The sequence below is a fragment of the Lepidochelys kempii genome, chromosome 4 (genome assembly GCF_965140285.1).
Source record: "Lepidochelys kempii isolate rLepKem1 chromosome 4, rLepKem1.hap1, whole genome shotgun sequence".
NCBI classification, from domain to species: Eukaryota; Metazoa; Chordata; order Testudines; family Cheloniidae; genus Lepidochelys; species Lepidochelys kempii.
Window position 1 is genome coordinate 60,855,809 of NC_136383.1, and position 72,089 is coordinate 60,927,897.

Here is a 72,089-nt window from a genome sequence, read left to right on the forward strand (position 1 = left end):
CCTGTTCTTGTAGGTTTTTTTTTTCCTCCTCTGTTGGAGTCTATGGATTTTGCTGTGTCAGTTTGTGACCGGTTACTCCTTAATTGGTGTCATCTTTTGATGTTAACATTCCAAAACACCTCCGAGAGGGTCATCCTGTCCTGGTTTTGATTTAATCAATTGTCTTGACTTTAGGGGTGCCAGCCTTCACGTCAGGGTTGTCAATCGGCCATTCCTCAATCATGGATGCACTGATTGTGTCTCTGGTGTCGTTAAGTCTCTTCACTCCTTCTTCCTTGACCACCTGGCTATAACAATGGCCCTCACACCTTATCTTTTCCTGATGCATACATTCCTCATTCACACAGTCTTTTACAGAGATCTTCAGACAGGATAACATTTTGGAAAGGTACCAGAGGGGTAGCCATGTTAGTCTGGATTTGTAAAAGCGTCAGAGAGTCCTGTGGCACCTTATAGACTAACAGACGTATTGGAGCATAAGTTTTTGTGGGTGAATACCCACTTTGTCAGATGCATGTAGTGGAAATTTCCAGAGGCAGGTATAAATATGCAAGCAAGAATCAGGCTAGGGATAACGAGGTTAGTTCAGTCAGGGAGAATGAGGCCCTCTTCAAGCAGTTGAGGTGTGAACACCAAGGGAGGAGAAACTGCTTTTGTAGTTGGCTAGCCATTCACAGTCTTTGTTTAATCCTGAGCTGATGGTGTCAAATTTGCAAATGAACTGAAGCTCAGCAGTTTCTCTCTGAAGTCTGATCCTGAAGTTTTTTTGCTGCAGGCTAGCTACCTTTAAATCTGCTATTGCGTGTCCAAGGAGACTGAAGTGTTCTCCTATAGGTTTTTGTATATTGCCATTCCTAATATCTGATTTGTGTCCATTTATCCTTTTATGTAGGGACTGTCCAGTTTGTCCAATGTACATAGCAGAGGGGTATTGCTGGCACATGATGGCATATAGTACATTGGTGGACGTGCAGGTGAATGAACCGGTGATGGTGTGGCTGATCTGGTTAGGTCCTGTGATGGTGTCGCTGCTGTAGATGTGTGGGCAGAGTTGGCATGGAGGTTTGTTGCATGGATTGGTTCCTGAGTTAGTTACTATAGTGTGGTCTGTAGTTGCTGGTGAGAATATGCTTCTGGTTGGCTGTGGGTGAGGACTGGCCTGCCTCCAAGTTCCTGTGAAAGTGAGGGATCATTGTCCAGGACGGGTTGTAGATCACTGATGAGGTGTTGGAGACGTTTTAGCTGAGGACTGTATGTGATGGCCAGTGGAGTTCTGCTGGGTTCTTTCTCGGGCTTGTCTTGCAGCAAGAGGCTTCTGGGTACATGTCTGGCTCTGTTGATCTGTTTCCTTATTTCTTCATGTGGGTATCGTAGTTTTGAGAATGCTTGGTGAAGATCTTGTAGGAGTTGGTCTCTGTCTGAGGGATTGGAGCAAATGAGGTTGTACCTCAGCGCTTGGCTGTAGACTATGGATCATGTGGTGTGTCTGGGATGGAAGCTGGTGGCATGAAGGTAGGCCTAGTGATCGGTGGGTTTTCAGTATAGGGTAGTGTTAACGTGACAGTCACTTATTTGCACCGTGGTGTCTAGGAAGTGGACCTCCCATGTGGATTGGTTCAGGCTGAGGTTGATGGTGGGGTGGAAGCTGTTGAAATCGTGGTGGAATTCTTCCAGGGTTTCCTTCCCATGGGTCCAGATGATGAAGATGTCATCAATGTAGCGTAGGTGGAGAAGGCGCACGAGTGGACGAGAGCTGAGGAAGCGTTGTTCCAGGTCAGCCATAAAAATGTTGGCATACTGTGGGGCCATGCAGGTGCCCATAGCAGTGCCACTGGTCTGGAGATATATATTGTCACCAAATTTGAAATAATTGTGCGTGAGGATAAAGTCACAGAGCTCAGCAACCGGTTATGCTGTGGCATCATCAGGGATACTGTTCTTGACGACTTTTATTCCATCTGTGTGTGGGATGTTTGTGTAGAGAGCCTCTACATCCATGGTGGCTAGGATGGTGTTTTCTGGAAGATCACCAATGCATTGTAGTTTTCTCAGGAAATCAGTGGTGTCACAGAGATAGCTGGGAGTGCTGGTGGCATAAGGTCTGAGGAGAGTGTTCACATATCCGGACAGTCCTTCAGTGGGAGTGCCAATGCCCGAGATGATGGGGCATCCAGGTTTTCCGGGTTTGCGGATCTTGGATAGTAGACAGAAGAACCCCGGTTGGGGCTCTAAGGGTATGTTGATTTGTTCCTGTGTTAGTGTAGGGAGTGTCCTGAGAAGATGGTGCAGTTTCTTAGTGTATTCCTCAGTGGGATCTGAGGAAAGTGGCCTGTAAAATTTGATATTGGAGAGTTATCTGGCAGCCTCCTTTTGGTAGTCAGACCTGTTCATGATGACAACAGCACCTCCTTTATCAGCCTCTTTGATTATACTGTCAGGGTTGTTTCTGAGTCTGTGGATGGCATTGCGTTCTGCACGACTTAGGTTATGAGGGAAGCAGTGTTGTTTTTCCACAATTTCTGCCTGTGCACGTAGGCAGAAGCATTCTATATATATGTCCAGACTGTCATTTCGACCCTCAGGAGGAGTCCATGTGTAGTTCTTCTTCTTGTGCTGTTGGTGGGAGGGTTTCTGTGTATCAGTGTGCTGTTCAGTGTTATCTTGAAACTATTCTTTGAGTCGGAGATGGCAAAAGTAGGCTTCCAGATCATCACAGAACTATATCATGTTTGTGGGGATGGCGGGGTAGCAAGAGAGTCCCCAAGATAGGACAAACTCTTCTGCCAGGCTGAGTGTGTAGCTGGATAGATTGACGATATTGCTGGGTGAGTTAGGGGTACCACTGTTGTGGCCCCATGTGGCAGGTAGGATTTTTCCTCCTTTTTCCTTTGTAGAGAAGTGAAGTGTGTAATGTAGATCTCCTGTCTTATTTTAGTAAAATCCGTTTGTATGGAAGTTGGTTATTTATGAGAGTCTCCAGCTTGGAGAGCTCTTTTTTGATGTTTTCCTGTTTGCTGTATAGGATACTGATCAGGTGGTTCCTCAGTTTCTTTGATAGTGTATGGCATAATCTCTCACTGTGGTCTGTGCAGTATGTAGATAGCAATAGATTTTTCACCTTTGGCCCATTTGGTATGATGTCCATCTGTTTGCATTTGGAAAGGAAGATGATATCTGTCTGTACTTGTGCAAGTTTCTTCATGAGGTTGATGGATTTCCACTCCATATGGCTACATGCATTGCTTTGCATGGCATCCAGTATCAGAGGGGTAGTCGTGTTAGTCTGGATCTGTAAAAGCGGCAGAGTCCTTTTTGGAAAGGATTATATGGTTACTAAAGGGATTACAAAAGAACCTTACCCAACTTAGTTTGCAATGCATACAAGAAGCAAAATACTTTTAACAAATACTGTAATGAAATCTTATCCTAAAACAGAAGGTGACCATAATCAGTCATAAGGATTGTTCTGGTCTGTCCCTGCCTTAACATCAGTACAGACCCTGGCAGTCTGTCAGATGCATTTTTACCAATGTCCCAGAGGGTCATTCCTTTCTGCTATTCAAAAAGGGTGGCTGGCAGGATGATCGAATCATATATTAATTCTTCTAGTACAAATATAAAATCCTGCTCCTACAAGGGAACATTTAAAAATACCTCCCAGAAAAGAAATATCTGGACAAAAGTATTTTGCTCCTGACATTTCTTCTTTAGATGCTTTGCATGGATTTGGCAAATACCATTGGAGCAAGAAAGTCAATTGCTATGTAAGTTTAACACACCTTTTGGACATTACTGTTTTAAAAGATTATCTTTTGGATTATGTTAGTTTCCAGAAGTATTTTATAGAACAATACAAATGATTTTTTAAAAAATATAGATGGCACACAAGAATACATAAATGATGTAATAATATGAGGAAGAAATTTAGAAGAGAATTATCTAAAGCAAAAAGAAGCAGATTGAAACTTAACAATAATAAAAGTTTAATTTAGAGTGTAAGAATTAATGTTTCTAGTAGAAAAACTGACCATTCAGGGATTACAGGCTGATCTACAATGAATACAAGCCCTTGGTAATATTGCTTTCCCAAAATAGAAGGAGTCATTACAGAAATTTTGGGGTCTAAGTATTGTAGGAAAATAAATGCCTAACTTAGCAGAAAAACAACAACGTTAAGGGCTTTATTTTTACAAAACAATCAATGGAAATGGGACAAACATCATCAACAAGAATTTAAGCATTTTAAGCAACTAATAAAAACAGCTACAGTATTAAAGACATTTGATAGCAACAGACTTAAAAAATTGCCTTCAGATTCATCCAGAAAAGGCCTAGGAGAACTGCTATTACCAAAAGTATGGTGATCGATGGAAATCAGTTGCTTATGCATCCAGAGTTATGTCAAAAAAGGAATGTCAGTATGCTCAAATAGAAAAAGAGACGTTGGCATTGGTTTTTGCATTCAGAATGATTCACATTTATATCTGGTAAATCTCTACTGGCAGAAACAGATCATAAAGCATTAGTTAATATTTCAAAAAGGAACACAACAGACATACCAGCTGATTCATTTAAATCATAGAAATACAACTGAAAAAAATAGAGTACCAGCCACGAAAATAATTAATTGTTGCTGATTATTGTTGCTGATTAATTGTTGCTAATTATTAATTGTTGCTGATTAAATCATTAATTGTTGCTCTTTCTACAGCTTATGATATAACCAGTGTAATTGAAGAAGATGACGATGATGTGGTACATGTAGATATACTTTAAAAGTTTCCTATACCAGATAGAGTATGGGAAGGAATGGTACAAGCAACTAGACAGGATGAGAATTTACAGAGGGTTAGTACAGCTATTGAAAAAGAATATAATGAAAAGAGACCAGAGCCACATACGCAATTTATTCAAGACTTATCAGTAATTGAAGGAATTCTGTTTAAAAGTTATAGAGTAGTAATTTTTTTAGGTTAACAGCAGAGATTGAAATGCACACATGAGGGACATTTAGGCATAGAAAAATGTAACTGTAGAGCAAGAGAGGTTCTGTATTGGCCATAAATAAACTAAAAGATAGAGAGTTATATAAAAGAACGTGACATACGTCAAAATCCAGAAAGGCTCAGTCTAAACAGCTCATTATATTTATTTAAGAAAAAATGTAAGACCTTGGTCTAAATTAGGTTTAGATCTATTTGAATATAAAGGACATGTATGTGTCATAGTTCCTGATTATTTTTCACATTTTCCTGAAATATCTATACTAGAAAAAACATGTTCCAAACAAGTCATTAATAAAAATTTTTGCAAGGCATGGCAAACCCAATATGATAATGGGTCTCAATTTCACAGTCAGGAGTTTAAAAGTTTTGCCATAGCGTATGATTTCAATCATATTGCATCAGATTCATCTTACTCAGAATCTAATGGGCTAGTAGAAAATGGTGTTAAAATAATAAAAAGATTACTACAACAGCTGAAGAAACACATACTTATTTATATTTGCCATTATTAAATTATAGAACATCACCATTACAACAAGATTTATCGCCTGCAGAGTTATTTAAAAAAGCTTAGAAACAGATTACCTCTGTTTTCTGAAGAAGGATATAAGGAAAGGAATAAGTATAAATGTCAGTCAAGTTTATATCAAAAGAATTATTATGAGGATCACGGAAACTACTCTACTTGAAACAGAATGATACAATATGTATCTACAGTGGTAGAAATTAGGCTCAGAAAGCCATTATTACAAAAGAGGTAGTGCCTCAATCTTACGATATCATGACTAATAATGTGTATAGATATCAATCTTTTACTCAAAGAAGAGCTGATATAGTACAGCAATAAGAGCAGCAAGAACATGAAAATGACACCATTCCTCTAAGTAATAACTTTAATAATACAGCAAGTATAGAAAGTAGATGTTCATAAAGTCAAATGAACCTATTAAGACTTATAGAAAGCTGTTAACATAATTCTGTGTGTGTGTGTGTGTGTATGTGTGTATATATATATATATATATAAATTTGTGCTTTAAATAAAAGAAAGGAGAGGTGTTATTGTAGCTTTAAGATCATTAATAGAATATGCAGGGTGAGGGAGCTGACAGTGGGAGGAAGTGGTTGATTTTAGGGTAGACTGATAGATTGACCTGAATTAAGATGCTCTGTATATAAATTAACTATGTACCTAATAAACACTCTTGTTAACTTACTAGCAATGAGTTATTAATAGGATGAGTGGATTACTTGGAAATAAAACAACACATCTGGGACTGGTGTTTTTCCTTTCTATTTCTTATCTGAAGTACCTAAAAGACTTTAGGGGTACCCTGCAATAAAATAACATCAAAATAATATATAGTGTAAATAATGTGAACTGCAGGATGCACACTGAATGACCTCAAAAGGCATAAAGTTTGCCTCTATATAATATATAAAGCGGTTCCTACGGTTTGTTGAAGTACAAAAAACTTTGAAGAAAGGGAATAAAATTCTGCAAAAAATGTACAAAACATTTGTGTCTGTTTTTCAACAAGCTCTAGTAATAAACAATTTTCAATCTAACTCCTGCTGATCTAAATAAATGAGTTTTGACTGGGCACTAAGCGAGAGATGGGCATTTTTCATTACAATAGTAAATGCCATCCCCCTTTTTTTTTTCTATTTAAGTGTTTACTACCACATTGTTTTGTTGTTTCCTTACTCTTTACTAGTTACCAATCTACAGATCCATTTGTAAATGAGCAAAATATTTAAAGTACTTTAAAAGAGACTTTGTTATAAATGAAGATCTACATAAGCAAAATTTCACAATCCTATCAATTGAAGAAACATATTCATTTAATGTAAGAATTGGTACGAAGTAGTGTTCCCATAGTAGGAGTTGCTTATTTTCCGTGATAATGTATATTGTAGTAGATGTCCTCCAGTAGATAAAAACAACAAATTATATATTTCAGATAATTCATTAATCAGTGAATCACCTCGCACTAGCACTCCTGCTAGATTTGACCAAGGATTTGCAGAATTTTTCTTTGGCTATGAGATGGGCCAAGATCATTGCTCCAGATGATTATAGCAAACTAAAAAATATTTCTTTCTCACTGAAAATGCATATCCACATAAATAATGATGCCTTCAGGGACCTAGCTCAGCATGTTTTCCTCTGGCAGTTGGCCTTTTAAATCCAGAAGAGGTAGAAAGCTGTAGTCCTAAAGTGACCATTTTGCTACTGATGGGCTCAGGTTGTTCTACAGTTCTTTCTCTCTTCTGGCAATTAAGTATTTTGGCTCTTCTTTTTCCCCTGACGGTAATGATCTAGAGGTTCATTAAATAACAAACCAGTGAATGAGAAAGGAATAAAACTTTAATAAAACAAACTGGAGAGCTTCTGTAGTGATCTGCTGCACAGAGCCATGCAGTATTCCCAAACCCTCTCCTTCAGGGCACATCTCCAAATTCCCACACTCACAACACTGTCCCGTATGAGGGAGCATCTCCAAATCACAATCTTTCATAAAATATCTCTACACTGACTTTCCCTTTCTTTCAGTCATAAGGACACATCCTTTCACTGGGCCTGTGCATCAAGTAGGATCTAAGGAAAGGCATTGATTAAGGACGCTTCCCCAGCTCCTCCAAAAATCCATCTGTACCTGAAACTGAATGGAGATGTAAAATATACTACTTCTTTTCCTCCTACCCTTAGGGGCCTGACCCAAATCCTACTGAAGTCAATAAAAGGATTCTCATTGATTTAAATAGACTGTAGATCAGTCCCTGAATGAGCTATTTACACTTCCAATACAGAATTGATTTATAGGTAGTGATATTTTTTCCTGTGGATGCAGTGCAGTAAAAAAATCCATGACCACCAAAAGCCTCACATATGAAACCGTGCATTAGAAGCAAATGAATATAAAGCTTGATCACTCGAAACAACATATACCTGAATAAACTTACTCTTCACCAGCAGTACCGGTTATTTAGGGCACTGTTCACCTATGCACCTGTCCCTGTAATCAACACAATTTTTTTTTTTTTGCAAGTGAGCAACCTGACAATCTCACTTACATTTAGCAGACACAATGAACCAAAGGTAAGCAAATGTTTAATCATTATTATGCCTATCACCTACAAGTGGTATTTAACAGAGTATATTTTTATTTATTGAATGGCAACCTTTTGGCTAGATGTATCAGCACATAACATGATTTAGGTGTAGAGGAAAACCTAAGGAAAATTATCAATGCATCTTAAGTGTATACTTTATTTTAATGTAAACTAGAATATGAGAATTAGTTGACTTGAAGTTGCATACTTGCCAGTGATGTACTGTAACTAAAAAAAATAATTAAAATAAAGTTGAGGGAGGTGATAATGAATTATCTTGCAGTAATATGAACCAAACACGTTGAGAAACAAATGTGCTGAAGCAAAAATGATTAAATGACACTAATTAAGACAACACTGCATCGTGCAATTACAAACTGAATGCTTGCTGATAGAGCCGTTTCTTTTTTACTATGCTCAATTCAGTAAGACAAATTGTGATTTTTATTGTTGAATGGTTGTTTCACAACTTTATGATCAATAATATTTTCAGTAGTCAGTGTGAAAGGAAGGGAATTTAAAACATTAAATCCTGCTAACCATTATAGTATGCCTATTTCATGCTGAATTTAATCATAAATACAGTATATGTCACTAGTAGAACAGCAGGTTTGCTCATGAGTTGAACAATATGTAGAACTTGGTTGGTTTAATGTGGTAAATTAAGTTGAGAGGTTTTTTTCCAACTTTGCTCAAAGCAGTAGCTAATTAAACTTGGTGACTATAACCATAAGTGAAACACCTGGAGTGATATTACTTCTCAAAGCTATTTAGGACTATGTTTCATGAGAGAGGGTGGCTATGCTTGAGTTATCAAAGAAAACTTACACTCTCAGTCCATTTTTACACGGTTTTATTGTTCTTAGAATAGCTAGAATGGCCAGAGGTGATCTTAGTGTGTTTTTCAAATTGTCATATAAAATAAAGGCTACTCTCCTAATGGTTCCCTGTCATGAAATAGTAGAAAATTTACTAATTGTGGCAGCACATCATGTCCCATAGGCGTTAGTTCACTGGAGAAGAAATCCTACCAAAATGACAATATTTTCAGTCCAGTTCTGGGAGGGGTGGAACAACCTTGTCTTTCTTCAGCTTCTCTTGAAGTTGAGTGTGCTAAGAGCCTTGCAGGAGATACTCAAAACTTCATGGGACAGACTCCAAATTAGAGCAGTATGCTTTCTATTTGATGAGAGACTCATCTGTTCACTTGCACAGGGCTACTTTAACTATGTCGTTCTCCAGGTTAAATTTTTTCAAGATAATTAAAAAACAAAACACATGCAACCCTACAATATTCTGATGGTCACAGTTTCCGTGAGAAGGACAACTGCCTATGTAGCTAGCTGTAATTATTAAGAAGGTGGAGTTCTGTAGGCAAAGCACAAAAGACACAGAATTCATTTAAGTCTATCAGCAGTGTTGTCTTTTGTGGTGGTAACTCTGATTACAGAATCTAACACATTCTTGGCACCACCCGAAACAAATAACTTTTGAATAAATGTACTTTATCACAATAAAACAGCCTCAAATGGCACATGCTGGCTGCATCTCAAAAGTGCAGGCCTATCAAAGACATAGAATAGCCTGTATTATTCTCATCCAATAAGCTTAACCTTCAGAAAATTCCCAGATGAACACATGATGAAGATATCTGTCCTGTTGCTGTTAAATATAACTTTGTAAGAATGTCAGCTCTTTGACAGTTTCTGTTCACTAGGAACAGAGTCTAATATTATCATTTGTTATTTATTTACAGCATGGCCCATGGTATACTGAGTGATTGCCAAATACTTAAAGGACTGCCCCTTCTCTCTGGTGCTCACAATCTATGGAGTAAGGTATTAGTCAGTATGAGTGAAGCATCAGAATTTGGCCCTCAAGGACTAAACTGACCTGAATACTAAAGTTCAATAATAGAAAAGTCTTCACAAATATCATGGGCTATGTAGGGAGTAAGAATCACCCTTGGACATTTGAATAGACTTCAGGGGTATAAGATCCTCCCTACTCAGCCCTCCTTTCCCACCCAGCATATGGACAGGGACTTTTCTAGGGAAGGGGAATGAGTGGCAGCAAATTATGACTACCTAATCAAGTGTACACATCCTTCTCCCTACTGGTTTGGCTGTTGTGCTAGAGTATTTGCAAGCTTCTGGTTATGAACATAAATAAGCATTTATTTTTAACCAGCCCTGGTATATTTTTAAATTAAAATAGTTTTATTAGAGAAGTCTTTGTTTAATATGAATTTCATAAATTGTTGCTCGTTGAGACTAATTTACTTTACATTTTACTAAACAAACAAATTGTACAGCTTTACTTTTGTACAGTTTTCTCTTTTTCTTACTCTTGACTTTATTAATTCTAAAAGTTCAAGTGAACATGAGCCAGGCCTCAAAACTCCTCTCTCATTGGTGTCTCTGACTGCAGAGAGCTTGATCAATCTTCCTGTATATTCTAGACCGAAAAGGGAGACGATCACATTGAGGAATGAAACATTTATGGCTCCCGATCTTGGAAGGTGTCATCTTCGTGGTTGGAGTTCTATGGATTTGAGCAGTAAAACTAAGTGGGTCTACCTGTGGGTGCAAGGGTCAGCTTGCATGATGTACTTTGGAGGATTGGGGCCTAAGAATTAATAGCTGGTAATCAGTACAGTTAACTCACATATAAAAAACCCATTTCTTAAAAGCTCTGGCTAAAACACTCAAATAAACCAAATCTCTGAACTAAGCCTTGGGGATCAAATTTTAGTGTTTCCTACGTTCTTTTAAAAAACACCACTACATATAGTAGGCTCTGAGCTATAGTCCCCTTATAAAAGTGGGCATTTTGTTCCAAACTATTTCTTTAACAATTTGTGTTAATTTATAAAATGATGTGAAGGAGTATTTTAAAAAAATTACAGAAAGAGCTAAAAAAGCATAGGGTCAACCTTTAATAAAAAGACGTATGTCTTTCCTTCTGCTTCTTTAAATTCCAACGATATGCAAAGCTAAACCACTGGAAGTATAATATTGAACAGAAACGGCAAGGAGGAAATCCATAGATTTCTGCCAAAGCCAGCAGCAGCAGGAAACCTTACCTGAGATGAAAATCTCGGATGGAAAAAAGACTTCAGTGCCTGCCGGGTGGCACTACATCACATTGGCTTGTGGGGAAAATGGGTTCCGATTCTATGCAGTTAGAGATTAGGAAAGGCCAGAAAGAGGGTGTAGGCTATTTCAAGCTTGCTATGCCTTTTCTTTGTTTATTGATAATCTATACAGTAGAATTAGTGGTATCTTGCCCTCCTTATACAGGAAGGTGTATATAGAAGAACAAAAATATTAGGTGAAATTGTGTGTGCACTCCTCTTCTCCCATCTCCCTGAAAGGCATGTTTGCCGTGATCTTTTCAAATAGGTCCTAACATAAGTAGTGCTGCCTCTGCCACTTCATATGCTTCTGGGGGCACTAAACAGTCCTGCAGTGCGGGTGAGGGGGGGAGGCTGGTCGACGACCAAACTACCTAATAGGACTTTCACATCTCTAGTTTTTTGTCAGACACTTAAGGAAATGCAGTCCTGGCTAGCCTGAGAGGAAGTGGTGCAGTCGGAGGTACAGTAGGAGGAATAAATAAAGATACTTTGATATCTTGAGTGAAAGTATGTATTGTTTCTCTCAATACTAAAGACTCTACTCTATTAACTCTTATTTAATGTGCACTGATAATTCAGGAAGTTGAGGAGTGTGGAGCTCTTTCAGCTAATTTCACTGATTCATGTTCAACAACATAACCTAAAATAATTTGAACAGATGAGGGCTTGTTTTTCCTTACATTGTAAATGGGGAAAAATAAAATCTCTCTTTGAATTGACATAGCCAAAGAAATTATATGGCCCAAGATTTGTATTTTCTTTTGTTGGTCATAGAGCCCTCTTGCTCCCTCTCTTATCCCTCTCTCTGCATCATCAGTTGCTCCTCCCAATACCCCGGAATCTTTCAGAACTCTATACTGGGCCATCTCCTCTTCTTCCTCTATGATATATTTCTTGGAACCTAAGCTGTTCTAGCTGGTGGATACCTGACAGATCTTCTTTTCCACCCCAATCTCTGTCTATTCAGATGTGCACATCCAACATCCCATCCTAGATATCCTGCTGCCATCTCAAGGATAAGCCTTCCTCCCCCAAACCCAGTTGTCCCATCAAAGTGTTTGCAAACTAGACTAAATAAAAGAATCTAAACAGCTGAGGAACCTTGTTCAGTCACTTTTTGTTGCACCTCCTCCCCTTCTTGCTGCCTATGTGTCTGCTGAGACTGTAAAATACTTGTGGTAGAATCCTTGTCTTAACTGGATGTGAAGTATATTGCACACTTTTGGTGCTACATTAATAATAATTAATGAGGTATATCCAAAAAGATGCATCCATGAATAATCTCATATTCATGACCAAGTCCTGCATGAAGTAACTTTCAGAGTTTGTGTAATAAATATACTGGTATAAAACAGCACCAGCTAATTGCAAAACTACACACACTGAAAGGAAAAGAGTGTGTAAACAAACAAACATAATTGATACATATTTTTTCAGTCTTTTGAATTTGACAAGTAAACTGGGTTCCTCTTAATTAAAGTTTGAAAATAAATCAGTTATAATGATGGCTATTGAATGTTTATAGTGAACTAGTAGTATACTGGTGTAATTCAAAAGTGTCTCCGTTGAAGCCAGTGCAGTTATACTGCTATAAAATTAATGTCAGTAAGAGGGGACTAGACCCATAGTCTTCGTCTTTCCTACAGATGTGTTATGTGAAGAAAGATTCAAGTTAGTTTTAACCTATTTTTGACTGGAAGCCTCAGGAAAGTAATGATACTATAAACTCATTTTTGATGTATGTTGTCTTTATAAAAATGATCATTCATTTCTGCGATGTGTATTTACTATAAAGCCCTCTCATGGAGACAGTGGAGTTTATATATTATTAGTAGCTGGTCAAGACATTTTTGGTTAAATGAAATTTTTCCAAGATATGCTGTTTTGTCAAAGTTTTCAGTGGGCACAGGAAAGAGACTGTAGAGCCTCATGGTTAAGTCACTGAGGAGACCTAGATTTAAGTCCTTGCTCCAGAGTGATCTGGGATCAAATAGTCTTCTATGAATCTGATGGAGTACAGACATGACCATGTGTCTCCCATATCCCAGATCAATGCACTCCCCACTCCTCTCCCCACCACACACACACTCTCTGTCTCTCAGGATTTGATCTGAAAATGTCCATTTTCAGAACAATTTCATTTTTGCTCAAATATTTACAAGGTTTTTATTTTGTTACAATGTGGAATAAAAACAAATTTGGAAACCTTGAAAATTTCCACAAAGCAGAATTGTCCTCCTCTGGGGCCTAGCTGTAAGGAGATGAGACAGCACCTGGAATATTAAAGCTAATTCTAAAGCTCAATCCTTCAAGGCCTTCCTTATGTAATGCCTACCTACCAAGGTATGTAATCCAACTGAAGTCAGTCAGACTTAATCTTCCCACTTTAAAAGAAGAGGCTGAGAGATTAAGAAAGCTCAGAAAAGACAACCAAATTGCCACAGATCTAAATATGCCCAAGAAAGAAAGGTTAACTGTATTGAATTCTTTTACATCTATCAAAACTGTAAGGGTCTGATGTGTCTTCATATTATTTTTGTTTTTTAAAAGGAAGAAACAACAAAGAGAAAGTTGGGGCCCAAATAACTATGTTTACTAAATGTACAGAAACATACAAGAACTAGCTACATACATACATACTACTGCTCTGGCTGATTTCTCTCAGCTTCTACATCATAGAACACAGTGAGCACCCTTAGAGGGTTCACAAACTATGTAAAGAGATACAACTTCATAAACAACAGAAGTCATGCATTTAAATACTTTTAAAGCAACAAGTGAAGATAAAGATTTCAAGTGAGGATAAAGATTGTTAGCCTGGACAACAGTACCAACACCAGGTGAAAAATAATTAAATGTAAAAAAAAAAAATCTGGATATTACGTAAAATTTTCTGTCGGGAAAGATTATCAGAAAATTGAACAATTTGTTTAACTTTCATAGTTATGGTTCATACATTCGGGGACTTCCAGGTAAGGTTAGAGAAATGTGGTATATTTAGTGTAATTTAGAGTCCCTAGAGCAGGACCTCAGGGGGCAGAGCTATGGCAATTTACGTCATCTGAGGATCTTTCCCACTGCTCATTGACAGATGTTTCACTCTTCCCTCCTTATTACCTATGATTTTTGCATAAGTGCTAAGTGCTTTGGGTTAACTTGGCTCCCCTTGCAGTCAATGGGAATTTTACAATTTACTTCAGTTGGAGCAGAGTTAAGCAAGAAGTGAACAATTTTGAAAATCCCATCTGTATTATGGAAGTGTGAACATGGTACTTCATAACATTTATCAGCTGAGCCTCTACCATAGGGTGACTGCATTAACACAATCACTATCTGTTGAATGGAATCCTAAGACTTTTTATTTATGTCTAGACATTCTAATTTGTGAAACTATGGGGTTAATGATGACATTGATATTATACTGGTCTAAATAGCATTTAAAGGTAATACATTTATTTATCTGAACATTTTTCCAATCTTTTGTTGCCATAATGAATATATGAAATATACAAAAAAATAAAAGATTTATACCTCTATAGTTGTTGTTTTGAAGAGCACTAAGTGCTGCCATGGATCCCATGATTCCTGTTAGCTAATACCAGTCCTGACGTGCTGATGTCAGTAATCAGTAACAGGACTTTGCGTTTAAAAAGTAGGTCAGCTATCTTGCACTATGAGAGGCAAGTCCTTGCTATTTCTAAGTACTGTATAGAGAAACTAATCACATGCTAGATGAACTAATAGCAATTCCTCACTCTCCAGCACTAATCAGTTGTATACTTCAGCATTCCAGCTCATCTTGGGATTTCTGATCACTATTAGCAAGTCAAGTCACCCACGGCAGCACTCTGGCAATTTTTAAAACCACTAAAGGAATTAACAATTTTGCATTTTGTGTAGCATTTTTCACCTTGAAAGATACATACAAATATGAACTGCTCAATTTCCATTACATGTCATTTTGCGGTCCAATTGTTCCCACAATGTGATAGATCTTCTATGGATCTCACAGGTTGCAAGGAAGTGTCTGTTTTTATTAGAATTCCATCTCAGTGTTTTGTCTTACATATTGTATCTTTGACATGTCTTGCTGTACTGTGCCTTGGAAAATGAGTTTAAATCATTAAGTAATGTAAAGAAAAACTAATCACCACTGTACATTCCTAAGGTAGATAATGAATTTGGTTCAATTATTTGCTTCAGTGAAATTACCCCAGATTTATATTGATGTAATTGTGAGCTGAATATGGCCCACTAACCCCGTTTTACAGTTGGTGAGGTGGAGAAACAAAGTTAGAGAGGTTATGGAACTTGGCCAATGTCACCGAAGTAGTCAATGTTATCGTTGGATTAGCACTCCTGAGCTTCTGCTCCCTGCTATGTGAGTAGACTAGAATACCCTTCTCTCCTTAAAAATGCTTTATTAATTTGAGCACTTTAGTGCTGTTTGTATAACTCTACTGAGGCATTTGAGGTGATACTAATGTTCAAATCTTCTACAATTCACATTTAAATGGCTTTGGAATGAATGAAATATGGTTTTCAATTTTCTTTGTCATTTTCCAGTTGCTGGCTATGGCGCTTTCTGAAAAAGTTCAAGTAAGGAAAACGAAAATAATAGTAAAAAAAAAACTTTTTAAATATCATTACTCTTTCCTCTGAAGTACACAATTTCCTTTCAACTTTTGTATTCTAATAAAATATAAGCCTTTTCGAAAGACATGGAAACAGAGTCCAGACTACATTATATCACTGTATTATAAAAAGAAATGTTTTTATCTATTTGTGGTGAAAAATGCATTTCAGGAAATTACTAATTTTTCTAAAGTGGCTGATCCCAATTTCTTTAGAAGGAAATATATAACTGTAATAAATTGCTGGAGCACACGTAGAGGAGTTAGCAAACTGCAACTTAATTTCTGGTGAACCCAAATATCACTAATATGATTGTTTTCACTCTTATGCCAAGATTGGAGTTGATATTTTACATTCTGACATAGATCTGCTATATCATCAATTGCTTTATTCAGTACAGAAAATGTAAAGGAATGGCACCAAACTTTGAGATCCCCAGATTAAGCTACCATAAGGGTTATTTTCCTTTCTAGTTTATGAAGATGAGGATTCTCCTGTTGTCTTTCTCCAGATTTCTGGGAAAAATTTCTAGGATTGAGAGGATAGTTCAATCTTCATTCAGTGCTTAGCCCCTAGAAGAGGGTAACAATCAATTCTTGTGTTAGCTGATTTCGTTGTTGCTGTATTTTGGGGAGTCATGTTTCGTGATGTAGGCCTCTGTGCACTGGGAAATGGACTAAAATTACCAAACTCATTTCATACCAGGAGGAATGGGAGTACACGTTCCAACTAAATGTCTAATCTACTTTAATACTGAGCATTTGAAACTTACAGAGAGTAAACTGTCTGAATTATTCAGAATCTCAAGAGATGACAGGATGAGGAGTAATGGCCCAAAGCAAAGATTTGGTTGGGAACAATTCTTGACAGAAAGAGTGACTAGCAACAGAATAGACTCAAGAAGTTGTGGAGGTATCATTACTACTGAAGTTCAAGAATAGAGTAGATAAGTGTGACACTTTGTCTTTCAACCCAGGACAATCAACACCTGCCCTGTAATTCTGGATGCCTTAAATGTTATGTTGCTGTGGCCCACAGCCTTGATGCCCACAGCCATCATATAAGCATGCAGGTCATATCCTGGCTTCTACTGCCCAATTTCTTTTTGCAGAGTGACCCCCAACACCCTGTCAGTCCAGTATTCCCCCACAAAACCTTCTGCTGGGGTTCCCATTACTGTGAGGCCCCTCAGCAAGTGAGAGTTTAGCTACTGCTAAACTGTGACAACTTTGGCACACCAGCTTCTCTGCCTTGTCAGCAAATTCTTCAGTACTCTACTAATCCAAACCTTGCCTTGCAACTAACAGTGAACCTCAACTCCCAAGTTCCCCAAAGATGTCTCCCTGCAGTGTCCAGCCCTCTCCAGGAGCACTCACAGAAGTCATTAAGTTCATTGCTCCTTTAAAAAGATAATATACTACAGCTCATTAACTTGACTGGGCTTGATCAACACTTTTATTTCAATCACAGAACTGAACTGGGTTATAGTAAAAGTAAAACAAGTTTATTAAGCAAAAAGTTATAGGTTGAAGTGATACCAAATATAACAAATGAAAATAGAAATGGTTACAAACAAGCAAAAGTAAAAATACACTTCTGAGACTACAACTTAATTTCAGCAAGTACAATCTTTGCCTAAGCAGGTTTCTCACACATATTCAATTCCCAGAGACTTCCACCCCCTTGGCTGAAGGATCCAGTGTTCTGTGATTCCAAGAGCTGTGGCTTCTTGAATCCCCCAGGTGATGGATAACTATGGGGTTCTCTCTCATTTTGTTTTATAGTCCAATAAACCTTTGAAATGTCTAGACTTTGACAAGTAAGCCCAGCCCAACCATCTCTTTCCTACTGAGCTGTAGAAGCCATGCTGTCTTCCCAAAATTCACTAACCCTGCTTCAAGAGTCAGGCTTATGAAACACGCAGACTCTATCCTCTGTTGATATTGTTAAGTATTTGTCTTTCCCTACTTGCTCTCATGATGGTTTTGCTTACCTTGCATGTAAATGTGCTCTTCTTTGTCCTTGCCTAATTTATATCAGAGACACATTCAAGCAGATGGAACCACATTCCTTTGTCTGCGGTGGAGTACTTTGTCCCACCTGGTACACATTTTCTATGATTTTAGCATATGTTTTGTAATCTTGCATATGTTACCTGTACATACACCACACAAAAATATCAGTGATCATGAGTTATGAGTTTTCCAATGATATATTACATGTCCTCTTTTGGGGATATATCATGACAGCAGTGTGTTAGGTGTAATGAGTGTGTTAGGCCTGGCGAGTTGGTGACAGAATAGTGAACCAGCCATGGGCCTTGGTCACAATTTCCCCATCTTATTTAGTGCTGCAAAATGTGGTGGATCTGACTAGATAACTCAGCGAGTATTTTCTGTCCCTGCATCTGTCTATAATTCTAGTTTTATCCTTGAATTTTCATGATTATGGTTTCCACATATTTGTCATCATTGCTTAAATGTCATTTGTGAGGTCAGGAAACCTTTTGTACAACCTTCTTTCATAATTGTCATTTACTCTTGAAATATTTTCAAGTTGCTTTGCATTTCCTTTCAAACTTTTCCTTCGTGCATTCCTTTGCATCATCCTATTTTCCAGAGGTTGCATAATTGTCTTTAATACATGGGTAAAATAAATTCAACTTCAATTTTTCGTGACCATCTGAAATAACAAATGCTCCTATCCATAGTGTTTTTATATACTGATGGGGCTTTTGTTTCCATGACACTCATTATTTCATAGTTACATTATACTTCAATCTACTACCCTGATGCTGCCAGCAAGAGGCAGTTTACCAACATGAATTTTGTTCTGATACAGCCCTTATCTTCCAAATACTCTCTATTCACATGAATACCAACCAGGACTTTGCCAAGATTTCCCACGTCTGAAATGATAGAGTTGCTCGTATGCCATGAAAATTAGGGAGCAGGATTTACTCCACTTGTTTTTTTTTTTTCTTATTTAAAACTAAATTATATTGTTGGGGAAAGAATCTGTTCTCAGAAGTCATTGTTTTTGCCTTCTTTAACTTGTAGTTAAAAATCAATTGTAATTATCAACTCTTCACTTTCACTGACAAGCACAACATCAACAATGCCAATATAATTTATTGCTTCCTACTATCTAAATTCTACCATTGGGACTATCAAGAAGAACTGCCATGCCAAAATTATTTTTTGTCAGGGAGAAGAAAATATTCAAAGGCAGGAATAGTTTGGAGGATGAAGTGTATCAAATGAAAGAATTTTCCTAAAATTTCCTTATTCTTGTAATTGGCAGGTGCCAAATATTATTTTTTTAGGAATTGTTTAATGAACATGTGTTTAAACCTGAGACTGGCTGGAACCAAATCGCCAGACCCAAATTTCCACTCAGTAAAGTTCAGGATCTGAAGCCCAAGACAACCCAAATGTTCCATTTGGCTTCCTGTTTTAAAATGTGTTGAACCAAATAGCAGAGTCTCATCACCTCCATAGCACTAGAGATTTGAAATTCTGCCATTCTCGCCCATCTCTTTATTTTTCTGTTTAGCTTTAATGGAAATTGAAATTAAATGTTTTGTGGGTTTCAATCCATAGAGAAAATGAGATAATTCAACCTTGCTTTACCTTTCTCTTGGCTTAAGATCCTATTTTTTATAATTTTTGCTGTTCTGTTTGCTACAGGACTTTCTTATCATATTAGGTATGTTCCAGAAGCTGACAATTTGTACAAGAGGGCCCCATTCCCTTGAGAGGGGTGAAAAGTGTGCATGCAAATTTCTGAAAATTATCTTCTGCAGAGCCCAGAGAAAACTCCTATGGTGGCTTGTTGCTGTCTTGTTTTTTGTACAATGATTTTCAGACCATAGGACATATATTACCTTCTGTTATGCTATGTTTAGCTTCCTTAGTAATTCTTTCATTGTTATTCATTCTTGACTGAAGGGATTTTGTTTTCTAATGAGGTGTCAGTTTGTAAGAGTTGCATTCAAATGCAGAACTACATTTCCACAAGACACTTGGAACGGCTTCTGAAACTTTAGCTTCCTTTTCTTTTCTTTTAGGCAAAATAAAAAATAACTTCTGTAGTTTTTTCAGGAGTTGTTATATAGCTTGTGCAATTAGCACTGCCACGGTAAAGACCTGCTGTTATACTACCCTGTGACTAAGTAAATGGCTCAGATGATTCATTAGGAATAGGTCCATGTTCATTAACGTAAGTAAAGTACTTGAAATTTAAACAGAATCTTTATCCATAACATCCTGCTGCAGCAGGTACTGAACTAGCTTCTGACACAGAGTGATGAGTGTTGCACGATATGAGTGCAAGATAAGAAGCTGTAACAATAATATAAAAGGATCTTCAGAACAGCAATCCCATAGCACCATGACAGCACTTAAGAGCCTTGACATTCCTGACTGGGAGATAACGGGCCAAAACAAAACAAAACCAAAAAACACCATGCTTGGTAGATATTTCTTAGCAAACGTTTTTCTTTTATTTTACCACAGACTGATTAGATTGTTGTGGTCTCTTCCAGTATTCTTTTCTCTTTTGGAAAAGAGATTACTATTTTAAGCTATGGACAGGACAAATCAAAAAAAGGAGCCACATAACTGCTACAGGACAATGCTTTTCAGCCTGTAGCAAGTGTACCAAGCTTTACTTGCAGTCATCCTCCTTTCCTGTCACTTTATTTCCTAGGTGACATTCTCTACCTTAGACATTAGCATATCTCAGCATGGTCTACTGAGCAGAAAAAAACCTTTTGGTTTCTGTTTTCTAAAACACTGGATAATGTGAGGGTGGTTGTTTCTAGCTATCTTCTCTCCTGCCCCCACCCCCACCACCACACACACACAAAGTATTGTCTATCATTAAAATTGGCTAGACTAGTGGATTTCATGGCATTCTGAAAAAACAGCCCTGCTGCAGGTTTTACTGGAGAAACGTAGGACACGACCCAGGGGTGCTGGTACGAGGAGTGCAGGGGATGTGACAGTGCTTGCAGTGCTTTCTATCGTATTCAGGGTTTACAGTTTTGTTGAATGGCTTTTCAGCACCCCCATTATACAAATTGTTCCAATGCCACTGACACGGCCCATGGTTTGAACAACACAGTACTTGAATTAGGAGTGAAGCTTAGTCCCACACAATGTATTCCCCATGCAGTCCATGTGACAGTATGGAGTTGTTTTTGAATATTGAAACTTTCCTCACATTGACATTACCTGAAGAGGTCTTAATGTAGGTTAATGAAACCTAATAGTTATGTGTTCCTCAGCAATATGTTGGCTAGCACAAGACAAGAGGGGCTCATTACTTTTGATGACCAAGATCTATATTGCATCCCAAGAGCTTCTGAATAGCCTTCTATTTTATATGCTGGGACTCAGGACAACCAGCTAGAGATGATTCATACAGCCTTTTTGATAGATCTCTCTCACACACCTTCCCCCGCCCTCCGGAAGCTAGCCAGAAACATTGATGCAGGTAAATAAACTGAAATATATGGATATGTATGATTTTTAAAGTTATTTTGAAATTAGGTTTTCTCCACAGGATTCAGAATACCAGCTCAAGTGTTAATGACAATTATTGGAGTAAGAACTCTTATCATTTTCCACTGCTCAGTGCCCCTCCACTTTTATTATTCAAAAGCAGTTTAAGAACTGTTCAAAATCAAGGCTCCGGTCCTGCAATTCACTATTCACAGGTGTACTGCTGCCCCCAGCAGTTCTCTACTGACATACGTTGAACTGAAGGATGAAGGCCCAGGGATATAGGATGGGTATACAGTAATTACCAGATATCTTTAATAAATGTCATCTCTTGTCCCAACCCTTACTCCAGTACTTTTAGAGTGGAGAGCTACACAGATTTCATTCTTTCTTATACAGAATTGTCAGATAAATGATTTTTTTTATGGTGCCTTTCGGTGAGCAAGGAGGTTTTTCTTTTTAAAAGTTTATTTCTATAGCAAGTATTTATTTTGAAAATCTTCATTTTATATGTTTGTGGTCTGGTGAACTGTAAGTATTTTTTTATTTTATTTATTTTAGCAAGGCTGTTCCTATGCAAGGTATTTCTTTAAGCAGGTACTGTGCAAATATATGTGCATATTATCAGTCTAGACTAAAATTGCTCTTTGACTTATTCTTGAAACAGAACATCAAATTTTAACTCCTTTCTATTTTGTAACTTGGCAGTTTGGATACTAATAACTGGATATTTACTTCCCCCTACAGTTTTAGTTCTGGGTCAGATCCGAAAAATGGAACTATGTTTTGGTTTAAGGTAGCTGAAGTCTCGTGAGGAGAGCTCTTCTTGTGTGTGATGGGCTACCTATCCGTACAGGTATAGAAAGGGTTAACCATGCCCTACCCCAAAAGGAGCAATGGAGAGGAGTCCTCTGAGCAGCCTAGAGAGGCTGCATGAAGCTTAGCCAATCAGGAAGGAGTTGCAGGGAGCAACCAATCCAAGCCGGGCAGGCTCAGATAAAAGAGAACTGCAGGGCAGAGTAGGGTCAGTCATTGCTGGGAGCTCAGGGAGTAAGGACTATATCACTGGAAGGCTGAGAGAACTGTAAGCACCTTAGATAAAGCAGCTGCTGGCAGGGTCTGGGGGATCAAGACAGAGCTACTGGCTGGCTGCTGTGTCTGAGCAGCTGAGGGCCCTGAGATGAGAGCAAAGAAAGTGCTGGGGCCATGAGGAAGCAGCTCAGGGAAATATAGCACTATTGAGAGAAATTAGAGACAACATGAAGCTGCTTTTACAGGGTCACTGGGTTGGGACCGGTAGTGCTGGGCAGGCCTGGGTCCACACCACTGGGGAAGAGGCTGGACAATAGGACCTTGATATGCACCTCTGCAAGGGGGAAACACGGATGGTGGCCTACCCAGAGGGCTGAATTGCAAAGAGGACACTGTGGTTATGGAAGTTGAGGAACCACAGGTGGAAGCTTCCAATCCCAATGACTCTTTTTTCCTTTATTCCCTGCCTCCTTAGTCTTCACTCTTGTCTTTATACTTCTCCCCACTTGTCTGTGCTTTCCATTCCTGATTCTCCTCTGTGCCCTTCTCTTCCTTGTTCCTTATGGTGTGCCTTCCAGCCTCCATTCTAACTGTGTCACTCTCCAGTCTTATTGTCCTCTTCTCTCCCATGCTCCCATGTTACATTTGTTCAAATGCAGAGAGCAAACCCCTACTTCCAGTCTTACTTATGTTAGATTAAAAAAAATAGCAAAACAAGGAAGAGCAAATTTCTGCATGTGTCTGCCCTCTAACACACTCAGTCAGCCTCATGAGTTGGCAGCAGATTGTAAACTCCTCAGACCAGGGCCAAAGTCCACTGTGTATTCATATAGAAATGAGGTCCCAATTCTGATCTGGCCCTCTGGAGACTTCCATCATGAAAATATTTAATTCCCATTCAAACAGCAGCCTCCTAAACCTTTAAAGTTGCAGCAGTACAGAGAAAACAAGATCATAAGTCTGCATAAGCCATATTACCCTTTTTCTATCTACCCCATCAAGCTCCTTGCTGATGGCACTTTGAAAACAGCAACTTCTTTTTGCCCTGCTCCCATCTAGTGCCGTCTCCACTGCATGATGCCACAGACTATTGGGACTCCGATGTAGCTCTGCAGCAGAGAGCAGGAGTTCTATTCCCTACTGATCTGTGGCAAGATTTTAAATCCACAATCAGCAACATTCAAATGAGATTTCATAATAGATTCCATTTTCCCCTTCCCCCTCATATTTCTAACCATTGGTAACATAGGGAGGGAAATTCCCTTTTTAAAATATGATTCTTAATTAGACTGGTTCTTTAAATTCTGAAGATGTGCAGAATATTTTGGAATGTGAGATACAGTAGGGTACCAAAAGTATGATCTGATGTTGCTAAGCAACTCCCCCCTCCCCTTGTTTTAAACAAATCACACAGAGCTGGCAACAGCTGCCAGAACTCTTGGCTCTTAACAATAACTCAGAGCTGAAAAGAACCTAGAACAAAGGTCTTCCAAAACGAGCTGCATTAAATAATGGACGCTCAGAGTGCCAGTAAATGGAGTGCCTATTTGTTAAAATAATTGATTAAAATAATAAATGTAGCTGTCTGTTAGAATTCTGTCTCTAAAAATATTTTCAGTGACAATTATTCAATATTCTTTCAAATTAAAGATATAAAAACCTGTTTAATAAATTGCTGGTTTGAATTAATGCCATTTTTCCTTTTCTGCATGACAACAAATCTGTGAGAATGAACAAGGTCCATACCAGATGTCTGGAAAAATGCTTTAGCTTATCCAAAAAAGATCTTTATTTTTTTTCTTTTCAAGGGTGTGTGTTCTATAAACAACCTTTGCCCTGCTATTGATTGTGTCGTCATTTTGGCATCTTACAATGAGAGAGGTGTTCTTCTTTTTCAGTGTCAGATTCAATAAAAGCAGGTCTGGCTCTAGCATATTAAAAACCTTCAGAGGTTAGCATATGCTCTAAATTACCAAGTTGACTGCATTTTTCACAACCTATTTCAAGTCTCTAGCTATAAGCCAGATAGAGATTTTTCTTTATTCTGGCCCTTTATTAGTCGTAGCTTTTGTAAGCAATAGTTGTAGAATTATAATTCAGCAAAACCTGAGTGTTTCAGTGACATTTGCTGCCCTCTCGTAAGGGCCAAAGAGTTCTAGGTAATTCACTTATGTAACTTCAGTGTATCCACTTAGGGCAGCTTCTCACATATTGTTTATTTCTTGCTGTTTCAGAATTAGTTGTAAAGTGGTTAAGGTGCATGCCTGCTTGCGTGTCCCTGAGAGATGATGGAGTGGATCAAAGATATAAAAGGATCACAGAAAGGTGTTCTGTTTAGCGGAGAAACTACTATCACTGTTAAGACCCTCTCGGATTAGAGACTGAGGGTAAGAAAGTTCATTTATAAAAAAAACCACCATACATTTGTGTCAACTGTTTCACAGTTACTTGCTCAATTTCTATACTGCAGCATGAGTATAAATTACTTTTTAACACAGTGGTGTCAAACAAGATATACAAGGTGGCATTTTGGTCATTTTATATAATATATATATATAAAATAATTAGCCAGTCTCTATTTTCTATTTTATTCATTTGCCCCCATACACATAAAAAAGCAAATAGGTGATAATCCTATAAATGTGTAAAACATGGCTTTATTGCCTTGAGTGCACACACTAGTATACACAGTCACATTTAAAGTTCAAGGATGAATGATCATATCTTGCATTCCAAAAGATAAAATTCTGAACTCATATGCTCTACTAATAGGATGAATGATCAACTAGTGACCATACTTCATTACGTTCCACTGGAGAATTTCTAGATAGTTTTCCACAAAACTTTGAACACAGTATAAGATTATATGGGGATTATTTACCCATCTAAATACCATTAAATCTATTGGTAACTGTGTGAGTAAATTAGCCTGCATCTCACTGAAAATGCAGGGGCTGTTAGATGTTAATGTATGGAATATTAAGATTTATGAGAAACTAGACAAAATATCTGGAGCATATATCAATTCTTGTACATGAATAATATTGTTGGGCCTGGCCTTGCTGCCGTAATAGTGGGAAGAATCTTGTGGTGTTTACTGGGATGTACACTACTTAGACATGATAGGAGGACTCAGTTGTAAATTGATAAATCCTGTTCATAGCCATATAATAAATGGCCAAGGACAAAACTGGGACACAGCTCCTCTCTCAACATGACATGTGAAGCCAGATGCTGTCCTAGAAGCTGCTCTATAAACATTAATAATGCCCAGAACCAGCTGGATGTGATACACAGAGCAGTATATTACCACCATAACTGGATCATTTTTGTTCCCTTCCTAATACTGTTATCCCTGAAGAACTTATTCCCTCAGAATGGTAGCTAATGCTGCAAAAGGAAATGCAAGAAATCATGAACTGAACTGTTCCGCTCTGCAGAAACGTGTATACAAAGGATAGCAGAGGCCAGGAAACACTGAAAGAGCAACCTTGTAGATTTTCCTTCAAATAGTCCCTCCTAAGGGCTACAGCAGAGAGATGAGGAAAGTTTCCTAACCCTGCAGCTTGTAGGAATCAGCAGAGAAGAGACCTTACTCTTCAAACCTCTGATAGCTCATTTGTTGACCTCCTTGGCAGCTCTTTCTTGGCTGTGGAAAATCCTCCTTCTAGTATTAATTTAGGGACGGACAGCAGCTGAAATACATTCTGCCATGAACAGGGAGTATGCTGCAAAGAGGGGGAGCTCCTCTTTGGACTCTTGGCCCTGCCCATTAAACCCTCATGGCAATCCAGTGAGTGTTTTCTTTGGGTGTGTCCAGGGTGGGAGAATGATCTCCCCCCACAATTGCAAACAGGGCCCCACCTCTACTCAAGGAAATGAAAGCAATGACAGTGACCAGGGTGGAGGGAGGGAGTGCTAGATGGCCCTGATGACCGTCCTGTAGTGTGTCTATTGAAGAAATCATTAACTGTAGCTGATGCAAGTGCAGACTAGTAACACAGATAGCTCACCCAATTGTATATTCAAAGTCCTAGGTCTCTGACACTCTGAATACAAACTACTACTGCATTACTGAGGTCACCTTCAGAACAGAGAGATGGACTTAGGACCAACTATTAAAGGTATTTAGGTGCCTAAAGTTACAGTTAGGTGCCCACTGCAATTTTCAAAAGCACCTAGGTACCTAACTCCCCTGAATTCCCATTGCCTGGGTGATTCATTTGCAAAAAATTGAATGCTTAAGAATCATCTTGTATGCACATATACTAACTAGACCAACAAGGAATTCACTTGACACCATACAGCAGTCCTGAGTAATTAAAAAGTTCTTCATTTTAACTAGCTTGGGAGAAAGCCTCTGAAGTCACATGCAGGGCAGACCAAGAACAGCAGCAGGACAAAAACTTCTGCAGCTGTAAAAGTCTTTGCTCCTGGCACTGAGCTCACATATACTGATTTTATACCAGGATATAATTGGTTGACAAGCGGAGTTGCTCCTGATTTATACAGGTGTAACTGAGAGCAAACTCAAGCCCTTTATTTCTAGAGTCTTAACTCAAGCAGATTGTCATTGCCTGTTGCTGTGGTCTCCCAGCTTCTCCTAACTATCCCTCCTCTGTTTGTTTTCTGTCAGTTCAGAGAACCTCACCTTAACTTGAGTCTATCAGCCCTTCAATTCTAGGATTCACAGTCTCCTTCTAGTTCCTTTCTCAGAGGCAACCTGCTGTGAAGCTATCACCATTTGCTATTTCATACCTTTCTCTCCCTTTTATGTCAGATCTTGTTTTCTCTACTGGTCACAGCTGTGGGTGTCTATCTCCATGATAGGCAGGTCTGGCAGCTGTGTGGGGTTGTGAGGGAGCTGCTTGCCTGTAAGTAGGAAAGACTCTTTCCTTCTGTCTTTGCACAGTATGGAGTTTGTAAAGTCCATTACTCAGCCAAGTAGACATACACATCTTTTGTCTCTTCACAGGAAATGCTGCTTCTGGGCAATAGGGAGGGAGTGCAACTGAAGTATAGCCTCTTCACTTAGCAGAGGACAGAGCTGTACTCCTCAGAGCTTCAGCTCAGTGCTGGTATGTTTCATCATGGTGGACTGCCAATAAGTTCTCAGTTGAGGGCTGGAATAATTCTGGGGCCAGATATCAGTCTGGCTTTGAAGTGCCAGAATTTCACAAGGAAAATGAATTGATATGAATCATGCTCATCCAGATCTTAGCCTTTCTAAAAATCAGCCTCCTAAAAGCAAACTGTTAATGTCTCTGGAATATATCTTTCTTGGAATGAGGCATTATAAACATCTAGGAGGATATTAGTTACCCTTTCTGCCATATGTTTGTACAATTTTGGTCCTTATCTGTCCCAGAAGTTTTTCAGAGTAACTTTACTCATGATTTGAATGATTTTAGAAGCTTAGAGGAATCTTGTATTCTAACTTATTCTAGAATGCAAGATAATTAATCTTATATTTTAAAAAATGTGTAATATGTCTTAAATAGTTTTTGTGTTAACCTTTAAAGCATTATTTTCCTGCTTTGTCTGTTTCCTTTTGTATTCCTGATATGGTTAATCCAAATGGTTCAGTTTGTTTACAAGATCCAGCATCTGAGATACTTACAGTGGTCACACATTTTGCATTAATGGCAGTTTGAGGGTGACATTACATGTAAAACCTGAATGATTTGCAATTCATAATATCTTATAACTCTTTCTATAAAGGTGATTTTGTTCCTACAAATTCTGGCTTTCATTTCCTCTTCAAATGAGTTTGCTATAATTTGGCCAATGAGTAATTTATTTATTTTTTAATTTAGAAGCTGAAAAGAGAGGCTGAAAGGCCTCCTAAAAGGGCTTTATCAGTCTTCCAAAACAGCAGCCTTCCTTGCTTCATATTAATAGAAAGAAATAGGTCACACTGAGTATTAAATATTTAGCAGATATTATATTGAAAAGATAAATATTAAGATGACAAATTGTATTTGATCATTTCCTTTCCAGTTGTCCAGTGGGTAAAAAGTAGTTATGAGACCAGCTAATTTGAATTATGATATCACATAGTTTTAATGTATTAATAAGCTAGATCATCTTCTGTGTTTAATTTAAATAGAGAGTCAAGACACACAATTTGTACCCAGATCGAGATGTTAATCCCTTCTCCCCTGAAATGTCAGGGCCATTCAGATCAAGAACTGTGCGAGTTTCAAAAATCAGATCTCAGTCCTAGTTTGAATTCTGACTGAATCCCACAGAAAAAAAAAATCTTTCAGGGGTTGGAGGAGGGAATGGAGTTGGAGTTTCAGTTGGGCCTCACTCCCACCACAAATATTCAGTATTGCCAGCCCCAAGCAATCAAAAAAAGTCTAAGTCCCCACAAAATCATGAAATTGTCTTAAAAATGTTTTTTAAAATGGGGTCTTTATTTGTCTTGTGGGTTTTGAGTCTTTTAGGTAGAAGGTTTTTAACCTTTTCTTTGCAACCATGAGTACTAGAAACATGATGTCTGGGTTTTTTTTTGTTTTTGTTTTTAATGAAAGCTGAGATTCTCATGTTCTCGCAGGATTCCAGCAACGGGGGGTTTAAGCAAAACACCAAATAACCTGAAATGTGATAAAATTAAGAGAGTTGGCAATATGGTTTATATAAAATTGTTGTGTGAAAATGCACACAACCTACCTTGAAATGTCTAGGGAATACTAAGTGTCTGAGGAAAAGTCTAGGTACATATAGTATGTTTTAAATTTAACAATAAAACTGCTTGTAATTTTACTGTGTAAGTAGAGTTTCAAAGTCATTCTGCTGAAGGGCATGGAAAACAGCAGACTTGATTAAAGTACAGGTGCGGCACTGGCTTGGTGGTTATTATGCTTTCAAGACCTAGTGTATTTGTTCCATTAACTGAAAGCTTAATGTGTTCCTAATCTTTATTCACACATGTGGTAAAAGAATTTTCTCTGTTGCTAAAGAATGGAGTAGCCTCAGCTAAAACAGAAAGCTTCTTGGGTCATAAAAATAAGCTAAAAATGAAAACACCAGACTTTATTATAAACTGTATTGTCATATTCATTAATCACAAGCAACTGGGCTGTAAACCTACTGTACACTAGAAAACTGGCTCAGAAGAAAGGCTCTCTTTTTGGGGCCTTTTCAGAAAAGGAACATTCCTGACTAACACATCTGTAACTGATTCTGATTAATTCTCTAGACAGCTTTTGTCAGAGAACCTTCTGCCTCACCGTTTTTGCTCCATTATATTTATAACATTATCTGAAATATGTAATTCTGCACTTATTTCCTGAGATGAACCTATCAATTTCAAAAAGTAGTACGAGTGATTACTCGACATAGACAGAAATTGCTAAGACTGTTCAAATTTTAAAGTGAATTTAGTTCCTCATACTGACAGTTTTGGAGCACTAAATCCTCCATTTGTCTACATGCCAGTGACAGCATGGACTGTAGAAATGCTGATATTTATCCCACTAACATGCCACAAAATGTGTCTTAGGGTGACTATAATAGCAATCTTTTAGTTTCTCCAAGCATAAAGGCTGCTCAAGTCTAGTACTATGAATCACAGAATATCAGGGTTGGAAGGGACCTCAGGAGGTCATCTAGTCCAACCCCAGGTCACCTAGCCAATGCTAGAATTCACAGTAGGCCCATAGCCCCATCCTTACTTCCGAGCCAACAAGAAGAACTAATTCAGGTCATGAGAGTGACATTCAAGGTGGTGAATAGGCCAGGCCTACTCTATGCTCCTTGAGGCTTTTTACAGTACAATAAGTTCAGAAGCAGTCCATGGGGATGGTTTGTCTCTGAACCTACACCTAGCATGGCATTCATTGTACAGAGAGACTTCACCTAGATAGAAGTGATTGGTCTGGCTGTTGAACTCTGTGCAGTTTGGGGATATTTGTGTCTGGATTTTAGTTCAACTGAAGACTAGCCACCAAATTCAGATCAATATTTAGTTTCTGGACACTTCCCTCATCCACCCATCATGTGATGTAGTATGTGGTGTTCTTATGGGAAGGGGAGGTTTAAAATCTGAAATTATAAATAGAGGAGAGCTTGGTAGACATTTGTTCACAGCTCAAAACCCCGGGGGGTATTCTACATATGGTGTTTCTGGTCAGGAGTGAAGGGCATTCTTAGAGCTATATAGGAACACTTGTATAGTTTGCCTCCACTCCTCAAGAGGCACCATTGTCTACTGGATTGGGTATAGAGCTGGGAATCAGATGATCTGGGATCTATGCCTGTCATAGTAATGACTCACTGTGTTTTTTCTGATTATTTACTTTCTCTGTACCTCAGTTTCTCTTTCTGTATTAATTTTATTCCTGGCTCAAGATAGTCTCTTACTTTTGTGAGCACTAATACTTCTAGAAATTTAAACTTAAAGCCAGTCTTATAAACTTATATATCGTTTTCAAATCAGCAAAAGCACACTTCTGATAAGTGATGCATATTGCCAGCTGTATTATCCTTTTGTGGTGCTTTTAATAGATTTTTTTCGGGGGGAGCACAATCCATTATTTCCAATGAAAAGATTATGTGCTGGGTTTACAATTAAAATTGTTTACATCACTGTTGCAGTTATTCAATTCAGCATTCAAATTCCCTTTATCTTCTAGATTAAATTCAGGTCATTAAAATGGCAACAGTTAGTACTGCTATAATTATGATTCTTAGAATTTCCATCATTATCCAAAAAGAAAAGGAGTACCTCTGGCACCTTAGAGACTAACCAATTTATTTGAGCATAAGCTTTCGTGAGCTACAGCTCACTTCATTGGATGCATTCAGTGGAAAATACAGTGAGGAGATTTATATACACACAGAACATGAAAAAATAGGGGTTTATCATGCACACTGTAAGGAGAGTGATCACTTAAGATGAGCTATTACCAGCAGGAGAGTGGGGGAGGGGGGAGAAAACCCTTTGTAGTGATAATCAAGGTGGGCCATTTCCAGCAGTTAATAATAGCTCATCTTAAGTGATCACTCTCCTTACAGCATGCATGATAAACACCCATTTTTCATGTTCTGTGTGAAACCCATCATTATCCACTATTTTCACCACATGAAAATTTTCTCCTGGTGAGAACTTTGTGTAGAGAGCCTTACTAAGGCAGCAAACTTGCAGGTTTGGGTTTTTTTTATAAAACGTGTGTTTAAGCGTGTGCTGCCACCTTTCTTGAGGGAAACTGCTTAGGTGCCTGACTACCAGAGAAAATTCATGGCTATGAATCCTAAGTGGAGATACGCACTTCTGTCAAACCAGGGCTTAGACCATATCATTCACCTCAGCATTTCTTATGGGCTAACTCAGGCAGCTCCTGCTAAGCATACTGAGTTTTGTGGAACCCATTCTGAAGTGCCTTTTTCTCCCCATGCATTGCAGAGAGAGCCTATGTGCCTAACCTGGGGCTCCGAATTCTACTGGGTGACAAAGCACCTAAGAGTTAGGCACCACAATGCTGAGCATTGCAATGCCTAAATCCCTTTGTGGTTGAGGCCATAGTTTTCATCTTTAATTATATCTAAACCAATAGTATCCATCTATCCATTCTGGTGCAATACAAAGACTTATAATAATCTGATAGTAACATGGAAATTAATCATGCCTACTGAGCTAGAATCCTGACATTTGGTACATTCATTCATTATAGACAGTGAGTATACTGAAAAATATTTCCTTACTGAATTTAGACTGCTGACCTAAGAGAGAATACCCATTCTTCTCTGATTTCAACTGTTCAAGTGCTCTTTTGATCTACAATCTCACATTTTGATACTTATACATTGAGGACTGCTGACTACAGGGAAAAATGTAACTTTTCTCAGGCCATCTAAAATTAATAAAAATTATATTAATTTCATAACAAGGTCTGTGTAAAGGGAATGTTCAGACTGTAAAATGAGGCACTCAGAAATCAGAAAAGAAAAATAAGGTTGCCAATTCAACCTTGTATAACTATAACAGAATCGCCTTGTGTGTATGATAGCTTTTTAATTACATGATTACATACTCAGTATTGCCAACTTTGAGTTAAAAAATCATGAAATTTTGCATAATCATCATGAGTTTCTAAAATATAAAAAGTAGTTAATTTTGGTCTAATGCCTGACTTTAATGTTTAGGGAGAAGTACCCTCCCCAAATCTGTATGTGACTGTTAATAGCGAATAGACAAAGTTCACTCTTCAGTGCATACGCAGATACAAGCTTCTTCCTCAGCTGCTTGGAGTGGGACTCGCTTCATGTCCTCTCTCAACTTCAGAGGTAAGGAAGCTGCTATTCCATCCCATTCCTCTCCTGCCATGTTCTCTATTCACCTAGCTCGTCCCTCTAAGTCTCCTGTCAGCTTCTCTCCTTTCCTGTCCTGCACGTTTTCCCTTCCTTCTTCTCAAGTCTTTTCCGTACTGTCAAACTGCCAGTTGCTGAGAATGGGTGCAGCCAAACTGGTGCACACTGCAACTTCTCTGTAAGCACAGAAAAGGACAAACTGTACCCAAAAATAAGGTTAAAAACTTCCTATGTAAACAAGAATTATTTTCCTGCACTACACAATCTCCCTGCTTGGCCCACAATATTCCTCTGTCCCCTTTTTGCCCTCCAGTCTCTGTCTCATCACATTCTTTTCCCCATTCTCCCCACATTCAGTTTCCCTGCCTCACCCAATGTTCCTCTGTCCATATTTTCTCTCTCTCTCTGCTGCATCTAGGATTTCCTTGCCCTCCCTGCATTTTTTTGTCTCCATAGTCTCATCTCCTGGCCCTTCTATAATCACATGAGGTGACCAAAGGGCCACACTCTTTCCTGAGGGCAGACTGCTTCAGATCTATTGGAAACAGTGAGAGATGGCCACTGCAAGTGTTAGACAGCACAGTCTGAATTGGGTCAGCTTATTTTTTGTCAGCAGTGCTTTATCTGTTATAATTTGCTGTGTGCCTATTTCCATGACAACTAAGGGAAGAAATAAAATCCTAACCAAAATTCAGTGGAAGCAAATGTCAGAACATACAAGACAAAACAACCTGTTTCACTTCATGCTGTGCTGATAAATGTGAGTTTGGAAAAGAGCTCGGGATCACAGAATTTTTTTCCAGCACTTCTAGGACTCCCTTTCATACAGTTCATTCTCTTATGAATATCCTCTCATCTCATGAGAGACAAAGTGGGTGAGGTAATATCTTTTTTTATTGGACCAACTTCTGTTGGTGAGAGAGACCAACATTCAAGTTACCCAGAGCACTTCTTCAGGTCATAGTAACCGTAACCAGTAAACAAATGTTTTACAGAGTATTCATTTTCCACATAAATCTCAATTACCCTTATTTAAATTATCTACATTATTTTTATTTGGGGTACAATTAGCCTTCTAATTCCCTCCCCATGTTTATTTCTAAAAGGCTTTGTCTCTCAGCTGTAAGGATGAGAAATATAGTACAATCTTCTGTATACAGATATATATTACATAAAGAAAATGATAAAGCATTATGCACGTTTGCCTAGGACATGGGTAGTCAATTATTTTTTGTCAAAGTCCAAATTTCTTGGTCAAGTATAATCAAGGTCCACACTCCAGAGAAAATAATAATAAAAAAATAATAATGACAATAAGTAAAGATTTCAGAGTCCGTACAAAAGCATCTGGTGGTCTGGATTTGGCCTGCAGTCTGCCTATTGACTATCCTTGGACCAATAGAATCCTACACAGCTCAAAAAATATTAGACTGGCCATAAAGGATGGAGGTAAGGTGACCAATATATTTATTAACTCATTCTTTGGAGAAAGAACTGAATGTCACATCTCCTGTTACCATAAATAAACTAAGGTGAGAGATCCCACAACTCTATTTCTAGGCCCAATGGATACTTTCTGTTTTCCTGAATCACAAGCTATCAATGCAAACTTGTCCTTGTAACATTTCATTTTGTATAGGTGCAGATAGAACATGGAAAATGAGAAATGCACTGGCACTAATCTTCCTTTACAATGTGCACAGGACTTGAGTCACAAACACTGCCTATTCCCACTTCTGGCTCAAAGCCACAAGAAAATTGCCAACTATTCTGTGCAACAGGATAGGAAATTATTCTGGTAGGAACTAGACAGGCTCTGATGTATAGTACATCCACACAACACTTTTAGTTCTTGTTATGTCTACAACAGCAAATTTTCTTAACAGCCCATTGAAAGGGAAGAAGGGAGTGCCTGCCCCGGTGCTATTCAGTCCTGTCATTTGCGTTCTCTGCATTCAACTTTGGCAGCATGCCATGTTTCAGATTTTTTTAATGAAATGTTTTCCAGTTATAAAGAGAGAAATAGCAGCTAAGGAAGTAACAGCAACATCCTACATCTCACATTAAATTTTGGTTAATCAATACCTAGTGTTATTCTCTTTGGTGATTTTTTTTTCTTTTTTTAATCATCATGTTTTAATTTGGGATTTATTTTGGTTCCTGATGCTTCCAATTAGTAACCTGAAAGAATGCGATGCAGACAGTGTACTCAGAGAGACACAATTACAGGGTGAAGCTTTTATTACCATTTGTTGCTGTAGTGAAATTATATTCTTGCCCTGAAATGTTCAGAAAATAAACATAGTGTGGGGATATGTTTGTGTATGTATTTTGCTTGAGAGTCAACAAATTGTAACCTAAGTAGAGGCCAATTTGTAGCTCATGTTTACATGGGATTAAAGGCCACATTAGCCAGAAGCACAAAACTGGCGGTGGGGGGGGAAGCAAGGAGTATTGCAGGGGGAAAGGTTTGTGGAATGCTCCAGATGAATCGAACAATAGCAATCCAGGTGTTAGAGAAATCCAGACAAGATCAGAAGGCTATAAGGTTCTGATGATGATGTTGATGATGGAATGTCAGACTCATTCAATTAGAAAGAAAGAAGATAAATGGATGAAGATTGTAAGTCTCATACATATTTTTCTCTTGGTTTCCAGTCTCCTCACATTACAAGGCCAAACCTCCAGTCTGCCATTATGTGAAACTGACACAAGATATAGATTCACTATTTCCTCTTTATGTGCAAAATACTTAGTTATTCCTTGGCCACAGGAATGTATTGAATTCTAGGGGGGAGGAGGGAGAGGTAACAGTATTATTTAAAACCGAGTTGTTGTTATGGCAACTAAAAATATAGTTGCTATGGCAACTGGAATTTGAAAGCTCAGTAAAGATCTTTTTTAATCCTCTGGAAAAATTGATCAAAACAAATATTTTCATTTTCCTGTAGCTAATCATCTGTAATAGTCATGGTTATTGCTTTATGTAATGATTTTTAACTGTTCACTTATAAATTACTTAATCAAGAAGACACATGAGGACATGCTTTAGTGGACCATTAATTCATACCTCAGATATATTGCCAGGTTACAAGGTTAAAGGCTGAGGGACTACAACAATCTGATAAGGATTTAATGGCTACATAAACCATGGTTTTTTTAATGGATTTTGCTATTGTTGTGTTTAGAAATCACACATTTTATAAGCATAAATACATGTTAAGTATTCCAACATTTTACCTTTTCATTCAGCATCTGTTCCGCCAACTTCCACATTTGGCCTTATTTTTTGTCAGCTCTCCAGATTACATCAAGCCTCTTTTCTGGCATCCTTAGTCCATTAAGCTCTGTTCTTCCACTTTGGGTCTGGTCTTCCTTAAATCTGTTTTATTCTAGTTCTTTAATTTCTCTCCTATGGCAACATTTAATTGGCCTCTCTAGGCCATTTCTTTATTTTCCTTTGTCCTGAGCCATGTATATAAAGTCAAAGCAATGTAAGTTGAAGAAACTCTCTCTCAGTGCCAAAATGATGATGATAAATGGCTCCACACCTTAGTTTCCACAGTGTCTTTTTTTCCATTTCTTAAATAACAAAAGCTAATTAAAATAGTTAAATTTTTACTTTTTGTTCAGTATTTTGCTTCAACCTTAAGCTGGGGCACACTTGGTGGGGCCACATAGATTCGATTGTATTGTCATCAATAACCAGTGACAAAACACCTTTTCAGATCTGGCCTAGCTGTTGGCTGGGGCACTTGGCCTCTAGAAGGCCAGGGGCTAGTCAAGAAGATAATTCTGGTGGGTTCAAAAGTCATAGTAAGGCCAAATGAAGTCCTCTTCCACTCTGCTCCTTTGACTAACTGGATTACTCTGGAGGACTCAGTCTTTTTGGCATAAGGACTGGAGAGTGTTCTAAGTACATTTATATGTAACAAGATGCCAGGCTTTGGGATCTGAGATTAATATGGTCAGATGACTAGAGACCTGAGATCATAAGCTCAGCAGGATCCGGATGGGTGTTTTGTATTTTTTTTATGACCAGGCTGGTAGCAACATGATTGGAAGAATTATCTGTCCTAGGCAGTTAGATAAATTACAGTTTTGATTTATTATGTTGAACAAGTCTTCAGCGTTTGGTAGGATTATTATTATTCTTTATGCCCTGAAAGCTATACATAAGACTGTGAATTTGGAGACTCATCTTCTTTTCCCAGCTCTTCACCAGATTGCCTGTATAATTTTAGGTAAACCATCTTCTCCTTGATTTACTTTCATCATCTCTAAATTGGGAATAATACATGTAGTGCCTCAGAGGGAGTTAAGGCTAAATCCCTTCATATTCATAAAGCACTCGAGTAAAAATCCTCTGCTAGGGACCACAAATGAAATGCAAACATTTGTTCTCTAATTTCAGTTTATTGGATACACTAGGATGGGATTTGCAAAACTGCTCAACGTTGGCCTAATGCTACTCCTATTGAAGTAAGTTTTTTTTTTTTTTTTTTACTATTGACATCACTGGAAGCAGATCTAGTCAAATGTTGAACTCTTGAGAAATTCCCACCCTGCCCAGATAAGTGCTCTTAATGAAGACTATTTCATTACTAGAATGTTGTTCCATGATAAATTTGAGCATGATAAAAATGACCAATAGATACCAAAATACTGTAATACTTGTGATACTGTATCCACACACAATAAGTGGTGGTCTAGGGCTGCAGCAAAATGGAAAATACAAATGAAACTCTTTAATTAGCTTTTATTACTTTTCTAGAAATGAAAATGTTATAGGAATTTAAGCTATGTTGGAGCACTTAATATTTTGTCATTGCGTGGGAGTTTCTTCAGCTTGTACTGGCTTGACTTAATGTGCATTAAAGTGGTTGTACACATAATTATCTTTGACCATTATACGTATACTGTAGATTGCTTGCTTGGTGACTAAGCAATTGCATACTTGCTGCCTTCCACAAGAGTTCTCAGTATACTCTTTACCTTTCTTTACCTGCAGAATGGATTATATTGGATTAGAATTAGAGAGGTGATACAATGATTACAACTAGAACACTTGCTGAAAGATCAGGTGGTAATACTTTATATTTAAGCTAACATCCATAATTACAATGCACCAAATCCTGATGGCCTTGTTAAAAGCCGAGAAAGGATTTCAGGATTTGGCCTTTTGTTAGTAAGTAGTAATTAATGCATGAAAATTGCTGTGTATGACACATTTTTAATTGCATGTATTCCAAACTTTTAAGTGCTTTCTAACAGGTTGTTCTGATACCTGGTAAGTAAAATTAAAAAAGTGGGTACATGTTTATTATATATGTTATAGCTAGATCAGTGTGGAAGGACACTGAAGCTAAATTCCTTCAGATTTTGTGGAAGGGGCTCAGAATTGAATCATGTCCATAATCCATTCCTATGGTTTCATTTTGAGTTGGCTCCAAAAACAGAAGAGGCCTGCTTTTCAGTTCCAATTTAGAAATGGCCAAAGTCTCACACAAACAGTTATTTCTGAAAGATTTTGAATAGATGGATACAAACTTGGAAAGTATAAAAGGGTTGAAATCCCAGTCCTGTTGAAGTCAATGATCGTTATGTCACTAAATTAAATGGGGCCAGAATATCATCCAAGGCTACTTGCAAGCTTGAACTGTAAAAACATTCACAGCATTTTATTAGAAGTGCAAAGTATTATTGGTATTGGCATTAACATACATCTGATCCTTCAACTGGATCTTCTATAACAGAGCCTTATACTGTCATGGAATCCCACGGAAAACAACAGATCCCATGGGTTTTAGGATCGTACTATTATTGGTATTAGTAGTATTTTATTAGTCATATTAGTGGTATTTTTATTAGTCATATATTAACTTTATTCTCTGTTTTGCTAAAGTTTTAAATGAGTTGCAAACTTTCCATTTTCCTATTAGTAAATATGGAGATAAGCACCATTTTGGGGGTATACATAATAAATAAAGTCCCTGATGACAAAGCACATTGAAATGTGTTTAACATGGTCTTTTTGAAACAAATCTTACAAGCTTATTTCAATCAGAAGATTCAAGTCTCAAATACTACAGTATGCTTTTTAAAAATACACTTAAATACATTTTCTGTGCCACAATTTGCATAATAGTTTAGCATTTCTTATTGCATTAAACAGTACACTTTATCTAAGGGTTTAATGTTCCATGTTCCGATTGTTGCACACAAAATAAAATGTTGATTATCTGAAAAGAAGATGAAACGGCTTTGTCTATTTTGGGCACTGCTGTGGATGCCATGGTAACAGAATACGGTAAAGGAATCTATGACTATGCACAACTTAACCTTCTCCTATCTCTGCATTTTCCAGTTTTTTATTTATATAGTACATTTTTAAAAGAATACCACACTGAAAATTTCCTGTATGGATCAGTGATCCAATCTGGTAAGTAGCATCTTCTGGGGACTTCAAAGTAGTTGCCCCTCCAATGTAAGGGACCAGGGCTTTGTAACTCCTCTGCTACTGTTGCATTTATGGCCAGATTGTATAAATAATATATGTCCTTGTGTTAGGGGCAGTGTAGAGCTGCAGAAGGAATTATCCCTTCCAGATCCCCATATGCAGAGATAATGCTTAAATACCCCTTGTCTTTTGGTGTAACTTTTGCCCTTGAGGTTCATGGCGAGAGTAGTTCTTGTGTTTTCCCATGTGTAGGGTCTGGCTCTTTTGTTGGTGTGTTAGAGAAGATGACTTTTTTTATGCTCATCTACCTAGAACCCAGAAAGAGGTATCTCTTGGATTTAGAGGGCCAGACCCTCAACTATTGTAAATCTGTAACTCAACTGGAATCCAGGGAGTTTTACAAATTTCCTCCACCTGCAGATCTTGTCCCAAAGATCTCTAAACATTATATTCACGAAAAACCCCAGGGTATATGAGAATCTCCATTTTTCCATTCCCACAAGATATATGACTTTATCATTGGGAGGGAAAACAGTTGCCTGTGAAGGGACAGAATCAGGGCCTGATTGAGGTTCTCAGTGGTAAATCCAAATATCTGGTTGTTTTCTTTATCAAAACTAATATTCCAAAACTTCTGAGATTTCCTCTTAGGAAGCAGTTTGTAAACCTGAGTCTGAAAAGGTTGCACTAATTGTTAACACAACATATTGGTTACAGCTGTAAAAATTGTATGATCTCTTTGTTCTACCTAGACACAGCTGGCTTATTTTTTGACTACAGCTGATCAAAATAGGTCAAGATTTTTTATGAAAAACTTCACACATTTCTAACTCATTTTTATTCCACGTGTTTTGAAAAGGAGTGATTTTTTTCATTTATTTGAATTTTTTGGTTTTTTTATTGAAAATGTAAACTGTGGAAAAATTGAGGGTTTGAGTATTTTCCTCTTCTTTCTTCCCTTTTCTCTCCCTTTTTTCTGTATTTGTCTTTCCCCCTTTCCTTTTTTTCCCTCCAGTGGCAAACAAAGGCAGGAGAAAGAGAAAAAATATTGAAAACTTTGAAAACATGGATGATTTAAAGGTAACTTTTAAAATAGTGTGTGGGTGGGAGGGGGCAATTTTCAGAACACTTTTTTATTACTAGCACCAATACTGATTTGGAGAACCTTAACATAGGTCTTGGGGATAATCAAAAATTCTGGCCCCCACTGAAATTAATCACAAAACTCCCATTGACTACAATGGGGGTGGGATTTAACTTAAGGTTGATATTTAGAGCCTAATTCTCTTTTCATGTGCACTATTGCAAACCCACTGACTTCAAGATTTCCAGCTAGTGTAGTGGAATTTGCTCCTTAAACTTATTGTAGATGTAACCTATAGAAGTAAAACAAATTTTGAACTCCTAGTCTAAGCCTATCTACGTAAGGCTAGCATATTAATTCATTGTGTTGCAATAAACCTAGCCCACCAATTATTTTCTTTTAAAAAAAGCCAAAGAATTATTTAGTTCCATAGCTATAGATTTTTAACATCTTAGAAATTTATTTTTCCTATGCCCTTCCTAAAAGACCCTGACCCCAAACTGCATATACTAAGCAATATAGTAACATTTGAATGTAAATGCATCCGGATTTTTATTACTTTAGGCAGATTATAATGGAGAATGTGTTCTTTGTATTCTGTGTCTAGCAGTGGTGAAGAGCAGTACATATAATACTGACCTGGGGAAGAATGTGAGCATCATGATTAGTGCTAAAATGAAAATCCCAAGTGGTTTTAATGTTGGTAATAGTATGAAAAACTTTCCAATAGATGCTGGTGCTTGGAATAAATGGCTTTATAAACAAATGTACAAATCATCTCTGGAAAAGGGTTGCTGGGACACTTCTTGGAAATAATTTCTGTGGAGCTTTTTTTTTTAAATAACTTAAATGTTCCTAAGAACATTTTTTGTGTATGGGGGAATCTTGGAAATTTGTGGGAAAGTAGGTCAGGTACCACCACCCGTATAACGAGAAACTAGTAGGTTCCTCAGTTGCAGGAGAAAGGTATGATGTTATTGATACTTACTTTTAGAACCCAGACTGAGACTAAGGTTATGATTAGTTCCAAATGAATCAAATAATTATCATAATAGGAGAAAGTAATGATGGCACGTAAAACGGTGTGCAGCTATTTCCTATGAAACAAAAACCAAGACTAAAAATAAGTTTATACTATATTAAATTTCTGACTGTATCTTTCATTACACTCCATTGTTTAGATGTTGGTGGTGCAACACGTAGGCATGTTGAGTAGTATTTTCCTCAGTGTGCAGTTTATGCTAACGCTATCCTGTCCATTTAGTTAACTTTCCTTTTCGTGCTTTTGCAATTCTCTTTCCAAGGTTAACCTGCACTTCCCTTTTTTTAAATTCCATGCACTTTTTGTTTTATTTAGTTACTTGTTCCCTCTTTTTAAATCCTGTTTTTAATTCTCTCATCCTCTGTCTGTTTATATATGGTTTCTTTTATTTCATTCCCTTACCTCTAGCTTTCATTTTTTCATTTAATTTTGTTTTTGTCTCCTATTCCCTACCTTCCCCTGCTTCACTGAGAGAAAAGGGGATACGGGATAACCACTTATTTTTTACTGGAGAAGCAGACACAGATCACTGTTCAGGTATGTGTATGACATAGCATGTTGGGTAGTGTGCTCAGTGATTGACAATAAAAAGCCATCATTTATTAGATTCAGAAAATACTTTAGTTTTACTAAGATATGTTCTTGTATTGTAGTTTCACTAGACTTTGTTGTTCATTTATATTTGTTCTTGTATAAGAATTTCTGGAAGGAAAATTCAAGTCCTATTCAGTGCTAATGTTTTTCCTCTCCTACTTCCATTCAAATTATTGGTGCTGTCAACTTGAATGTCCTCATTTATGGAATTGGCACCTCCTGAAGGAGGTATTCTTAGAGACCACCTGATGTAGGATATCAAATTAATATCAGTATCAATAGTAATATTTTAATTATTATTGAATAGTGCCCAAATATAAGCTAGCCTCCACTCAGAAGAGAACAAAGACACAGTCCTTGCCCAACAAAGCTTAAACTCAAAATATTAGATATGGTCACTTCTCTGTATAGAGGCTATTAGCAGCCATAAACTATCATCAGCAGTAAGGCAAAAAGGGGACATCTTGTTCAACAACTTATTATTGCTGAAAAATAACCATAAACTTATGTTTTCATTATCTCTTAGCAATACCTCCTGTCAAGCTATGTCATTTGCGTTTGTCCCAATGTTACCTACATTCCTACACATTTGGTGTTCCTTTACTTATTATTTAAAATTATTTAGATCAGAAATAAAGAACCATGCCAGTGTTATAGAGTTATTTGCGTTAGAGGAATGATTCCCATGATTGAGTTTCCTGGATGACTAATTTTTTTGTTTCCTTGACTCTGGATTTTTGTCACATTGGGTTTTACATTGGAAGGTAGACACTGGGACGTGATGGGGTGTATAGACCCCACATGGTAGAAAAGAGTTAGTGAAGAGAGCAATCACTCTCCAAATTGGAGCTAAATGGCACGTTAGCGACTACTGGGATAAAAAGCTACAACCCAGACAGAGCAGGGCAGCTGCTGGAGGGGCTGAGAGTCACTGTGGAAAAACTCCCCACCATCAGATAGAGGAAAGCCACCCAAACAGACCAATGCTCTAGGAGAAGGATCATGAGAAGAAGATGCCTGCAAAGGCCATAAGTGGGAAACAGTCCGGGGAAGTAGCAGGTGACCGAAGCAAACAGTCCTTGACTGCCTAACTGAGGATCCCTGGGCAGGGATTTAGAGGAGAGGGTGGGCTTGGATCCCTCTACAATCCTCCACAAGGAAAGGGGTGGAGTTGGGGCAGGGTCTGGGGCGGAGTGGGAGTCCAGAACCTTTGGGGAAATCACAAAATCGGTACCTCTGGTCAGTATCTGAAGATACGATAGAGTGCTCACCATTAAAAGTCAGCATTTGCCAAAGTTACCACACAGAAGTTTTACTTCTATTTTTGGAATGGGAAATTCAGTGGGAACTGTGAGACAAACAGCAGACCCTCGCCCAGTAACCGAGGATCCCTGGGCAGGGATTTAGAGGAGAGGGTGGGATTGGATCCCCCTACAATCCTCCACAACGAAGGGTGGCAGAAACTGCTGAGACTTCAGACTTGTGGCAGTCCCCACACAACTTTTTGGACTTTATTTTTGTCCCTCATTCAACCTTCCTTGTTCCTCTCACACAAAGAAGAGAGGGAGATATCAGGGGCTAGTGACTGAAGGTCCATCACAGATCACTTAGGCCCTTGGGGACTAAGACTCCTACTACTCCAAGAGGGGAGGGACTCAACTGACCCTGCCAGAGGGTTGAAGTTGTAACAGTGGCTGAACACTGCAGGCTCTATTTCTAAACTGATACAAAGGGAAGCTGAGGCAAGGCTGCTGTCACTAACTCTGACCACAAGGGGGGGTATTAAAAGGTGAGAAGCCCAACAGCAGGAAGAATGAGCTGTTTCATAGCTGGGCAAAAATGAAGACACCACCCCCCAAAAAAAATCTCAAAATTGTAGTGATTCTAAGTCAGTTTTTGCAAGCAGTGAGCTTTACATTTAGAGGTGAATTCTCATAAAACTCATTTCCATATTTTATACATTTTATACTCCTAATTCTTCTGCATCTTGCCCAAAAATGTCAGGGTTTTGAGTTATTCTCCATTAAGCACTGTTAGTTATTTATTGTATATATCTTAGAATAGCTTTTTCCCCCATTAGTTAAGGTAGCCAGGAAAGTTGCATCCCTTGGCCTGGATGAATATTTTCCTAAACCAGTCCTTTACTGTTCAAGTGGTGGGGCTGGGGAAAGGAAATCAGATATTGAAAAAGGTGATCAGAATCTCTTTGCAGGTCTTTCTTTGTTCCTGTATGTTTGTGTTGTGTGCCCATCTGTCCTTTTTAACTGACAGCCAAGAAATTTGTTTAAAGTATCAGAGATGTGACATGTTATGTCAAGCAGTGCCAGGACACTATATATGCATGATATATGAACTGGTGATATATATTGTTTCACTGACTCAATCCAAGTAATGTTCCAGTGTGATATGTCATCCAGCACATTTCACAAAAAGAAATGTTAACGTTACAGTTTAGATAAAATAGCTTGGGAAGAATGTAGAAAAACCTTATGCCCAATTACGTGTTCGTTGGTCACTTCCATAGGAATTATTTGGCATATTCATCAAAAACAATTAATAGTTTTATTTGTAATAAAACATAGGGATAAGGAGTTACTCAAAGTCTTGCCAGATTTTTAATTCAGAGTTTTTAATGAAGGTGCCAACCACTCTCTGTCATTTATTTAGGGGAATTACCAGCTCAAGCAAACAAAGGATGTACAACATATAGAGCATGTGACAAAAATAATAATAATGGGGAACTGACTTGTTTGTTCATAGTGGAGAATGGGGATGTCCTCAAAGCAGACTGCTTTTAAAAAAAAAAAAAACACTGCCCCTCCTTTCCCCACCAAAAAAAGCCCTTCAGTGTTTGTGGTACAATTAGCTGTGGGTACAAATACTAGCATTAGGTATTTAATTATTGATTGCACTCTCAAATTAGGTAGTTAGATGTCAAACTATAGTATTTTCACCTTTAATAGTAGATGCAAAATTGCAGGTCAAATTGAGGTCCCTTAAAAACAAATAAACAAAAACCTAGGCATTAATGTGTAGGCTACAATAATTGTGCTTAGCTATTGAGCATTATGGGAGATCAGTGTTAATACAAAAAGGAATAAGACTTATACATTTATCATTATAATACAAACATTACATGCCTCACAAGATTTCTGACCACTTGTAAACCAATTACAAGCACAGTTCTTGAGATTTTAGGATGCAGAAAATGAAGCTGGGATGATGTGAGCCTTATTTCGTGGGATACAGAATGAGATTTACAAACACCCCTCCACCCCCAAAACAAACCAGTGAAACAAGACATACTACCTCCAGAGCAGAGCAAAATTTTCCATAAAGTCCACTAAATATCTCATTTTTGCCAGTCTAATTACTAGGAGGCATCCAGATATAGGTAATCAATCAACCTCCACAGAAGAGCGTTCCCAATCCAACTGAAACTAAAAGTGAGAAGGAAGAAGAATCAGAGAGACATGAATCAAGGCTCAGAAAGGGAAAAAGGAAGAGAGTTTCCAAGTCACAACCCTACTATCCTGTTCAATGAGGGCCCTACAATAAAATATGACCATTTCTTTATGGTGTTAAAATGGCTTGAAGCTTCCCACCACACTGGAAAAGCAAGATACTGTTTCCTCTGAGAGGGTGTTTGTTGTTGTTATTATTTATTTTCCCCATTAACTACTGGATATAAAGTCAATTGAATTTAACAGAAAGACATCTGTTGGTTTCAAGGGGCTTGGAATCAGGCCCCAAGGGAGCAACTGCTATTGGACTTTCATTCTGACATTGGAGGACGATCCAGCTACTTCCAGTGTTCCAGTACAAAATTTGGTACAGGTAAGAGCTGTGTATATATCATGGAGATATCCTCATCAAGGGTGAGGAGGCAGAATTTCTCAGAAGGGATAATACTTCTGAGATGTAGGAGCAGATGCTTGTCCCCATATGGACAATCATGTGATTGGATCAAAGAAGGCATGTAAATGGCTGTATCTCCAACAGGTTACAATATACTGACATCTAATACAATCTCTTCATCATTTTATTTTGGATTAGATTTGGTTTAGAAATGGATCTGATACAATGCATCTTCATCTTCACGCAAGTGGTGCTCTGGGAGATTTCAAGTTGTTCATTACAATTTTTTGTGGATTGAAAAAAGAGGATGAACAACAGATGACATTTAGTCATTGTAACATAGACTTCCATACTTTATTGACCAATCTGCTTTTTCTTCTACTCCTTGGGAATAGTTTGACTTTCTTAAACAACATGGCCAAATCAAATGTTCCTATCCATCCTCATTGTCCCTGGTACTTACGAGTGTGCACTGTGCATGAAAAAAGGAAGGGGAAGTGGAACTCCCTTTCCTTTGCTAAATGAAAAGGTAACATTGCCACTTTGTTCCCTCTTACTGGGGCTGGCTGGAAAGCCACTCCACTCTGCAGGCAGTCCCAGAAAATGGGTGGGCTGGGAGCAGATACTGCAGTGATGTGGCACCTACTCTTCAGGCAGCATCTCTCTCTCTCATTGGTCCCTGATGAATCTGAGCCACCATGGAGAATCAACCAGGAGGCAGACCAGGGCAGTGGTACAGTATAGAAGGTGGGAAGAGAGTCTGCTCTGAGTGCCTCCCAGCTCTATCACTCCCACAATGCAGCCCATCTCCCAGTGACCTCAGCAGTCCCTATGCGCCCACACAAACAACTTCAGCATTCCCTGAGTTGCCCAGCACCTTCCTGCCTCAAATACCCATTTACCTCACCATCCTGGGCACATGCCATAAATACTCCATCTACCTTCCCTGGAGTTAAGGTACCCTAGGTGTGTGTGGAGATGTAGGGGAATCCCAGGACGAAGTAGTAGAAGCAGGTCCATGGTGGGGGGGACGGGGAAACACAGGTGAACCACCAAAAGGAGTCTTAGTCCAAGTAGCAACCATGGGTGGGTGCAATCATAGAATCATAAAATATCAGGGTTGGAAGGGACCTCAGGAGGACATCTAGTCCAACCCCCTGCTCAAAGCAGGACCAATCCCCAATTAAATCATCCCAGCCAGGGCTTTGTCAAGCCTGACCTTAAAAACTTCTAAGGAAGGAGATTCTACCACCTCCCTAGGTAACGCATTCCAGTGCTTCACCACCCTCCTAGTGAAAAAGTTTTTCCTAATATCCAACCTAAACCTCCCCCACTGCAACTTGAGACCATTACTCCTTGTCCTGTCCTCTTCTACCACTGAGAATAGTCTAGAACCATCCTCTCTGGAACCACCTCTCAGGTAGTTGAAAGCAGCTATCAAATCCCCCCTTATTCTTCTCTTCTGCAGACCAAGAAGTATGTCACTGAAAGGGAAGTCTGTACTAGAAAGATACACTAATTGTTTGTTTCCTAATACATATTGTTTTTTTAAAAAAATGTAAAAGTGATTTATGGACTGTTTCAAAATCTTGGTTCATTTGTTTGCTTGCATTAAATCTCAAATTGTAGTTTACTAAGCAATGATGTGGCATTCTTTCTTTGAAGGTGTCTGAGAGCTACTAATGAACCTTAACTCCAGGGCCTAATACAATGGCCCTGAGCTTGACTCTGTGAGATGCTTTCTGAAAAATCCTGGAGAGATAGAACTCTGGCCTGTACTTCAGCAGCGTGTTAAATGGAAGGAAAAGGAGTATGCCTAATTTGCTCTGCTATCCCGGTCACATAAGCACCTAGAGAAAATAAACAGTAAGTAATAAAGAGCATAGGTCTGAAAAATCAAATCATGCCAGACAAATGTGATCACTCTCTTAAAGCTAATTATAAAATTATTGGAGGAAGAGAATATGTTTTGCAGTAGATATGGACATCTTAGAAATGCCTGAGAAATTATTACTTGGAAAATTTATTCAGGTTCCTTTAGATATGAGCACTGTCACATAGACTGAAACCTGATCACAGATAAAAGATGATAATGACTTATGATTTATTGAGCTTGGGAGAGGTGTCTTGTGGGGTGGCATTGGGCCAAACAGCAATCTTATTTCACCTCTTTATTAATGATCTGGGGGTAAAAATAAATAAAAATCCCAGTTCAGTAAAGTGAGAGAGACTACTACCATGCTTAAAGTTAGGCATTGGCTTATATCTTGTTGAAACAGGACCTTAATTCTGAAATGCTAACTAAATTAGGAAGTGAAATCACAGTCAAATAATAAAACAGGAAGTGGATTAGTTAGAAGTGTGGGCAGAGCATTAAAAAGATATATAAATTAGTAAGACTCTGCAAATTGTTATCCACGTGTGGAGTTCCCCTGGCTTCAGTAGGAATCACTTTGTGAGTAACTGTTTAGGGAAGAATGACCAGAAATCCTGATATTCAGTAGAGGGAGAAATTTGAAACTAACTATTCAAACACTTAAATAAAGTGAAAATCAGTAATAATGAAAAAGACTTAAGAGATATAGAGGACAGCAAATTATATATGAGTTTGCCATGTGATATGATGGGGAGGGAGGAAATGCAATTTTGGGCTCTATACACATGTACCATTGGAATAAAAGTCCCCTGCTATATGGAATTGGTGAAACTAACTAGAAATGCACCTATAACTCTGTATCTCTCTACCACAAGGAGGTGGATAAATTGCATGAAATCAGGGAAAAGCAACCACATTGACTAACACTGCAGGGATAGAGCATGAAGGAAAGATTAAGAGATTAATATATTAGCTTGGCTGAACTATGGTTGATGATAAAGAGAATGACAGCTTCACACATACATTACTCAACTACTATGAATAACATTCAAAGTGAAATACAAGGAAATTAAAAGGTTTTGATTTACTTATAGGTACAAACATAAAGCTCTAATGATTTTGTTGTGTACAAAAATACCTTAGACTTGTTTTATACTGTTTACAGGAAGATGCATGATTGATAAACCCTGAAGTTCGTTCTTGAATGTTACTCTGTTCTTTCTCAGGCAAACACCATTGGCTTTAAAACTGAGAAGTGATCATAGGACTTGACCTGCTATAAATTTATGCATACTTTTCATGTAAATTAATTACAGTATATGAAATAATTATCTATAATGATGCATTTGTAAAAATGAATACAGAAATCACAAAAATGTACTTTTTTCCAGCAATGTACCGGTAATTGTTTGTGGAATCATCGTAATTTTCATAGTCATTACCTAGTTGGGGTGTTAGATTCAACTCATTAAAATTGCCAATAGCAAAGTAAATGGAAGCTGCTGTGAATTTGTGTCTGTGACAAATAGTTGCTTTTGCATCCCAGAGGGATGGGTTGCACTTGAGTGGTTAGACATTGGTTCTCTTGTGTTTTTGTAACAATGCTGTAACTTTTGGATGAAATTATTGCTTAGATGTAAACTTCATTTAATTGTTCACATTATCCACAACAATGGACATCTTAATTGAGGCAGCAAAAATCACTTCTCTTATCCAGCTGTCAGGAAAGGAGTCTGTCATACCCACATGCCGTTAATTCAGTCAGCACAAAAGAACTTTAACGTAAATCACTGAACTATAAGCATGTCATGTACGTAGGTGTTTTTCTATGCCTTAATAGTATGGCATTGCAAGTTCTGTCTGTTTGTTCATTTCACTTTTTGGGGGCCAGATTCTGCAAATTTCTTTTTAAAAAGATCCAATTCTTCAACACTTTTGTTTAGTAGTACTTAAGGATGTAGGACTGGAAGGTGCTTCCTAGGACACTGAGCCTGGGTCCTATCGCCAGTAGTATAGCCAAGGACCTAAGTCTGCTAATTCCCAATCAAGTGCCCCAGCCACTAGATCTATCTGCTTCTCAATGAGCTCAATGGGACTACTTTATATGAGTAAGTATTATTCAGTGTAAAAGCTGTAGTTGTGGGCTCTTTTTAAACAAGAAATTTGACCAATCTGATCTTAAAATAGCAGCAATATTAAACAGAACCTAGTGTTGTTCAGTGGAATTCATCCCTATTCAACAGGTGGTGTTTTAAAGTCTCCAGGACTGTCCAGTACATTTTAAATATAGACTATGCTTACTTTTAGGTATCTGAAAAGTACATTGCACATTTGTATATGTGACTATATATGTAGCTGTACTTTAGACCCGAACCAATGCCTGGGATCTAAGAAATCCCCAAAGTTTGGTCCCAGATGCAAACTCTGCTGGTTGGGGCCCATCTCTAATGTTGTAATTAGAGTTGGCAAATACGTTTTAACAAACAAACAATCAAACAAAAAATCCTGTAGATATTTGCATGATTTTTAAAAATTATTTCTCTTGTCATGATCATTCCAATTTGGTATCATTTTTCTAATGTAATTGACTTCTACAAGCGCACATGTTTGCATAAAAAAACATTTCAAAGACACTTGGGGTATTCACTGATATCAAATTCTGTATAGGCAGGCTCTAGTATTTTGTGATGGATGGCTTATGCGTTCATCTAGTCAGGGAACAGAATCAATACCCTGTGGCTTATATGGCTTGACACTGTTAAACAACACAGATGAAATAGCAAATTCTCACTCAGAACTCTTTGTGAATAATCCTTATTTTAATGCTAAATACAAACACTCTCAAACTTAATAGGGATGGTTTTAAAAAAAATTAATTTCAAGTCTGGATCTGAATTTTGCAGCTATAGCCAGCTCTACTTCCGTTTTATTTTATTTCGCATTACACTATAATCAAAAGGAGAGCATTCTAAAAACTTGATTCCCTATCTGACTTGTTTATGTAGTAAAGATTTCATTCAGTCCTGACATCTGTTTAGCGTATTAACCTTTTGAGAATAAGTTATTAGAGTAGCTCTGACATATAATGTGTCATTTATGGACTAATGGGAAAATACCACATGCTACTTTGCCATAACAATATGGTAACTTGAAAGCAATTGACATTCTTGCTACTGTGTAGTATCCTGTTCATGCAGTTAATGATAACTCATCCCCACTGTGCTTAATTTTCTGGAATTTTGTAAACGCTGCAAAGCTCATTAGAATTTTAATGTTTTATGCAGACTGAAACTTTTCATAGTGCTTAGTGGCTGCCAGCAGAAATGAATACTAGTGGTTGTCTGGGAACAATCCTAGGAATAAGAGAAATTCTTTGTATTTTGTTTTCCTCATTTCCATTGGTGACAACTTTTCTTCAAATATTTTCCCACCCTTTTTAAATGCAGGGTACTGACTCAAATCCTGGTCTGAAAGGTTGGAAGAATCTCCCAAATATCACATTGACTTCCAAATGTTGTACATCAGCATACTGATCAGAGTGCTGCAGATCTTGTCAAGCTTCAGCCAATGTCACCTATCTCTTGTGCAAATGATCTTTGCATTTAACCCATTTACTGAGTGTATTCCCTGTAATGATTTGAAATGGGTAAATAAAGTGAGTAATAAAATTTCAAATCATTAGTGCATTTACAGTGTTTACTGGCCATTGTTTTATAATAGGACATAATGAAACAAAATCAGATCCCTTATAATTAAATAATCTGTAAAAGGTCCATCAGATTTCTGACTGAAACATTAAGTCCAGACTCTTGATAGTGCAGTAAAAATATCTAGGAATTTTAACCCAAAAGAATGATACAGGACGTTAGTCAACCATTTCAGACTTGAACTGTGAGCTTCTTCTCCATGGTAAGCCTCTGCTCCAAAGCCCAGTGAACTCAATGGAAAGACACTATTGACTTTAATGGACTTTGCATTAGGGTTTACATGTAAATGTTACAAGTCGTATGAACCAAAGGTTGGCCTCAGCTGGAGAAGAGAATCCTTTGTATTGTTGTACTAATCTAAGTTCCAATCCTGCATGGTTCTGAGTATTTGAGGGCCCTCTGTTCCTGTTTACTTCAGTGGGAATAAAAGGCATGCAACACCTGGCAAGATGAGATCTATGTGGAAAATCCTCAGCTGGTATAAATTGACATAGTTCCACTGAAGTATGTATGAAGTTCCACTGAAGTATAGTTCCACTGAAGTATGTATGAACTAAGAATCTGCCCCATAGCATCAAACTGTAAAATAAAGACACTGTTATTTTAACATACAACTTTCTTTTGGCTAATTCATTATTACATTGGCATACAGAATTCAGTCTCTAGTGTTTCAGGAAGATTAAGAGCCTAATATAATTATCACAAATTAATGCCAACAAATATCTACAGAGAGTGATCTATAAAGAGGTACAAGTATAATTTATATTTCCTACTGTATTAAATTTCACCCTCTGATTTGTTGTTACAAAGACAAGCTCAAATACACCTTGTGGTTATTAATTATATACTAATCCTCTCCACCTTCTATTCACTTATTTGCTTCCCAGTTACAAAATACTTTAATCAATATTTTGAAGTCATTTGGCAGGGATAGCCCTTCCCCCACTTTCCTGTAGAAAAATTCATGGACAGCTGCTTCAGAATGGTAGGGAAACTTGGCGAAGTTTCTATTTTGGAATTCTCCATAAATTATAACCTCAAAGGGGAAAGAGGGGGTTCCCCCTACTAAATGTACTAGGTTTTTACCTTAAATCCCATAGAATCCCAAGACTCACATGGATCTTAGAGAATGTAGTGGTATCATGGGCTTACATGTAAAGAGGCCTTGTTTCTTTGTGCTTTTTCTCACCCTGCTTTTCAACCCACAGGCTCCATAGCACTCCTATTTCTGAATCTTCTTCAGGAAAGATTCTTCAGCAGTGGGGATCTCTGGGCAAAAGTTTCTGCAATTAACTTCCACTGATTTAAAAGTTTTGACCAGGGGTATTCATGCAGCCTTTCATAGTCAGCCTCCTATTCTGCCTGATCCAAACACAAGGTAATTGGATTCATGGAATTCCCAACAGAGGGTCCAGGACTGGGACAAGGACTTGGACGATAAGGTGGATAGAAAGCTGGCTAGATCGTCGGGCTCAACGGGTAGTGATCAATGGCTCCATGTCTAGTTGGCAGTCGGTATCAAGCAGAGTGCCCCAAGGATCAGTCCTGGGGCCGGTTTGGTTCAATATCTTCATTAATGATCTGGAGGATCGCGTGGACTGCACCTCAGCAAGTTTGCAGATGACACTAAACTGGGAGGAGTGGTAGATACGCTGGAGGGTTGGCATAGGATACAGAGGGAACTAGACAAATTCGAGGATTGGGCCAAAAGAAATCTGATGAGTTTCAACAAAGACAAGTGCAGAGTCCTGCACTTAGGATGGAAGAATCCCATGCACTGCTACAGACTAGGGACCGAATGGCTCGGCAGCAGTTCTGCAGAAAAGGACCTAGGGGTTACAGTGGACGAGAAGCTGGATATGAGTCAGCAGTGTGCCCTTGTTGCCAAGAAGGCTAGCAGCATTTTGGGCTGTATAAATAGGGGTATTACCAGCAGATCGAGGGACGTGATCGTTCCCCTCTATTCGGCATTTGGTGAGGCCTCATCTGGAGTACTGTGTCCAGTTTTGGGCCCCACACTACAAGGATGTGGAAAAATTGGAAAGCGTCCAGCAGAGGGCAACAAAAATGATTAGGGTCTGGAACACATGACTTATGAGGAGAGGCTGAGGGAAGTGGGATTGTTTAGTCTGCGGAAGAGAAGAATGAGGGGGGATTTGATAGCTGCTTTCAACTACCTGAAAGGGTGTTCCAAAGACGATGGATCTAGATTGTTCTCAGTGGTAGCAGATGACAGAATAAGGAGTAATGGTCTCAAGTTGCAGTGGGAGAGGTTTAGGTTGGATATTAGGAAAAACTTTTTCACTAGAAGGGTGATGAAGCACTGGAATGCATTACCTAGGGAGGTGGTGGGATCTCCTTCCTTAGAGGTTTTTTAGGTCAGGCTTGACAAAGCCCTGGCTGGGATGATTTAGTTGGGGATTGGCCCTGCTTTGAGCTGGGGCTTGGACTAGATGACCTCCTGAGGTCCCTTCCAACCCTGATGTTCTATGATTCTATGACAACAGTGTCACAAAAGTGGCATAACTCCCAACAATGCAGTCAAGGACAGGTCCTCATTCCACATTCTGGTGAGGTCTGATTGTCTTCACTAGAAGTTAACCTGAGTAAGGATTGAAGAAAAACTCAGTAAGGACTTCTGAATTTGGGTTTTTGTGATGCTGGAGCTAGTTTCTTCAGGCTTTCAGATCCTTGCCTTCCTCCAAGATGATGTCAGCTGAACATATTGGTTTCTGAAAACAAGTTCATTGTAATACGTGATACAAAATGTGCATATTTCCAGCTAGTCTTAGCAGTTAAATACAAATGGATAATGATGGTCAGACTAAGAGATTTAGTGAGACAAGTCAGAGTTATCATAGATAATCCAAGTTGCAGTGGGGGAGGTTTAGGTTGGATATTAGGAAAAACTTTTTCACTAGGAGGGTGGTGAAATACTGGAATGCGTTACCTAGGGAGGTGGTAGAATCTCCTTCCTTAGAAGTCTTTAAGGTCAGGCTTGACAAAGTCCTGGCTGGGATGATTTAATTGGGGATTGGTCCTGCTTTGAGCAGGGGGTTGGACTAGATGACCTCCTGAGGTCCCTTCCAACCCTGATATTCTATGATTCTATGATCCAGGCTAACTATTAATCTTTACCTCCTGCCTTGGTATTGCAGGCTATAATAACCCACAGAGTACCTCATCACCAGGAGTATGGTGAGGGATTTTGGGTTGTATAATTAAGACAAGGTAATTGTTGACAGTGGACTTCTTAAGGCTATTGTAAATCCTCTGCCCAAAGCTTGTGGGGATCAATGGTGGAATTGTGTCTAAGATGCTAATAAGAATACAATTTTTGCTTCAGCCTGATTTCTTATTTGAGACACACTGTCCTCAGTGCTTGGAGTTTTGCAATACTACATAATTTTACATCTTGAATGCATAGCAGTGTTAAAGGACAACAGGTGTGAGTGTCAGATTGTTAGTTCATAATATCAACCTTAGCACTTAGGAGGCTATACATACTCAATGTCTGTGCATGTACATATATATGTCCCAGTTTACCATTCATTTGGCAAGCAGTCTGGAACATACAGCATTCTAAATGTTAGCTCTTGATGTTAGTTGTTTAATTCAGACCCTCGGTGATTTTTTGTGTGTGTGTGTGATTTCTTTCCCCCAAACCCATCATGGACAGCTGGAAAATGTATAGTATATTATATATACCAAAGACAAGAATTGTGGGTTTGGAGTCATTCCAACTTCTCTGCTAAATACATACAGTAATTTGGGCAACCTATTAAAGTATTATTTACCAGAGAGACTAAAATTTCTCCTCTCTGGAGTAAAAAGATCATTAGGTATAGTTTTGGAATGCATCTTATATGTTTGTGAAATCTGAATATCAGCTTCTTAGATAAATGATCATTTTAAAAGCAAACATATGTATCGCCTAGTAGTGTCAGCTGGTTAAGCTCATATGTGTGCTGCGTCTGTCAGTCATGTAGATGGATATAAGGAGTTAGATCTTCAAATATATCACAGGTAAGGAAGATTGGATGGCTGAGGCCTGATTTTTGGGATATGGAGCTTGTCACTCTAAGTTACCTGTACAAATTAACTGCTAAACATCACCTTAGAAACAGTAACTTCATCAAGTCCTTGGTTGTCCCCACCCTGCAGAGCTGTGGAGCACCGCAGGTTTCCCATAACTTAGCCTTATATGTCTTATGCTGCTTTATGGAGGTTAATATTGAACTGCAGGGTTCCCATTTTTCTCTTCATCCTGCACAAATTTTTGCTAAGCTGTGCCTTTTCTTTTTAACTGTGCCATTGGTACTTAACTGAATATGAAGTTCAAATTTTAACATCAAGATGTCTTTTTTAACTAAAGAGGACCTGCAAAATGAGTGTGTATTTGTGGCGGTGGTGGGTACCCTTGCTTCTGATCTTTGCTGAGAGCAAGAGGTGCAGAAGCAGTGAACAGCAGAGAGGCTAACAGAGGGAGTTTGCCTGGGATCTGTCTGAGAGGAGGTATGCTAAGGGCTGAATTAGGGAGGCTGTGTTGGTGACAGGTTTCAGACAGGTTAGCAGCCATGTTAGTCTATATTCACAAAAAGAAAAGGAGGACTTGTGGCACCTTAGAGACTAACAAATTTATTTGAGCATAAGCTTTCGTGAGCTACAGCTGAGTGTCTGTTGTGGGGACAGTTTGACCATGTGCTTGATGGGTTGTTTGTTTGAAAAGTGTGAATTGGGAGTGCTTTGTTCCAGGTGAGCCTTGAGTGGGCCTGACTGTTATAAAAAGCCACTCAGCTGTGAACCAGCTGAGCAGCGAACAGCAGAGAGGCTAACAGAGGGAGTTTGCCTGGGGACAGCCCACTGAGGCTTACATCTTGCCGGCTTCTCTGAGTAGTTACTACAACTCCTGAGGAAGCTCGTAGAAGGAAGGTAATATGGATGGGGAGCGTTCAGCTGCTGTGACCTGCACTGGATGTGCCATGTTTGTCTTTCTTCCACAGGACAGAAGTGACCAGCCCTCTGTGAAGAAAGAAGTGGTACGGGACTATTTAGAAAAGCTGGACGAGCACAAGTCCATGGGGCCGGATGCGTTGAATCCAAGAATGTTAAAGGAGTTGGCGAATGTGATTGCAGAGCCATTGGCCATTATCTTTGAAAACTCATGGCGATCGGGGGAGGTCCCGGACGACTGGAAAAAGGCTAATGTAGTGCCCATCTTTAAAAAAGGGAAGAAGGAGGATCCTGGGAACTACAGGCCAGTCAGCCTCACCTCAGTCCCTGGAAAAATCATGGAGCAGGTCCTCAAGGAATCAATTCTGAAGCACTTAGAGGAGAGGAAAGTGATCAGGAACAGTCAGCGTGGCTTCACCAAGGGCAAGTCATGCCTGACTAATCTAATTGCCTTCTATGATGAGATAACTGGCTCTGTGGATGAGGGGAAAGCAGTGGACATGTTGTTTCTTGACTTTAGCAAAGCTTTTGACATGGTCTCCCACAGTATTCTTGCCAGTAAGTTAAAGAAGTGGCTTTAAGGTCTTTAAGGTCAGGCATGACAAAGCCCTGGCTGGGATGATTTAGTTGGGGATTGGTCCTGCTTTTGAGCAGGGGGTTGGACTAGATGACCTCCTGAGGTCCCTTCCAACCCTGATATTCTATGATTCTGTGGTATGCAAGTAAGAGCAGAAAATGTTAAGTGAACTTTCTCAACTCACCAAAATGTTTGGTTCAGTTTCTTTGATCAGTAGCAGTACAACTGTCCTATTTAATCGTTTCCTGCCTCTGGGCTTCCAACAGCTCTGTCTATTTTTGTACAGTGCCTAGCACAATGAAATGTTCTTAATAGCTCTTTTGTGCTACTATGACACAAATAAAATTTTTTCTGGGCCTTGAACAATGTACATATAGTTCTTATGCGCTGTGGCACACATTTCAGTCAGAGGCATATGAAGCACCAGAGTTCATGAGAAATGAATCAGAATGAATCCACAGCAGAAACTCATCTGGGCCCAGTAATGTGAGGAGAGTTGGAGATCTTGCAGGAAGGGAGGCCTGCTGGCAGGCTAGGTGAAGGGACAGAGAAGGTTTGTTATAGAGAAGAATTTTTTTTAAAAATGAATTTCTTCTGAAGTGAACGAATACTGAGCCTTCACAAATGACAACTAAACTCAGCAAAGAAACAAGGATTCTAGTTAAGTCCAAAGAGAGGAATGAGGCCAGAATAACTATTCATCCATGGTCATTGTAAGTTTTCAAAAAAAGTATGACAAACAGAACACATTTGATCTCTCGGGAAAATTTGACAAGCTGAACACACAGAAGCCAAAGAGTGTTTGTAATGGCAGAAATCACATCATTTATAACTTTCTTAAGCATTGAACACACACACCATCAACTCAAATAATAATCCCAAGAGAATAAATCTTTATATTGTTTCCTTTGACATAGAGCTGCAAGACTGTGCCAAGAATGTTATTCAAAAGACATGAAAATAATCTTCTGGGAGCTATAGAATGAACCATATTCAGAAGATAACTGCCTCAATCTCAAAATGGCAAAAATGTCAGGATAGAGCAATCCATTTTTCACCCTTAAAAATGACATGAAAGATATGATTGGAAATGCCATGCTTTGGGGGGAGGGTGAGCATTGTTCACATAATTATCCAACATACCTTGTTTTAAATATCTGTATTCCTGTGTGCTACTTTGGAAGACACACAAATTGAAAGCATGTGTTGAAAACGTGATGTTTTGACTATTTAGCCCAATGTGTCATCATATTTGTGATATTGACTTTCATTGTTACACATTTTTCTGAAACATTACTGAAAAAGCAACTACACAATGCAGAGTAGTCAAACTTATTCTAGTTCTCAAAATACTAAAAGCAGTCAGTAGACCATACAGTGATTTCCCCACTGAAGTCTTTGCAATTGTATTCTAAAAGTAACCACAGTACATAAGGTTAGAGAATGTCATGAATACTGTGGTGAAGTCATCAGACTAAAAAGCAAAAGTGTAATGCTTTTAATGACCATCACTCTATAATAGGCATGTATCTCCATAAATTACAAATCTGAAATCAAAGTATTTAGATAAAATCACACAATCTTCAGAAGTTACTCACTTTTTGGGGGTCTGAAAAATTTGAGAGAGCCTGAATCAGGAGTGCTCAAACTGATTCGGAGCCAGACAATGTATTTAGACTCATGTATTTAGTTACGCACATGCTTAAATAACTTGCTGAACCAGGGCCCAGATCAGCAACACACTTGGATCCTAAAAGCTATTTGAATAAATTAAATTGTATCAGTCCTCATTAATATGCAGCTCTCACCTATCCCAGCATACAAAATTCCATCTTGTTCTGACCCATTAAGCTTAAATATTTGAAGCAAGATTGAGGATAGCGTGCTAGGAACTGTATTCACTGCAAGCAGCGGCTCCATGTAAAAGATGAAGACAGCTGTCAAACTCATTGCAGAACTTCTTGGGCAGACTGAATGTAAACAGTGAAAAAGTATGTGTGTGTCTTCTTTTTCCAAAATGTTCTAATCTAAATTATGTTTTTGAGCAAAGGACTATGTATAGCCGGAATGATTGTAGCTGAATTCTAAAGTTCTTAAAGTAGTGATTTTTAAAAGGGAAATATTAAGGTTTATTATAGTTAGGTGAGATTGACTCAAGGTTAGAAAAAGAAAACCTTATACTGAAAGGTCACACTCACAGTGGTGAGGAGGCATGCATGAAAAAGACTTAACTACAATAAAAACCAATTTCATTTCTGATCTCCTTTAGACAAGAACAAATTTACAAAAATAACTGTTTTTATTGTGCCAAGTGGAAATTATGCATCTAATAGGATGTGTGGATATGAAGGTCAGAATATGTATAGTGGTTGACACTATACATTTTTGCTTACCCATGGGTGAGTGAGGTGAAACACTCTTGTTCCTTTTCAATTTTGATTTCAGTTTTTAAAAGCTGTTCTTAGCTTTGTGGAAAGTGCATGAGGAGCAATTATTTCTTTCTTAGAGATGTGCACAACTTTAAATAGAGAATTCCATGCTGATGAGATCAATTCAAACCCCAACATAATTTAGAGTACCCACAGAGCTGCTCTTTAGTTCCTTTAGTTTCAATAGTTAATTCACAGTATGGCTGCTCTCACTTGAGCTAGGATAACTCAAGTTAACTATGCAGTGAAGACATAACCTGAGACTTACAAGTGATTTGCCAAAGGCCATATAATGAGCCAGTGGCAGAGCTAGGCCTAGAATTTAGAAAGCTGCCAGCTACAAATCCAAGGTTCTATTCTATTTGGGTTCTGATGCTGCACTCATCACTGTGATATTGTACTACCTATCCAGTTTATCCACTGCGGGTAAGTTTGATCCTTATTCAGGGGGCTCATGTAAACCTTGTGTATCATTTAAGTCCCATGTATGCCCTCAAAGTTGGCCTTCTGCTCAGAGCTGCCTACTGCACACTTAGCAAATTTAAATAAAATCTTTTAGAACTTCTAATTGCTGCGGGATTTTTGTTCTGAGAACGTTATCAGGTCTGCCAACCACTACTCAACACTTTCTCAAAGAGGGGAAGGGGATTCTTAGGGGCAAATGATGCAGAGAAATTGGCCCCTCTAAAGGAATAAAAAACACCTATCCAGGGATTAAGAACCAAGTCCTGAGAGGGACTCAGTGCCCTTCTCTCTTTGCAGTCGATTATATTTCAAATAATGAGGTTACAAGGACTTAAGGGCGCTCAACACCTTGCAATATCAGGCCCATGGTTTGGATTCAGCCACCAACCCATTCATTTGGTGTTATTATTATGTAACTAATTTAGACTTGATAACATGAGAGAAAAAGAGATGGGTTTGTTTTCAGAAAGCCATATTTTGCCCAGATTTACAACTCTTCAACCTTGTATGGAGTCGTGGAGGTACACATATGAAAGTGAGGGCATTATTTGGCACAGAGTTAGTATTTTAAACAATTGAATTCCTTTTGGCAAGGTTGCAGTTCACAGTTGGAAAACTGTACCTTATGCCCTTTTAGCAGGGTACATATTTTGCCAGAATGTTAGGATCTTGCTAGCGCATTAATCACAGTTGGGCTTTTTGGGGGGCCTGGACTCCCTGCAAATCATTAAAATACCTGGCAAAACATGGACATGTCATCTGTTTATTGTTCTAATATAAATTTTGATAAGATTAGAAGAAGGATGAGCCAAATTAAATGTTTTCTCTTGCCAAAAATGTGGTTTTCAGGTACTTCTGACGGGAGTGCCTGGAATATGTATTTGAAAAGGAATGGTCTTTGTTAGCTTTCAAAAACAGTCATGCAATTCTGTTACAGGGTGGTGACAGGCTCCCAGTTAAAGTCAACATAGTCATTCTGTATATGAACAAATTGTTCAGATTCCTTTGTGCACAGCAGTATTTATCTAAAATGAGGATAATATGAGCCTGGGGTGAAATGTCAACAAGAAAATGGTCTTTCAGTTAAACTTTCTTCTTGGAGAATGACAAAAACTATTTCATGATTCTATGTTGGTTCTGGCAAGTTCAAACATTTAAACAAATTGGAATGTTTAAAACAGATATATTCCAATAAAGGTGCTCAGATTTAATAAGAATAAATAATTTGTTCAGTCCCTTATTGTGTTTCTTTGAAACCTTCATTAGCGCAGACCTGTCTGCTAAACATTACATCTAAAAGCTTTTCACTACTGACAGATTAACACACACATTCATTATATTGTGTTTCTGCAGAGTGCTGTGAGAACCTGCAGAAAACGGAGAGAGAGAAAATATTTAAATGTTTTCCAAAAACGTGCAAGCCATCTTTGCAAATATTTAATATACATTTTTCCTGAAGGCAAATTATGAATGTGTTGACTAAATGGAAGTCAGTGGATATTGTACATGACAATCTGATTATGGAGTTCAATCCGTTGTCAGTATCATAGTCACCGACTCTGTGGGTGCTCTGGGGTTACAGCACAATGCAAGAAAAATAGTGGGTGCTCAGCACCTACTGGCAGGCACTGCTGATCAGCTCCTCCCACTCCCCACAGTGACTCACACCTGCCGGCGAGCCCCACCAATCAGCTCCTCTCCCTCCCCCCCCCCAGTACCTCCTGCCCACCCTTGATCAGCTGTTCATTGGTGTGCAGGAGATGGGGGTTGGGGGTGGGGGAGGAGCAGGGACAGGAAGAGGCAGTGGGAAGAGGAGGAACGGGGGGTGGAGCTGGGGTGGGAAGAGGCGGTGTGGGCTTGGGGAAAGGGGTGGAGTTGGGGCAGGGTCTGGGGCGGAGAGGGGGTCCAGAACCTTCAGGGAAATCACAAAATCGGCACCTCTGGTCAGTATCTGAAGATATGATAGAGTGCTCGCCATTAAAAGTCAGCATTTGCCAAAGTTACCACACAGAAGTTTTACTTCTATTTTTGGAATGGGAAATTCAGTGGGAACTGTGAGACAAACAGCAGACCCTCGCCCAGTAATACTGACTTTCTAGCATTTTTAATAAAGCTCTGTTTCTTACAATTTCTACTTGCTTTCCACATCACTTATTGCTAATGAAATACCTATAGTTGAAAAAGAACTGGAAAATAAATATAATTGAAATACTTATAGTAAAGAGAGGTGGGTATGGCAGGCCTTTCATTTTCCTGGTTTGCCATTTTAATGGCAACTCTGGCAGAAAATGAAAAATATAAAGGAATAAAAGTAGGGACTATCTTAAATGAAATTTCCCTCCATGTGGATACTATTTTTATTGTATGTACCTTTCACAACTAATCTCAAAGGTAGTTAAAACAATGAAGGAATATGGCTGATTTTCTGGCTATAAAATAAATTACATGAAAATTGATACTCTGATGCCAAGTTGGCAAACACCTAAAGATTTGAGCTGTGTGGAGAATAGATTTTTTGGTTCACTAGCCAATCTGGAAAATTGGGGAAAAATTGTTTGGGTCCTTCAGAAATGAATTTTTTCAGCAAACTGGGGAAAAAATCATTTAGGTTGATCAAAACATTTCATTCAACCCTAAATATTTGTTTCATTTTCAAGTTTTTCTAACTATTTTTGATAAAATAGAAGTATTTTTATTTTAAAAGGTTTTGAATGAAAAAAAAACATTATTTTTTTTAAAGAAAATGTTAAAAGAAAAGGTTTTGACTTTTGGGGATTTGGGTTTGTTTTTTTTTTAACCAAAACAATTTAGTTTAATCTGCATTTAACACACACAAATCTGCATTACTCTCTCTCTCTCTCTCAGATGTGAGCACCTCAAATAGGATCCTAGGCCTTCACTCCACAACCTCTACTCTGAACACTATCTTGTCTGTTGATTTGCATCACTCAGCGATGTTACCTCTAACTAAATTGCCTGACATGGTTATTTCCTACTTCTTATGTTCTCATCTTCCAGCATTACTTTATGATTTCTGCTAAGGGCTCCAGACAGACAATACACTTTCTCCAGGGGTAGGACATGAGTAATTCCACTGAAGATAATGAAAATTATCTGTACCCCGAGGGGAAAAATAGGGCCAAAGGAACTAAGAACTGCATTGCTGAAGTCAGTATAGGATTGGGAGAGGCTAGATTATGGAATATTGTTCTATATCTATTGACTGACTAGAGAATAGATTATTTTATATATGTATCACTTATTCTCTAATTCTTTTGCAGTTCTTCTCTAAACATTCATTAAGGGATAGTGTTAAATGCCACTTTAACTCCACCAGGATGGATTAGTGCCAATATTGTGTGGGTGGGTTTGAAATCATCCTAAATATCATCCTTATTTTTAATGGAAATAAATATTAAAGGGTTGAAAGACGGAAAGTAAGGCAGGAATAATTAAAGTAAAATTGAATAATAAATTTTAATGTACTGTAAGAGCAGTAAATTAAAGTATATAGCAATTATATAGAAATAATTCTGCCTGGGAATATGAAACTGGGGATATTAAAATATTAACCAGATGACTGTTTAAAATTCATGATTGTCATCAAAGTCAAAGGACTGACTTAAGGAAGAATATATAATTTCATTTTGACATAAGATGCTCTGTTTCCACACATCTGTTTTAATTAACTTCTGCACAGTAACAAAGCAGTTCAGAAGTTGAAGCAGAATATCTAACCCCCTTTAAATACCCACTTTTGTTTATGTAGAAAACAATAAAGAAGAGTCTTTATCTGGGTTGTTGGCCAAAGTTATGTGAAGAATGTGTGACTTTGTGTTTTGATGTGTAGCATAATCACAGCAGGTTACATGTCACACTGTGTAATATGATGACATGACATAGTACATCAACACTTCTTAAGTATCACTGTGTCATGATACAGTACACTATGTTAATCATTTTTCACTGCAAAGCCAGTGCTTACAGGCAAGTAATAAGAACTGTAGTAGGGAGAATGGGATACACAACTGCATGCCTGCCAACACTACATGCTTCCCACTGAATTATCAGTTGGTTCAGTACTTCTCTATTTCATATGCTAGGGAAGTAGCTGGTACAGTGAGTGAAACATACATTTTTGGATTGTTTCCAACTCTAACAATATGCCTCTACTTTGCCAAGAACGGATGCATACCTTGCATTTTATCAAAATGTGGTCTTGGCAGACCCTGGAGGATAGCAGTCTCAGGGCTGTGCAAACATTGCATTTTTACCATCTGTATTCATTTGATCCATCTATTTCTTTAAGTCAAAATAAACATAAGCAATTAAACTGACTAGATATAAGAATAATATAAAGGAGGGTTTCTTTATTAAGAGTTTTCACGATTGTTTTGCAAGTTCTTCTGCTAACCATGCTATCTTTCAAAACACCATTTAAAAAAAAATCCTTTCTTGATTCTGTTTCTGTATTGACCACAATTAGAGCTGGCATGGGCTTATTCATAATTGTAGAAGAGCCATTTTAATATTAGACATTTCCTTTTTAAAACATTGAGGAATATTCTTTACTAATCAATCAAGTTTTTATGCCATGTTCAATCTTTCAAAAAAGGACTTAATTTCCCAATCCTCAGTTTCACTCAAACAAACTTATGTTTCTGAAAGTGCCTGGTTTAGAAAGGCTACATTTCTGAGCGAGATTTCATTTGTGATATTTTTAATTTAAATAGTAACAATACTTAGTGCTTTGGGGTTCCACGGTGTTTTATCATGTGTATGTAATAAATCCCCACAAAAATCCTGTGTTGTAAGGTCAGTGAGTGGGATTTTGAAAAGTACCTAAGTGACTTAGAAGCACAAGTCCCGTGGAGCAATTTTCAAATCCCACTCAGCATCATCATCACTAATTTATAAGAGGGGAAATGGCATTTCTAAGGTTACACAACAAATCATTGGTTCAGCTGGAACTAGAATTCTGAAGACTGATGAATTCATTGGCTTAAGTGTTTCCCACTTCAGAGAATTATTAATTATTTAAATTCTCCAGACACTTGAGAAAGTGCAGATCACTGGGGGACTCTCCTTTTTAAAAGTTAACATCCATGGCAGATGCTTAGCTTCTTAAGATACTATAGTGATGACAATTAATGTGATTTTATTTATATGGTGCCCCATTCTTAAATATTCCTGGAGGCCATACAAAATTCATCTAAAAAACAAATATCACACCAAATTCAGCGGTAGTGTAAGTGGCCACAACTCCACCGTCTTTGGGCTAAATTTGTCACTTTGTATTCTCAGACATCTGCAAAGCATTTCTTATGTATTTTCTCCCATGACTATGGCCGAAATGTTCAAATGACTGGAGGCCTAAAATTTGGTGTCTCATATAACAGGCCTGATTTTCAGAAGTACTAAGCACTCCCAAATCCCACTGAGGTCTGAGAGTTGAGGGTGCTCAGCATCTTTAAATATCAGGACACTATTTAAGTACCTAAGTATGGATTGAGGTGCTTAACTGTAGGCTCCCAGATTTGAAAATTTTGGCATCTCTGTATACAAACCCTTTATATTCCTTTTTCATTTTGGGAGCAGAGTTCACTATATTAGTGTGAAATGGCCGTATTTGAAATGTTCTCCTCTCTGCTTTTGTTTGGTTTCCAAGACCATTCAATTTGGGGATGGGAGGCGAGTGGTGAGTAAGCAATAAGGAGTGCAGAGTTGTAGTGACCAAAGCAAATGAAGGGCCTAGTGATAAAGGAAATAATTACAGTCCTTCACAGAGAGATAATTTTGCTTTTAAAATGCATAGTTGTAGATGAAATGTAAAAAATAACCAGTTAGTGATGGTTGTGGTTGGCTACTGAGCAAACAGAGAAGTAAAAGAGAGGGGAAATAGTCTTTTTGCTCTTTAGAATGTTCTTTAGAAAAGCTGAATAAAAATATGCTACTGTAAAAGGGAAGTGTCAAGAGAAATAGTATTCTCATAGCAATTTAGTGGAAAATTCCTTGAAGGAAAAACTATTCCTTCACAGAGCACACCTAATGGAAATGCCACAAGAATTCTTTTCTGTGGTGTTTCCAGTGAGGTAACTTTCTGAAATATTTCCTTTCTGTTATATTGCAGTCTAGCCAAATACAGAGAAGGAAGGTTGTTTGGATTCGACTAAGAGCTCTGAAAGAATAATTGGAGGAGAAGAAGTAAGACAAATCAAAGAAGTAGGCAAACGTCATTAAAATGGAGAGTGGCACTGCTGAAAGTAGTTGATGCAGTTTGGTGAAGGGGAGAAAGAAATAGTCCATGGGGTGATTAGTGCTCTTTAAGCAGCCAGTGGAGAGAGGACTAGCCTGATTTTCATGGTATGATCGGTATTGCACAGCAGAGAAATGCTGCTTTAAGAATAACAAGGGCATTTGCCATCCCCAAAATTACGGGGGAAATGGATTGTAGTATAACTAACGAGCTGTCTAACTTATTTTTAAATCAGCTTATTAAGAAAAGGCTGGAGCAAACCACCGCAATAAATCTTTGGGATAGATCCATCCCACTTTGATTTGCATTCAAGGTCATGATGAAGTTCAGTAAAAATGCAGCTCTTGACAGAACAGCTCTGAACATGTCAGCAATTGCTCTCTTTGAGGTGGCCCTAAAGCATCATGCTGCTGTTTATTAAATCCTTCTAAATGCAGGGAACTATATGTGCTTGCTCATGCCTATTTCTCCACAGGTGTCCTTCGTACGTCCACCTACAATGGTCTAGTGCTAGTAGGCATGATGCAGTTCTGAACCTTAATTTGTAAGTAACATATACAGAGAGCTATTATCAGGGTCACAGACTATGCACATTGTGTCTTTTTCTTGGTTGCTAACACAGTCTACCCACAAGGCTAAATTCAGAGTTGATTCTAAGATTATATAATTTTGCACCTTCATCCATTTTCCTCAGAGTGTAATTCCTCTTATTTAGACTCCCTTCGAGTCACTAATGAAATCTGGTGTGGATTTAAAAATTCACTGAACAAGAGTTGCTCCATTATTTACACCTCCCACTTCCTAAAATCTATTTTAATTATGCTTCCTTGAGTCCTTATGTCAGCTATGTATGTGTCTGAGAACTGGTCTGAATTACCCTTTGGAGCTTATCTATCCTACCCCTTAATTGGCATATAAGGTCCCTGTTGAATAATATCAAGATACTGCCGCTTTCTTCCCATTTTATACCTATGTCAATCAGAGTCAACTACCTCTCCAAAGTTGTCAGCCATTACCTAACACAGGGTCAAGTCAGGGAATCAAACCCAGGTCTCTTAGGCAGGGAGTGGGGAGAGCATTTCAGAGAAGCTACTGTGGTATTCTTTTGAGATAGATTACAATTAAAGCACCACCCTCATATACTTTCAGGCAATTGGTGCATTACATTTCATCTCCCCCTTCCTCTACTCACTGATCCCCTTGTACATCTTTCTCTGTCACCTGCACCACTCATCCTCCGCTTCCCCTGCACATACTGCCCTGTCACTTGGCTCTTCACCTGGACATGTCACCTGTCCCTCTTCTCTCCTGGCTCCATTGAACAAACTGCATCACTCATTCATTCCCTACTCCCCTGTACGTCCTTCTCCCACTGGTGGTTGGCAACTCAGTCCCTGAGTGTGGCTCCTGTTCCCTCCCCCTTGTTCTTTTTTAAGTATTAGCAACTCTTAGTGGATTGATCTAGGTTCTAGGTCATTGCCTCCTGTTGTCATAGGCATCCAGCCTCTTCGGGAAGAGCGTGGATCCCTGTAGAAGCAGCTGGAAACAAAGACAGATGCAGAGAGCTGCTCTTGTAGAGGTTATGTAAAACAAGAAACAGTGTAATATGTGTTTGGATGGAGACAAGAAGCAGGCCCATCTCTAATGTATTTTTATGTGCAGGACTGAAAATGCCTCAAAGACAGGCTGGGGACTACTCCAGTTTCTGAAGAAAATGTGGGTTATGGGAAAAATTTGAAAAAGTCCAGCCACATGACTAAGCTGACCAATCAAAATTGGCAGTACAAATAAATGTAAAAAACAAATAAAACCTGAAGCCAAAAGAACAGCATAACAAACATAAGGCTATTCTTTGTTCATTGTTGTTTTTCCCTGCTAACATATTTGAAAAAACAGAATTTTATAAAGCCTGAAATGTTTCATAAACAAATTCTCTTTTTCATTTTTTTAAAGCCAAATATTGCAGAAAAAAGTATTTGATTCAAAAATGCTGAGTGACTCCAATTAATTACTATTTTGAACTATGTAGCTGTAACAACCTAAACATTCAACATAAATCATAATGTGGCAACAACAATCATAGTGTGTGGGCAGAATTACAAAGTTGCATAGTAACAGTGAACAATGCCCTGCACAAGAGCAAATTCTAAGTAAGATCAGACCAAGTAATTTAGTTTCCCCCTTTTTATAACATACATGCTACTCATGAACTGAAGCCACAATGTATTTGGATGCTCTCCATCATCAATTCAATGTCAACTTTATTTTAAAAATAAAGATTGTAGGGCTGAGCAGATTGAATGTATATATTAGTAAACTAGGTATCTGGTTTCCCATCCATTCGTCATTGACTTCTGCTGTTATGTTAATTTCATGGCTAAAACCAACATATCTAGGGTCTGATTCAAAGTCCACTGTGACTAAGGTCGATAAGTCTCTCAGAGGGTTTTGCATCAAATAGTAAGACGCAATGCAGAAGCAATGTATAAAACTTAATTTCAGTTTGCAATTACAGGATTTCGTGATCAGAGTTTAAGAGCTAATGATCTTTGAAATAATATTTTATTATCATAAAACAAGCACATTAGACACTGTTTTGGCATACTATAAGGATAGACACACACTATTTGGCATACTGTAAGCATAAGCTATAGATGGCAGCTGCTGTACACCCATACACAGTCAAACTGATACTTATCCTCCACAGGTTTCAACAGATTACCTTTTGTTTTCCTCTTACAAGTGAGGATAGTTTTTGTTTATTAATAAAAAATTATATGTCCTTTGCCTTAGAGGACATGGTTTTTTCCCAATATCTTATGGAAAATCAATGCAATATCAACAATGTGCAAATAAATCATAATAAATTGTCATTCCTATTTGAAGTTTTATTCCTACCTACAAACTACAGGTTCCCTTGATTGGTTTATTTTAAAAGATGGTATTTTGTTTTCGCTGCTGCAATAATAAATATTCTATAATTTTAGAATGGTGAATAGAATGAAATACACATAATATAAAGGGGGGAAATATACAGCAACAAGAAAACAGCCACCAAGTAATGTGATACTCTGCCTTTCAGACTCTCTGTCTGTTTGCCTAATCCAAAACCCATTGATGTAAATGGGAAGATCCCCATTAACTTCACTTGGGCTTTGGATCATGCCCAGATACTGAAGCACAACACAATGTGATCCTGTGCTGAAGACAAGGGTTTCCCAACTGATGATGAACAAACTGAAACTAAATATATTCACACACACATACCCCTCTACCTCTATTAATTTTAAGGTTGCAAATTTAAATACTCAAAAGATAGGAAGTTTCAAAGTTGCCTGTGCATTATGACACAGTTTTTAATTTAAAATGAACATATACTTTCACCCCCCCCACAGGACCCTTGCACCATAATGCATATGCACAAGGGGGACAAATTATGGTAACACCAACACCTTAATTCTGGCATTTCCTAATGTATGAAAACTTCACTTTGCAACTTTACTGTTTTAATGTAGTTTTTTGTGTGTAATTTCCTAGGTATTTAAAAAAGCAATCTGAACAACACAAATTCATTATGTAAGACCATATTGACACTGACACAGGTCATTAGCAGGTGGGAACCTTTAGATCCACCACATGGACTCTGCTTCTTGAGTTAAAGGAGTAACTAAGAGCAGTAGTAGGTTGTCATCCTTTGTGTGGACTAGCACCAGAGGAGGATGAGACACTTTGCCAATGGATTTCACAATTTGCTGGCAGCAGAGGAATAATGAGACTCAGGAATGTGGCATCCAGTCAAGGCTCTGGAGGGGAGTGTGCTCAAGTGGGCTCAGACTCTTCTGCCTGTTTCCCTTCCCCCCTTCCCCCCCACACACACAAGCTTGTCCCCTGCTCTCCCATCCCCTGGCCCAGTCCTGTCTCTTACCAGACCCACTGTCCTCACCTAGCCAGTCTCAGTCTCCGGTTCTCAGGCTTTTCATCTTATCACAACCCTATGCTCTGGGCATTCCTAAACCTCTGATGGCCAGTACCTGGGACTGGAAGACAGTCATGGATCACTTGATAAATTGCCTTGTACTAGTCATTTCCTCGGAAGCATCTGGCACTGGACACTGTTGGAAGCCAGGATAGGCTAGATGGGCCATTGGTTTGACCTAGTGTGGCCATTCTTATGTTCCATTCCCCTTGCCTAGTTCTAGTGTCCTCGTCTGTGCTCTACATCCCAGTCCCAGTCTTTTCTTCCCCATTCCCAGTGCCATTTTTCTTGCCCAGCCACTCCAGTTCCCTCTTAATCCCCCTTGCTCCTTGTCCCCAGTTTTCTTGCTCATCCAGTCCCAGCTCCCTGCCTCCCTACTCTGTATCTGATGTGTCTTTGTCCCTCCCCTCTGTCAAGTCACTCCCCACTGGTTCTAATCCCAGCCTTCCTCCTTGGGCTTCGTGCCCAATAGCAATATCCCATCCCCTCATTGGCTCCTTGCCCAAGGTTCTTTCACTAGTCACTCACACTTCTCCATCTGCATCCTGATCCTCACTGTATCTGTTGTCCCCACTCCTCCTGCCCCATTGTTTCCCAGTTCCAGTATCCTTGTGTGGTCTTGGTTTCCCATGCACTGCATCTCTGTCTTGTCATTTCTCTCCCCAAATCCAAGTCTCCTCTGTCTCCCTATCTCCCAGTCTCCTTGCCCAATTAGTCTCAGATCTGCCCTCTTCCCCCCATCCGTCCAACTCCCAGTCTCCCTTCCCTCTTCTGGAAGGTCTTCAGTCCCAGTCTCCCACCCCACTCCAGACTCCTTGTCCCAATCTTCTCACTTTCTTACCCTTCAGGTCTTGCTGTGGTGCTCTCTGTATTCAAATTAGCATCTTCCTCTAATACACTGCCTAGGCCCAGTAGGGAGGTCATTTAGAACAGAAGGAGACTCCGCTGGTTGGAAGTCATGAGATGCGATGTCCTGAGGTTGGGGGTTCCACGACCACCACTCCCAAGAGGAGAAGGCGGGTGGTGGTGGTCGGGGACTCTCTCCTTCAGGGGACTGAGTCATCTATGTGCCGCCCTGACCGGGAAAACCAAGAAGTCTGCTGCTTGCCAGGGGCTAAGATTCGCGATGTGACGGAGAGACTGCCGAGACTCATCAAGCCCTCGGATCGCTACCCCTTCCTGCTTCTCCACGTGGGCACCAATGATACTGCCAAGAATGACCTTGAGCGGATCACTGCAGACTACGTGGCTCTGGGAAGAAGGATAAAGGAGTTGGAGGCGCAAGTGGTGTTCTCGTCCATCCTTCCCGTGGAAGGAAAAGGCCTGGGTAGGGACCGTCGAATCGTCGAAGTCAACGAATGGCTACGCAGGTGGTGTCGGAGAGAGGGCTTTGGATTCTTTGACCATGGGATGGTGTTCCATGAAGGAGTGCTGGGCAGAGATGGGCTCCATCTTACGAAGAGAGGGAAGAGCATCTTTGCCAGCAGGCTGGCTAACCTAGTGAGGAGGGCTTTAAACTAGGTTCACCGGGGGAAGGAGACCAAAGCCCTGAGGTAAGTGGGAAAGCGGGATACCGGGACGAAGCACAGGCAGGAATGTCTGTGAGGGGAGGGCTCCTGCCTCATACTGGGAATGAGGGGCGATCAACAGGTTATCTCAAGTGCTTATATACGAATGCACAAAGCCTTGGAAACAAGCAGGGAGAACTGGAGGTCCTGGTGATGTCAAGGAACTATGACGTGATTGGAATAACAGAGACTTGGTGGGATAACTCACATGACTGGAGTACTGTCATGGATGGTTATAAACTGTTCAGGAAGGACAGGCAGGGCAGAAAAGGTGGGGGAGTAGCACTGTATGTAAGGGAGCAGTATGACTGCTCAGAGCTCCGGTACGAAACTGTAGAAAAACCTGAGTGTCTCTGGATTAAGTTTAGAAGTGTGAGCAACTAGAGTGATGTAGTGGTGGGAGTCTGCTATAGACCACCGGACCAGGGGGATGAGGTAGATGAGGCTTTCTTCCGGCAGCTCACGGAAGCTACTAGATCGCATGCCCTGATTCTCA

At 38.7% G+C, this 72,089-nt stretch overlaps 1 long non-coding RNA gene across 1 annotated transcript; it reads left to right on the forward strand.

Moving 5' to 3' along the window:
* The first annotated feature begins 46,456 nt into the window (after positions 1-46,456).
* LOC140909976 (uncharacterized) lies at positions 46,457-56,454 on the forward strand. The gene is made up of 3 exons (XR_012158395.1): positions 46,457-46,533; positions 47,452-47,652; positions 56,373-56,454. It is a non-coding gene; the product is annotated as an uncharacterized LOC140909976 (long non-coding RNA).
* The last annotated feature ends 15,635 nt before the right edge of the window (positions 56,455-72,089 follow it).